This window comes from Lactuca sativa, chromosome 8 (genome assembly GCF_002870075.4).
Source record: "Lactuca sativa cultivar Salinas chromosome 8, Lsat_Salinas_v11, whole genome shotgun sequence".
Taxonomy (NCBI): Eukaryota; Viridiplantae; Streptophyta; class Magnoliopsida; order Asterales; family Asteraceae; genus Lactuca; species Lactuca sativa.
Genome location: NC_056630.2, coordinates 131,508,571 through 131,580,659, shown reverse-complemented (window position 1 = coordinate 131,580,659; position 72,089 = coordinate 131,508,571). Strand labels below are relative to the sequence as shown.

Genomic DNA, 72,089 nt, shown 5'->3' with positions numbered 1-72,089 from the left:
CACTTTCACTATTTTCTTCTTGCATAGAATTTCAGTATCATTGGCGCTAAGCCAATCCATTCCCAACACGATGTCGAAACCGTTAAGTTCGATAGGTAATAATTCCTCGTGGAACTTATTCCCATTCAAGTCAATTAAAATGTTTTTCATACGATGGCTAATAGGTACAAACTTGCCACTAGCAACTTCGACTAATAAAGCATTATCTAGTCTATCAACAGGCAAAGCTAGTTTTCTACCAAATTCATGCGATATAAAGGAGTAGTTGGCTCCAGAATCAAATAAAATTTGGGCAGGCAATTTGTTAACGAGAAAGGTACCTGAAGCGACATCAGCTTCATCTTTAGCAGCTTCCAGTGTCATCTGGAATGCTCTCGCCTTTGGCTTTGGCGGAATGTTGGGTCTTGCTGCTTCCTTCTTTTTCGGACAATCCCTTGAGATGTGCCCCTCCTCACCACAACCATAGCAAACATTCTTGGTGAAGGTGCAGTCGTTGGCATAATGCCCTGGCTTTCCACATTTGAAGCATGTAGTTTCCCCGCCACACTTCCCATGATGCTTCGTCTTGCACTTGTCGCACCATTTCGCCTCTACCTTTCCTCCACTTCCTCTCGAACTAGACTTCAAGAATTTACTTTTCTTGCTGGACCCTGAAAATCCATCGATTTTCCTTTTCTCACCAACCTCTGACCTTTCCAGACCTTTTTCCCTGATCTGGGTCTCAACATTTCTAGCAGCCCAGATGGCGGCTTTCAATGTGGTTGCTTGCTTAACCATTGGACCATAGTCCGCTGGTAGTCCAAGGGCAAACTTGTTGACCTTATAGAGTTCTGTAGGCACCAAATATGGGATAAACTTCATCTTTTCCGTGAAACTTGCAGCGTATTCAGTAACGCTCAATTTCCCTTTCTTCAAATTCTGAAACTCATTACTGATTTCCAGAAGGTCCTGCTCGGAGCAGTATTGCAGTTTTAGTTGTTCCACAAAGTCTTCCCAAGACATTTTGCTTGCTTCTCCCTTGGGCATAGAGTCAGCTAATAGCTTCCACCAACTCAACACGCCAGATTTATAGCAGAGGGATCGCAAGAGCGGTCTTCTGCCTGTTGCTGCCTTCACAACTTTCAAACATAGTCTCCATTTCGGAGACCCAGTCCATAACTTGTACCGGCGTCGGGCTTCTGGATAGACATGGTGGTTTGGATGCCATGAAATCCTTATACTTGCACCCACGACCATCATTTCCTCCATACTAGTTATTGCGTCTAACCACTGGTTGTTCGTCTTGACCAATGATCCCACTAAAGTTTTGTCCTTCAGACTGCCCTCCATTCTCCTCGGGTCTTCCGCTTGAATCGACGGTTCTTCACGATTCTGCCTAAGCAGGCGTCTTGTTTCTTCCATCTGACGATCCAACATCATTTGAATCATCATTTGTACACCAGCCATTGTTATCGGCTCAGGTGCATCAGCTACAACAGGTACTTGTTGATTTACAGGCGGTTGATTCCTGTTTTCATCAGCATTTCCAACTCCGCTTCTTGTTCTCACCATTTTTGATCTACACACCGAATAATTTCACCTTATTACTCCAAACGATTACATGCTAGTTCTAATATCGTACACATACGCTTAGAATCCTAAGCACATAAACCTTCAGATCCGGTTGGCAACAAACCGTAGATCCGAACAAATAATATCATATCTGGCAACATATAACATTTAGCACATAAAAGCATTTTAGGCAACTTTCCTAAAATAAACTAGTGCTCGTGTCTAAAATTTATCAGACACACATCTCACAATCTCCACTTAGCATCCTATGTTTAAGTCTAGAAATCCTACAAATTCCTAGTTCGCTTAAACTAATGCTCTGATACCAACTGTGACATCCCCAAAATCTCGGCTAGAAAAGACCGATTTCATTTATGCTTTTTAAACATTTTCAGAGTAAATCCTTTTAGTTTTAAAAGAGATGCGGAATTTGTTCCCAAAAACAAAACATGATAAAATAGATATTTATCAAAACATTTCATAAAGAAATATGATTTCATTTCATAATCAAAAGTTGGGATGTCATGTTCCGATACAGATCATAAAACATAAACGATAACATTACAAGTCATTCAACAAATATATACATATACAGACTTGTAAACAAAACAACTTGATGATTCGCCCATCTTAAGCTATTACGCCACTTCCTGTAATGCAAATAAACTGAGTAGGTCAGGCTTGGGAGCCTGGTGAGCATATAGGGTTTTCAACCCACAATAATTATATTTAATTTCAACAATCCACAATAAACCCGATTACCCATTCCCGTTATCCTCACTTTACGTCCTTAAAATAACTTCTATTATAAGGAACCTAATTCAGGATTTTCATCGGGACGGACGTTACTGCAGAGGGGCTTCCTCAACAATAAGTATCCTAAAGGCAACCATGTGGGGGATAGAGTACACCGGTGAACACGTCGTTCACAACACCTACAGGTAATGAGCCTGCTAGTGTTCCACATGACAGTCTAGAATAGTCTATGGTCGTCATCCATACTCTGTTGAATGACTAGAATAACACCAATAACACCGAGGCCTCTCATCTGTTTATTTCACACCAATTATCTACCCATGTTCTACCCAACATATTAGTAGATAAAAATATACATTTTTATACACTGTTTAAAAACCTGTATAGCATGCTTTAATCAATACATATTCCACATAACAGATGAGGCATATACACATAACACGTATTTCATAGAGAATATAGCAGATCTATGAGATAGAAGAGAGTGAATATACATTCACATATATAACCACAAAATATATACACATAGCACGTACTTTATATTAAATACTTCATAATATTGCGTTTGAATGAAAATAACTACACACTCACTTGATCAGAAGATGATCAGGCAGCACTACGGCTTGCATAAGTAGTGTCTCTCCGTAGATCTGGAAGATCTTCACAAAAACCGGGCTCCTCGCGGGCAGGGCTTCGGCTTGGGAATAATGCTCTTCGAGATCCTCGGGGCTTCGGATCTTGCTTCGGGGCTCGGAAATATTACCGGGGCTTCGGGATACAAACGACACACAAAACGAGGCAAAAGACTAGAGAGAAGGATGGAATTTGCAAAAGAAACTCGGCTGCCTTCGGATCCCCTTTTATAGGAGTTGGACCCTCGCAGATACGTGGGGCGTACGCCTCGGATCGTAAGCACTTGCGTCATCGGAGGTACTCGAGTGCTGGTTTCGTCATCCTTCGCTGTACGCTGGGCGTACAGCAGTACGCGGGGCGTACTTCAGATAGGTCGGCTGACTCTCCTTCGGATAATATCGGAGGTTTTAATTAAAAATAAATATTTAATATTTAATAAACTTCAAAAATTCATATCTCCTTCATACGAACTCCGTTTTCGACGTTCTTTATATCCACGCGAAGGTGAGACTACGCTCTACAACTTTCCTTTAGACTCCGTCGGCTAATTTTGACTTTTATTTTTATTAATTATTTTTAGGAGGTCGGGACAGAAAATTTCGTTATAAATTCATAACTTCTTCGTCTGACGTCCGTTCTCGCCTAACTTTTCATCGTTTCGCTACTAACAACGAGATCTTCGATTCTCGTTTAGATTGTTTCGGCTAAAAACCGCTCGATCTCAAATCGAGTATTCGGGCTGCATACTGCCCAGTCGAAACGTCAGAAAATCATAACTTCCTCATACGAAGTCAGATTTTGGCGTTCTATATATATTCGGAAACCTCGTTTCAATTACTACAACATTATCCAAAGATATCGAGTTCATTTTACACTTAAATTTTGACGCTCATTTTATTCTAAATTCATTAAATTATAATAATTAAGAAAATACACACATAAATCACATAATTCAAATAATTCACAAATAATACATTTTATTATTTCAAATTGGGGTTACAAAGGTTAACCTAGATTATTACATTGCTAAAAATGGCAAGCCCAGAAACACGGGCGTTACATGCTGCTATATACTCTGATTCGCAGGTTGAATCAGTCATTGTCTCTTGCTTGGAACTCTTCCAAGAAATTGCTGCTCCGTTTAAGGTAAAGACCTAGCCAGAATGAGAGCGGAAATTATCCCTATCAGTCTGAAAGCTAGCATCACTATACCCTACAACTCTCAAGTCATCACTCCCACCGAAGGTAAGGACCCAATCCTTAGTCCTCAACAGGTACTTGAGGATATTCTTTACCACAGTCGAGTGTGCCTTGCCAGGGTTCCCCTGATACCTGCTAACCATGCTTAAAGCAAAGGCTACATCAGGTCGAGTACACGTCATAGCATACATGATCGATCCTACAGCTGAAGCATAAGGTGCTATCTCAGCCTCAATACTCAGGCTTTGTGTCTTACTCAATCTGGCGTTACTCTGGATGGTTAACACTCCTTTTTGGAGTCCTGCATGTTGAACCTCTTCAACACCTTATCCAAGTAGGTACTCTGACTAAGTCCAATTGGTCTTTTACTCCGGTCTCTCAAGATCCTTGTCCCTAGAATATAGGCAGCTTCTCCTAGGTCCTTCATAGAGAAACACTTCCCAAGCCAAGACTGAACTTCCTGCAGAGTTGGGATGTCATTTCCTATGAGTAGTATGTCATCCACATACAATACCAAAAAGCTAACTATACTCCCACTAGCCTTAACATATACACAAGATTCATCTTAACTCCTAGAAAAGCGAAACTCTTTGACTTTCTCATCAAAGCAAAGATTCCATCTGCGAGGTGTTTGCTTTAATCCATAAATGGATTTCTCAAGCTTACACACTCTATTTCGGTACTCTGTATTGACAAAACCCTATGGCTGATTCATGTAAACATCCTCAGCCAACTTTCCATTAAGGAAAGCGGTTTTGACATCCATTTTCCATATTTCATAGTCATGAAATGCAGCTATGGCTAACATAACCCTAATAGACTTAATCTTGGCTACTGGGGAAAAGGTCTCATCATAATCAACTCCCGGAGTTTGAGAGAAGCCCTTTGCAACCAGTCGTGCCTTATAAGTGTGTACATTACCGTCCATGTTGGTCTTCTTCTTGAAGATCCACTTGCACCCGACTGTCTTACAACCTGGTACATTCTCAACCAAGTTCCAAACTTGATTGTCATACATGGACTGTATCTCGCTGTCCATTGCCTCTTTCCATTTGGCAGACTTAGGGCCTGGCATAGCTTCCGCGTAACTGTTAGGTTCATCCAGGCTTACCAATGTCCCATCATTGATAAGTGTCTCACCTTCCACAACAATATGGAAACCATAGTAATGCTTAGGTGCATTCCTAACCCTTGTGGAACGCCTCAGAGGTACAGACTTGTCAATTGGCTCAACAGGAGTTTCCTCCTCAAGTTGAGTGCTAGGGTTTGAAGTTCCTTCACCACTTGACTCTTGAATTTCTTCAAGGTCAACTTTCCTCCCACTATTTCCTTGGCTTATGAACTCTCTCTCTCTCTCTCTCTCTCTCTCTCTCTCTCTCGAAAGACAGCCCTCCTAGCTACAAAGACCACATTTTCACTAGGTTTGTAGAAGAGGTAACGAAAGGATTTCTGTGGGTAGCCAATGAAAATACACCTCTCACTTCGAGGTTCGAGCTTATCATGAGTCTCGCGTCTCACTAAAGCCTTGCAACCTCAAATCTTGATGTGCTCTAGTTTGGGTACTTTACCAGTTTACATCTCATGAGGAGTTTCGGTAACTTTCTTTGTAGGGACTAGATTAAGGATATATGCGACAGTCTCTAAGGCATACCCCCAAAATGAGATTGGTAGCGAAGCTCGACTCATCATGGACCGAACCATATCCAACAAGGTTCGATTACGCCTCTCAGCCACACCATTCCACTGCGGTGTCCTGGGAGGTGTCAATTGTGAGACAATCCCACATTCCCTAAGATAGTCGAGGAACTCTGAACTAAGATACTCACCACCTCGATCGGATCGAAGCATCTTAATGTTCCTGCCCAATTGATTCTCGACTTCCTGTTTAAATTCTTTAAACCTTTCAAAAGTCTTTGACTTATGCTTGATTAAGTAGACATATCCATATCTACTGTAATCATCAGTGAAAGTCAAGTAATAACGATTAGCATCCCTTGTGGCATGTTTGAAGGGTCCACACACATCCGTGTGTACAAGATCCAACAAACCTTCACCCCTCTCACAAGAACCAGTGAAGGGAGACTTTGTCATTTTTCCAAGTAAGCATGATTCGCAACTAACATCTGACTTTAGGTCAAATGACTCCAAGACTCCATCCTTTTGGAGTTGCCCTATGCGTTTCTTGCTTATATGTCCAAAACGACAATGCCATAATGATGCTTTATCCAAGTTATTATCATTAACAGAATCAATACACAATACATTATTTCCTAAGTTATCAACCACAAATACAGTTCCATACACACCATCACAAGGTAATGCTTTAAAATAAAGAACATTCTTAAAGAAAGCATTAATCGAACCAACTTCATTATCAAATGAAAAGGTAAAACCTTGTTTATACAATGCATGAAAGGAAATAATATTTCTTGCCATTTCTGGCGCGTAACAACATTTATTCAAATCTAAACTAAACCCACTACTTAGCGATAAAGTATAAACGCCAATCTTGGTGATAGGTAAAGCTTTCCTATTCCCCATGATTAAGTTTATTCTTCCATGCTCCACATTCTCACTTCTTCTTAGTCCCTGCAAATCAGAACATATATGAATACCGCAACCAGTATCAAGGACCCAAGAGTTAGAATAGGGTGAGTTATTAGATAAGATAGTGTAAATACCTGCATGCTTGGGTTTAACTTTCCCATCCTTCACATCTTTCTGGTACTTTGGGCAGTTCTGCTTCCAGTGCGACTTTTCATGGAAATAGAAGCATTCAGCCTCTTTTGGGTAAGAAGAAGGAGCGATGAAACCTTTCTTGGTTCCACTTGAAGAAGAGCCATCAAGGGTCCTAGCCCTAGTACCCTCCGAAGAGCTCTTCCTCTTCATCCCTCTACCTTTCCTGATTGCCAAGATAGGGGCGGAGTTTGGAGTAGGAGTAGGAGTGTTAACAATTGACTTACCTTTAAGACTTGTTTCTGCGGTCTTGAGGAGTCCTTGAAGTTTGCTGAGTGTGACCTCTTCCTTATTCATGTGATATGTGATGCGGAATTGATCATAGCATGAGGGTAAAGAGTGCAAAATGATATCTATTGCAAGATCCTCAGGGAAGTTCACATTAAGCTTCAGCAAACGATCCACATACCTTTGCACTTTCTGCATGTGGCTCGTGACAGAGTCTCCGTCCTTCATCCTGGTTGTTATCATGGAGTAGATTATTTCATACCTCTCTTTTCATGCACTTTGATGGTATCTTTCCATCAAATCTTGGTGCATTTCAAAAGGGTAGAAGTCCTTATAGGACTTTTGGAGTTCTGCTGTCATGGTGGCCAACATGATGCATGCCACTTTGGTAGCCTCCCTTCATGTTCCCGGAAATCAGAGATCTCCTGGGGAGTTACAGTGGTCTCATCAATCTCCTTAAGCTCCTTATCGAGGACATATTCTTTGTCCTCGTAGCGGGTAATCATCTTGATGTTTCTGATCCATTCATTAAAGTTGGATCCATCAAAAGTGACTTTCCGACACAAGTTCATAAGGGTAAAGGAGCCATTAGGATTAGAGCTAGAAGCGGCATTGTTTGACGACATATGAAAGAAGAAAACAAGATTAGTTTAGATATTAAGAGAGTCCTTAATAAGACACCCAAATGTAATATTAAGGCTACGATCCAATCACAATATATTATCACTTAGAAGAGGTATGCCGTAATCTAAGTTGTAACATATTTGAAAGGTAGGTGAATGGCGATTCACCAATTTCCACCATGAAAAACGAAATATAAATATTAGGTTTTTAATTGGTTCTTAGTAATTCCTAGATTCTTTTGAGATTAAATGAACTTTTCAAAGGCATGTTTCAATCTTGAGTGTACCCTCCAAGTTTTGTGACTGGGATACTGAGGATCACAAAACGAGGTGTGAAGTAACCATGCAAATCACTTGGTACCCTTAAAGTTCATCACTCAATTGATGTGTCAGCTAACCACACACGCTCCACTGATACTATGATAAACCTTAATTCACCCTTTACCTACCTTGTTATGTCCAAGTTAGTGTGCCGGTTAACCACACACGCTCCACCAACGACTTAAACAATGTGTAAAGTGTAATTTCATGGATTAGCACCTTATTCACATTTTCCTAAAGTAACAAAGATTGGGAATTTAATAAAACATTTAGTTACTTTATAATATTCATTATACTTTTAATGAGAATTATAAGTCCCTGTCCTACCCGTTCGGCTAACGACCCTCCACCGATCAAGGAAGCGGTGGGTGAGAGTGGAAACCCATTAAGTTGCCGTTTTATAGGCAACAACCATATACCCCCCTTATAGACCGGCTTCGTGAATGAGGCGTACTAGCGGTAAGACGACTTGATCTTATACATATATATATATATATATATATATATATATATATATATATATATATATATATATATATATTAACTTATAATATTATAAAGTATAAGGGTTGACTTTTAACTTTTAAAAATCTAAGGATTGGAACTAAAGTTTTAATCATGACTTTACTTGTTCCAAAACTTGAGGGCAAGTTTTGTAACTTTACAAAACCTTGCACATTCATAACTTATGAGTTATTAAAATGAAGACTCTTCATTTTATAACTTATGTGTTCTTTTAATGGTTTTTAACACAAAGAGACTTTTGGTTATCCATAACTTGAGGACAAGTTATGGACTCCATTAAAACACATAAAGATCATGAATTAAAGATTTAAACAAGTAATTCCTATGATCTATCAAAAAATCATAAGAACATGAATATTCATATCAAAGTTTCAAGAACATATGAACACATATAATCATGAAAAATTGATATTAGCCATTGTAAATGGATTAGAACAATCATTACACCAACTAAAAAAAGTTTTACAACACCAAAACAGTTTAGGGTAATGTTTCTAGTCCATTTACAACACCCAAGCTCCAAAAACTGCTCACTGGATGAAAAACTCGTCGAGTTCATCAGGGAACTCGTCGAGTTCATGCTATAACACACAAACTTGGCGAGTTTTTGGCCAGAACTCGTCGAGTTTTCTTGTCTGGACAGTTTTTGGCTTTTCAAAAACATGTTTGCATCAAGTATTTAACAAACAAGCCTAGGCTCTGATACCACTAATGAGGTTTTAATGATTCTAACACTTCCTAAGTGTATATGCAACCCTAATAAACCTTGGATCTATGTTTGTCTAAAAATACATGCAAAATATGGTCTCCAAGGTTCATAATCCTATCTAGCATACATGGGAACTTTTATCCTAAAAGAATGGCTAGAATTACATACCTTGTAGTTGATTTTGATCCCTTGAAACCTTGTGAGCCTAGCACCCCAAGTATGATGCCTCAAATGCTTCACATAACACCAAATTCCTTTGGAATGACTTTTGAGAGAATGCACACACTTGTAAATTTGTCTAGCCCTCTTACGTTCTTGTGTGTAGCCGATTTTGGTAGATAGCATGTTCCTTATATAGTGTGACACATCTAGGGTTACACCATGTAAACCCTAATGTGTCATGACTCTTAATTTCCATGACCCATGGGTTTGCAACTCCCATGGAGCATCCATGGAGCATCTTATGGGTTTAACCCAACTTGATAATCCATGGAGCCTTTTAGCATACTATACAAGTTATGGATGATTTACATAATCAACCCATATATTTAATTAGTTATCTTTTGATCACTTAATTAATTCCAAATTAATTCTTGATCAATACTAATTACATAATACTATTAATATATTATAACTTATAATATATTAATAAACCACAAGTGTTATTTTTCTCGTTTAGTCTATCCAAATGCATGATGCCATGCAACCCAAATGGACCATGCCGGGTCGGGTCAAGTACATACCCGAAATAGTTACGGACTTAGACACCTTATCCAACAAAAAGGATTTAAGGTCCTTTAAATAGGGTGAAAACCCTAAAAATTAGGGTTTTCATGCACAACCTCTACTCGTCGAGTTGGGGTCCTCCAACTCGTCGAGTAGATGCCATAAACCATGCAGGCTGACTAGGTTCGACACGATGAGTTGGGGCCTCAAACTCGTCAAATTCCCATAATAAAATGAATACAAGACTTTTAAAATTTATACCTGAGAGTCGGGATGTTTGACTATCATAAACAACTAATAAGAATTTATTTAAGTAGTGATAGTACTCTCAAACTCGAGGAAGTGAGTTTAAGTCAACCAAATTTCAACTACCTTAGCCTCCTATTAGGATCCTACCTATGGAAGTAGTGATAGTACTCACAAACTCAAGGAAGTGAGTTTAGGTCAAACTAAAAACTAAAACTAACATAAAACTATGTGTAGTGATAGTTCACACCAACTCGAGGAAACGAGTTCGAACATAACACCCAATATTATTGAGGAACTTCTTGAGAAGTAATGCCTACAACACAACAAAAGAAATATTAGGAGAACATTATCCAATACTAACCTTGAGATCAGGTAACAAGTAAAATATACAACTTCTATCCAAATTAGAATTCAGATTTAGTCATCAAATTATCTGGATCCTACTACCAGAACGATAGAAGATATGCTAACATGCTAACCTAGGTCGAGGTTACAATGGGTGCTAACATAAGAACATCAACAAAGTATTTTCCACACTTACCAAACCTGTAAACTCACCAACATTATGTTGACCCTCTCAATATCACATGTATTCCTAGGTCAACGTATAGAGATGAAAGACTAAACAACATAGTATAGACAACTATCAGACTATCAAAAATGAACTCGAGTATGAAGACCTCTTCCAAAAGCCAAAAACTCTGAAAGTCGTGTTGCTCAGTGTTTCTGCCACCATGCAGAGGGTGTGACAGACTAGTATCGGAACATAGGTTTATAGAAAATTAGTAATTCTTTAGGAAATACAGATAAAACCTAGGGACATATACTTTATAAAGATCTATCCTCAGATCTACAACTAAAAGTATTATTAAAATATACTATCGATAGACTACTTATAGGAGAGGTGTCTTGTTGGAACTATCGCCTGGGTTTCTGGATTTCAGAACAACTATATGCTAAAATGATATTTCCCATTGGTACTTCTCATCTGGTTGATCTTTATTTGATTGTCTTGAAATGCAAAACAAAATTTTAATACATGAGAATTCAAGATTTTAGGTTAAGTGACCTTGATAAGTTTAATAGTACATTAGCCAAGCCAATACTAGACATAGAACTGATAAGCTATGTTTTATTTTGGATGGGTCTAATGTACTGCCAAACCTAAATATGGTAATTAGCAATGTAAAAGCTTGAGAAATCCAAAAGAGAACAAAGGTAAATAAAACAATGAACTGACAACGATATAAAACGTGAAATACACATACAATATTTAAAAGGCTACATAGATACATTGTGGAATTGTTTACCAAAAATGGAGCATATACACTCATACATCATCACTAAAGACAAACAAAAAGAAATCAACAACAAATAAACGTAACTAGCTAATATACTCCTCATTATCATCACCACCATCGTAGTCATTGTCATTATCACCGTCATCATCATCGTCATGAAGCGTCCTAGATGTACCCACCCTATCGCTCGGTCATTGATAAGGGGATATATAAATCCTTGAAAAGCAAACCAATCACTCATGGCTCCCACCATCCACTGCTGATAGTGGCAGACATCATGAACCTCCCTAGTCAGGTTGCCCATACTCCTACAGAGATGGGCTATATCTATCTCAAGCTGCGGGCCCTACTAAGCACCAGGGGAGTGAGATGAACACGTTGCTGATGATAACCTTGTTGAAACTCTATCTCTTTCTTCTCCGTGCTTCGTATCCACCTGACAAATGGGCACAACAAAATCGTCAAGGGGATTCCTTAAAATCCTGTCTGGACCACAAATAACCGCTCGTAGCTGCGTCAGAGTCGCCTCTTCCAACTCTCGCATGGGATAATGAGTCATACCATAGGTATCGAACCCATAGGATTGAGCCAAGCAACATATAAAATGATCACCACGGATCTTGCTCCGTGGCTGAGCACCCAGAGATAGACTAGAGGAAAGGAAGGAAGCAATAATGTAAGGGATGTGGAGCTGAAAAGTCTGTATGAATGAGGCACCACCTTGAGAAAAGATCAATTGAAGGGACCTTATTGTGCTCCTCACGATGAAGGATAGTGGAAGCGATAAGGCGGTGCATGCACCGGTGCAAAGGAGATCTGAAGCTGCTCTCCTTCTGCGACCTCGAAACTTACTCCCCAACGGTAAGGGACTAGATGCTCAGATAGTTTCCCTCGGTGGCGAGGGGATACAACTATATAAGTAGGCCTCAAACAAAGGATGATCGATGTCCTCGGTAGGATATATCCCAATCGCTGTCCCAACTCTAACAAACTGCAAAATCGGATAACCCCACCCAGCAAGAGAGACAAGGCTGAGTCTTTCAACCAAAAACATCCCAGTTGAATCAGAATGTAGAAAGAAACTCTAGAACGAGCTCCCTAAAGATAAATCCCAAAAAGCCAGAATGTGGTGCCAGACGTGATTGATGAAGGTCACGAGACCTGACTTATCATGAAGAGATCTTATGAGAAACGGCTCCAGTAACATTGTCAAACCCAACTCATCCGCAACATGACAGTTGAGAGACTGTGGAATGTTGATCTGTTTATTCCGTAGCTCCGAACCCCTCATGTTCATCGTGAAACTTGAGAAAAATTTACTAGGAATGTTAGGTAATAAAAATAAGAACTTAAAAATGAAATTTAAAGTGCCCCTCACGCACATTTCCTCACGCATGATGTGCATATGAAGATGTGCCTCGGGCATCTTAATGTGCGCCGCGCGCCTCAAGAACACGACGAAGAACATATTCGATTTCAGTCCAATTTCATCCAAGTTTCAACCTAGAAAGCATAGGGTTTGATAATAGATACCCCTACAGGCCTATTACAACATCAATTTGACTTAAAACACAATAAACATTCATATTCAACTCAAACCCTAAGTTTTTCCCCAAAAACTCGAAAATTCTTCAAAATAAGCATTATAACGAGTTTTAACGATAATCGACTATGTAGATACTAAAATCATTCGATATGTTATCTATCTAACTCATCAATTTCACAATATCACACCAAAATTCGAGAAACCCCAAAAATCACAAGAAAATTAAAGCGGGAAATTAGAATCTGTTATAAATGAAAATATGTTAGGAATTAGGACTAGTGTACTTGGAAGAAAAGGGAATCAGATGTGAGCAGAAAAACCCAAAAAATCACAGCATGCAAAACTCGTGTGGAGCCCAAAAATCGCGAAAAGTGGAAATCCACGTCGACAAGAGGGGGGACCAGCGTGAACATTTCTACCTGCCTCCTTTGCACATGACGCACCCGCATACCCGACGGGCAAATCAAGAAACTCAAAATATATTTTTTTTAATTATTTAGAGGTACTTTAGTCCAACCCTTTCCGAAAACCCTAGAAATTTACTAAAGATACTCATCCCTCAAATTTAAAACGAGGTCTAGATGCACCAAAAGGGGCATAAACCATACAACCAAAAAACTGAACAATTCTACATAGGATGTGATAAGCAGACAGGTTGCTAAAAATTTAAATACAAAGACAAAAATTTATACCCGACATCAGAATATTAGGAAATATCCTTAACAAAGTAGCAACCAAGAAATATCTACCATAAATTTATTAGCATCCAGTTACAATCCATCCAGAAGGACAAAGCAACAACTAGCTTAGACCCTTAGGTAAAGGAAATAGAAGCCATTTAACAAACCCAAAAGGCAAAATAATGTTAACAACGAGTTAGGTTCAGATTATCACCTATAGTGTATCACACAATTGGTAGAATACTAAGATTTGAATCTTAGGGATAAATATTGCTCCCTTCAGCAAAGTAAGCGTGACAGGATAAGAGTAGGATTCTACCTACAGGAATAACCTACAAGTAGAAACACATGTTGAGCCTAGTATAAGTATAAATGATATTCACTTGACTATAATAGTTAGTTAAGAAGCAAGAAGACACACAAAAAGTAGAACCCCAAATGGCTTAAACACCTATTACGATGAAGAAGGATCACCAAATTTAGCATGAAACAATATAGAGAGGAAATCACAACTCAAGGTAGAAACATATACACCTGTAAAAAGGAAACGGCTAGATCACAAAATGAAAAAGTAGAGGTACAAGGAAACCTTAGCATAGTTGATCAATAGAAACTTTAGGTTTCCTCTTAGTGTAAAACAAAGTAGGAATAGATTTCCTCTTATTGTAAAAATAAAGTAGGAATGGATTTCCTCTTGATGTAAAACAAAATAAGAAGTAGGAATACACTTCCAACTACATCATAACCCCTCATTAACCAATACCTAACAGACCTCAAAACGGATCCCAACCTCATTACAAAACAAAGCTAAAAGAAGAGAATACCTCTGTAAAGCTACACTCTAGGAATAAAATTCAGAAGCTAAAATGACGATGTAGTTTTGTGGACACTAGATTTAAAACACTCGTAAAAACACAAAATCGATAAAATCTAAGAAACATATGTTATTAATTACTAGGAGGATGCATAGATTACATGATTATAGAATTAGATGGTTTTGAAAATGTGATCTAGCTCCATTACGCAACTCTCGTTTGAGTCTAACCGTAGTAGAGAGAAATCACATTGTCGAAAAACCGTTTAATTTTAGCAGCAGATAACAATACTCCCTAGAGTAATAGATAACATCAAGCAGAACTCACTGTAACACTATGGATCCCTCGAAAATTCTAGAATAAGTTGCTTCAAAAACCCTTCGAAATATCATAAAGGTTCAATATCTTTTGAGTCTATGTTCTTGTAAGTACTTGACTGATGTCACTACCACTCTATGCTCCAGTAAGTACATGACTGATGTCACTACCACTCTATGTTCCAGTAAGTATTTAACTGATGTGACTACCTCTTTATATTCTAGAAAGTACTTGTTTGAGGGCGACATCACTGCCACTATGTATCAGAAAGTACTTGGCTAATGACATTCTCTCTATCCCTCACATCAAAAATCAAATCGGTCCTAAAACTTCCCTTTGGAGGTGAACCCGAGGGAGTCGATTACTTTGTATAAAACTAAAGCATAAGTACTTAGTTACTACTCTGAAATAAAAACTTTGTTATATATATATATATATATATATATATATATATATATATATATATAGTGCATCCGTGCCAAATACTACAAATTAAATTTCGGGTACAAAATTTCCTTCACCAGGGAGAGGATGTGACAACCTAGGAAATATGCCCTCAACCGCCGTCGATAACCAATGTCAAAATACAATAGATAAAAGCATAATTGTAAGAAATGAAATTTGTGCATTGAATTTTGAGGACTGTATTTATAAAAGTTATGTTCCGATGTAAAAAAAACACGAATGAAAAAAACATGTACATAAAATAAACATGAAAACATAAAAAAATTTATTTCGAAATGTAGACAAACTCGAATCTATACCGATACGTAAAAACAATGTAAAAAATACGTCGAAATGTAGACAAACTCAAATATAATAGATTTTCTTAAGTTATCGAAAAAAATTATTATATGTGACTCGATATACACGTAACGAACGTACATAAAATTAAGCAAGAAATGTAAAAATAAATACGTTGAAACATACACAAACTCGAATATAATATATTTTTTTAATTAACGAGGGAAAGTTATTTTATCTGATATGACTCATACGTAGGAAACATACATAAAATTAAGCTCGAAAACGTAAAAAAAAAACTACACTAAAACATAAGAAAACTCGAATTTATCGACACGTGTATAAAAAAACAAGTCATTGTTTTAAAAACAATAATTAACGAAATAGAGTTTTAACTTCACATAGAAATATTGACCACCTTAAAGTTATACTGACATATATATATAAATAAACATGTAAAAAATTAGTTTTTTTATATTAACGACCGGAAATTATTAAGGAAAATCATATTAAATATAATATGGTGGATAAATAAAATTTTTTAGAAAAGTAGAGAGGATGAAAGTCATATTTTTAAAGTTTAAAATAAAAAGTTAAAATGATATTTGAAAAGTAAAATGGTGAAAAATAACAAACTCATAAACATAAAATTACATAAATGATCTTTATGGTTTATCCATAGTCACAAACTCAATCTTTGCTACTTGAAAAGACCAAAACATCATCACACTAACAGATGAACAGTAACGACATCAGCAAAAATGGTCATTCACATAAGTTTTGGAAACCAAATGGACCATGTTTGTTAATTTTTTTTTAAAATGACTGATTTTGTAACCTTTAGTAAACCATAAGGACCACATATTTATTTAAATCAATGATTATAATTTTATATAACTAAAAAAAATCTCTTAATTAATAATTTCTTTAAAATAATTGATTAATAACTTTAAGTTTTTACTATAAAAATCTAATTAATTTTGCAACCGTAGTTTACACGGATTATATACTAGTAAATAATTTAGGGGTGAACAAAAACCGCACCGCAACTAAAATTAACCGCAAAAACTACATAAATCGCAACCGATAAACTGCAACCGCAATAAAAACCGATAGTGAGGTTTTCTGTTGTTCAAAAACCGCAAATTTGCGGTGAGGTGCGCTTATTAGTTTTCAAAAACCGCAAAAAACCGTACCGCACCGCATATATTATATACAATTTTTTTAATTATTTATTAATATATTAAATATTAAAAATAAGACAAGTTTCATGGATGAAAAAATCTATAAAATACTAAAAGACAAAAATATTGGTTTTTTATGTTTAACTTTGGAAAATGGTGAAATTAGACAATTTAAAATATTTCTTTTTAATTACTATTGATTTGACGTTTTTAAGATATCAGTTGTGTGTGATTTAAGTTAATTGTCTTATATTTTATATTTTATGTTTTTTTATTATTATTACAGTTAATATGTTTGAACTTTTAAAACCGTTTGATCTCTAAATGTGGTTAAAATCAACACAAAATAACTGCACCAAATCCATGCGGTTAATAACCGTAACACAGAAAAAACAAAACCACACCGCAAAAATAACCGCCTAACCGCACCGCAAAAATAACCGCACCAAGCGGTTTTAAAAATGAATTAACCGCATTTGCAGTTAGTGGTAAGATTTTGACTAATAGCCACGCTCACCCTACTAGTAATATATATTTTATGGAAGTTCGTCGATCTACCCAACCTTTGTAAATCGTAACCTTAACTTTTTTTTTACTATATATAACGTTATTTTCGCTCTTTGCTTTCAGTTCACGTCACCTAAATACGGATTCCATATTTATTTTGTTTGGTGAAGTCACGTTGCCTTCGTGCAGGAACCCCTTAGCCGTATCTATGTAAACAGATAATGGAAGACCCATCTATTCATACTTAATTTATGTACGTATGCCATATTTGTAATCAATTTCACAATCTGCTTGTTAAATTAGGTGAAATAAGTTTGGTAGCTATCATCGATCGATCTTTGAGTTTTATTTACGTACGTACAGTACTTGCTGTATACACAATACCAGACGCTATTCATTCATTCGTAAATTAACATGGCGGTTTCTGCTTCTGCTTCTGCGTATGTTTCCAAGCACAACTACCAACACCCTGCATCCCTTTTCTCAACAAGATCGCGACTCAGTTGCAAACCCTTTAGTGCAAGTACTAATATGAACTCGTTTTCTATATCTCCATCCACCTCCAATGGCTTTTCTCTTTCTTCTTCTTGCTTTCTCCATGCGCATGCTACTGCTTGTTCTTTCCGGTTCACGAGAGTTTCCGTCCACCGTTGCAGGCGTCGCTGTCTTTGTTCCCATTCACACAGATCTGGTAATATTAATTTTCAAACATGTGCATAATTAATTCCACTAGTTAGGACACGTGTAATTAGGTTTTGACATAATTAAAAAACTAGAAAGGGCCTACCGTAATTATGTTTGGACATAATTATGTCAAGAAACAGTTGTAGTCAAGTACGCCATGAAAGCGGAAACTCCAAGTGACCGAAGAAGAGTTGTTGTGACCGGGATGGGTGTAGAGACCCCCATTGGCCAGAATCCAGATGAATTTTACAATAACCTGCTTGAAGGAGTCAGTGGCATTACTGAAATAGAGGCATTTGATTGTTCAAACTATCCTACTGTACGTATATATGTCATTATTAGTTCTAGCTTGATCTCTCATAATTAATTACGTTGTTGATTAACATAGACATAACTCATTAGTTCGAACTACAGCGAATAGCTGGAGAGATCAAAAGTTTTTCGGCTGATGAGTGGGTCGCTCCGAAGCTCTCCAAAAGGCTGGATAAGTTTATGCTTTACATGCTAACAGCCGGCAAGAAAGCATTGGTAGATGGTGGGTTGACAGAAGGTCAAATGGAGGAGATAGATAAAAGTAGATGTGGGGTTTTGATCGGATCGGGTATAGGTGGTATGAAGGTATATTATATATTAATTAGTAATTGTTTCAATCATGTACGAAATTGGAACCGAAAGGGTTGTCGACAAGTTCTTTTAGTTAGTTTAATTATGGTTGTATAGAAAATCGCATATTTTCGTTATTGTTTGTTTCCATTTATTTAGGTTGTAAGCGACTCTATAGAAGCACTGAGGGTCTCACCTAGGAAGATGAATCCTTTCTGCGTACCCTTTGCAAGTACTAACATTGGATCATCATTGCTAGCCATTGACCTGGTGAGCTCAAATCTGTCGTCTTCTTTGAATTTACAACACTTGAAAGCAATCAACATGATCTTTGTAACTGATTATTTTCCTGCTAAACATTAGGGTTGGATGGGTCCTACATACTCTATATCTACAGCTTGTGCCACTAGCAATTTCTGCATATTAAATGCAGCAAATCATATCATCGACGGGGATGCTGTGAGTACTTCTTTTTATGCGTGCTTGTTCACTTTTTGTCATACCCTATCTTGCATCTCCTGCTTGATCTGCTCCAGTTCTGGACTTGTTCTGGACTTCAAACATGTGTTCAAGATGTGAACAAATCAAAGTCACAAATGATTTGCTAATTAACCAAAATATACATATATAAACTACTCTTAAATTGTAGTATCAAACATTATGTGAGGAAAGTCCGACGGTGAAGAAAATATAAGGGTAAATTACATAGATGGTCCCTATAATTTAGGATAATATGTCTGATTGGTTCCTAATAATTTTTTTTTTTTTAATTCGGACAATCCCTATATTATATTTTTGTTGCACGATTAGTCTTTATCCAAGATTAAAAAAAAAAAAAAAGACTATATTGCTCTTAATAAATATTTTCTAATATTCTATTATTATTTTCATATTATTATAATATTAAAAATAAAAACTATTCAAGAAAGCCCTAAAACCTAAGCACGACGTCAACTCTTCCCCCTTCTTCTCCACTTCGTCTCTTCTTCCACCCACATCACCTCCAAACTACCAAAATCACCTCCATAGCCACCATCGACTATCGACTGTTAATTTTACTCCACAGTCCCCTTATCCTTCCCATTCTTGCTATATACCACCAATATCAAAGAACAACTTGTAACCCTCCTTTCCTGCCTTTTACCCATCATTGGTCTCGTACACAGCCACCACCATCCACCCTTCACCCCTCTCCTTTTTCACGGTTGTCTGCATCTCCCCCTTGGTCGATTACAACCTAATTTTTGTTTTTAGTGAGCCTCGATTACAAGTCAAGAAAAAAAAATACAATTCATACACACCTTGTTTGATTGTGACCCACAAAAACAATCATTAGAGATTTTTGAAATCGATGTTATCAAGAAATTGATTGTCGTTTTAGAAACCCCAAATGATTTTTGGTTTTTGTTTCATAGATCGATGGTCGGTTCATTAGGATTGATTTTGATTTGATTTTGAAATCAGGATTTCAAAATTGTTTTTAAACCCATATCATAGAAATCAGTTGTTGTCCACCCTCGTTACGAAAAAACTCACCAACGTCTCTCCACTTTTCTCATCGTTACTTTAGTTGCAGCCTCCTGACCCTGTTATTAGATGTCAATTGTTAATATGGTTTGGTTTTGCGCTTTGATTTCATGTTTTATTCTACGTTGGTTTTGAGCTCTGCTTTCACGTTTATTTTGATTTCAAGTTTGATTTTCAGCTTTGTCTTTGATTTTATTTTGATTTGGTGCATGTGGACGTTGTTGGTGATGTTTGTGGCGGATTCCGGTGGTGTATATGATCATGTGCTATGATGTGGGTGGTAGTGATTGTGATTCTTGTTGAATCTTTAAACATGAATGGTAGATGGTCATGTTAGGTGTCACAGGAGAGAAAGGAAAAAGGAAAATGGATATGCAGCTCGTCGGTGAAGATAGAGGACTGAGGTAGTCAATGGTGAGTGCTAATTATGGAGATGATGCAAGTTAGATCATTAGAAGGTGCAAGAGAGGGGAGTAAAAGGAGTGATTTTTGGTGGTGGGACCCATATGAACTTTTTTAATAAATATCTTTTCTGAATAAATAAAAACTATAATAAATATGAAAATAAAATTATAAGGGTAAAATTGTCTTTGTATGTCTAATAGGGACCAGAGATGCAACAAAAACTTGTAGTATGGACGGTCTAAATTAAAAAAAAAATTGTTAAAGACTAAACATACATATTACCCTATACAATAGGAACAATCTATGTAATTTACCCAAAATATAACAATTTCTAGGAAAACTTTATTTCATAAACAATCAATTTTAATGGAGACATTTCTATGCATGTCAAACTAAGATATATTGATACAATAACATAAGTCCCACAAGGAAAAACTAAAAGGAATGAGGTTTGGAAATTTTATGTAAATCTTTTTCATTAATAAAACTTAATCAAGCACTATTTTCTATCTCAATAAGAGTCCACTATCCAAAACACTTTTTTGAAAGAAATTTGGGTAATTTTTTCGAAGACACTTAATCAAGCACTATTTTCTATCTCAATAAGGGCCTTTTTTGGTTTTCGTCCCGGGCACAAAATATGTTAGGACCGGCCTTGGCGAGCGAGAAGACAAACGGACAAGTTGTGACGTTAAGCATTTTTGTATGGAAAAACCAATTCTTTTGAAGACTACATTTATAGATCTAGAGATATAACATTGATATACATGATCCATTGTATTATATTAAGAAACTTCATCACATTTGTCGCGAGGAAACCAAACGTATCAATGCAAATGGTATAAATAAGTGTTGATTTTTCATGCACGATTTCTCATGTTTTTTTACCTTGCATGTAGCAGCTTTTAAAGCAGAATGTCTTGGCTTGAAACCCCTATCCCTCAATCCCACGAGAGGGGATACCCTTGTAAGGTCCATTCAAACATGTTTCCCTCCAGTCCATCCAAATATCAAAAATTTAGCTGTTTTGAGGGTTGACATTCATTTTGCCAGGTCAGTCAAGAAAATCGTAGGTGCCTCTTTTTTGACAGAAAGACCGGCACACTTAAAACAACACATCTTTAACCATATCGTGCATGTAATTGAACCCTTGGAGTTCTTTACAATGAAATGTATACTCTTCAAGAGAGTTTAAACATGCATTGCGACATACCAGACATATCTTGTCATCTAGAAATATTAGGATCATGAGTCGATAATTAAGGATAGTATGATACTCCACAGGAGACATATGTTGGCCAAGACCAAAACTATCCAATGAGGCATATTTGTTGTAAACCCAGCTACATTCGAATTGTTTTGTAAGAAATAGAAACATTGAATATACTTAGAGCCATAAAAAACTAACCATTTAGTATAAATGTAAAATCTTTCTAGATGTTAAGGTTACAACTCTCACAGATTTATTGGTCACAACCTTCATCAGTGCTTTCTCATTTACAAAATAATTTTAGAATCATCCATTATACCAACCTCAACTATGTTCCAGAGATCAGTTTTCAATTCGAAAAAAAAAATCAATATTAGATAAATGAGAATGTACAAATGTGTATATAGAAAATGGGTCTGATTACGAAACTCCACATAGATCTACCCTTCATGGACGGATGCTACTGACTTGGATTAAATGGTGAATTGAGTATGGTTCCTGTAACATTCCAAAAATACGGACCAAAAATTTAATTTTAAATTAAACAAATATAAAACCATTTGTCTGAAAATCATATAGTAATAATACATATGTCAAACCATTGTATCCACAATCAAAACATGTCATAACAAAATCATATCAGAGTATAAATCTCATAGATCTTTGGTGCGTAAAATCGTGTATGTGATACGTTGCTACCATATCGGCTCCTTTCCCTTCAAGGAAGAAGTACCTGAAACCAAAAATGAAAACCGTAAGCATAAAGCTTAGTGAGTTCCCCCATTATACCACACACCATATAATCACATAATGCCTAGCATATCTAGGTGTTGGCCTCCCCTTCGGTATCTTTCAACTGGTAACTGCCAAGCATATTTGGGTGTTGGCCTCCCTTTCAATCTCTTTCAACTGGTAACCGTCTAGCATATCTGGGTGTTGGCCTCCCCTTCGGTCTCTTTCAACCAGTAACCGGGGACTAAGTGACCCCTTACCACTACCACATGATACCCTAGTATAAACATATAAATCATATACAGCCTAGCATATCTAGGTGTTGGCTTCCCATTCAGTCTCTTTCAACCGATAATCAAGGACAATTTCACCCCTACCACTACCATATAACAACATAGCATACTAGCACATAAAGCATAGCAGATAGTGGCATACCAGACAATTATCACAAAGACAATCAGTTCAGTTATAATCATCTACTAGTGGGTCGACATTGGTGCCTCAACCCACTCCTACGGGAAGGTAACTCACCTCAATGTCACAAAGTAGCCGAACTGTCCTCGTTGTTGGGATCAACTCCTCTCAAACTCCTACACATAATGATCTCCTTTAATTATCCTTCCATACTCAAATCCCCTTTAAGGGTCAACTCAGGTCAAAGTCAAATTCAAGGTCAACACCCTGGTCAAGGTCAACTTTTGGTCAAAGTCAACATCTGGTTGACTCAACTCGCCGAGTTCCATAATCCATAAAACCCTGAAGTCCCGATCCTACTCGACGAGTTCTTTCATGAACTCGTCGAGTTCTTCCTTATAACATAGTCGGAACCTTTTACTCACAACTCGCCGAGTTCCTCCTTGGACTCGTCGAGTTCTCCTTCATATAGAGTCAGGACATTTTGCTCATAACTCACCGAGTTCCTCCTTGAACTCGTCGAGTTCTCCTTCAATCATCAAGCCCAAACATGTATAACTCGTTGAGTCATCTCCTAGACTCAAAGAGTTTGTTCAGTAACAGAAAAGGTTGGGGGACCACGACGAAACTCGCTGAGTCGTATGAACAACACGTCGAGTCCCTCATAGTCTAAAACCATACAGCCGTTTTTAGTCGGCCTTAATACATCCAAAACATAGATCTGGTTCCCTAGGGTCGATATATTACATAAAGTTTCTAACTTCACGTGCATGCATGGATTATTTAGCTCAAAATCCCTAAAAACTTGTTCATATGATGCATGGGACTAATGGGTTTTGAGCATTCTAGCACAACTATGGTGTACATGCAATGATCTATGTTTTCTCTAATATTCATGCAAATAAGAATTTTATAAGGTTCTCATACTAACTAGCATGGCATGGGGTACTTGTAACACAAAACTAGTATAATGACATACCTTTCTTGTAGCTTGAATTCCTTAAGACCTCGTGAGCCTAGCACCCGAAATGTGATGCCTCAAATGTTTCACACAACACCACAACTCTTGGAATAACTTGAGAAGAGAGCACTTTTACTCAAAAATCGGCTAACCCTCTATGTCTTGTCTTAGTGGTCGATTTTGCTAGCTATGGGGCTCTTTATATAGTGTGTCACATGTAGGGTTACACCATGTAAACCCTGATGTGCATGGATTTTCATTTCCCCCATGATCCATGGGTTATAACCTTCATGGAGCACCTAATGGGTCCTAGCCCAATCTAGTGAATCATGAACCATAAGCCCACTATACAAGAATGAATGATTTACAAATCAATCCCCATATATTTAATTAGTCTCCTTTTGATCACAAAATTAATTCCAAATTAATTCTTGATCAATACTAATTAAATAATATTATCAATATATTAGAACTTATAATATATTAACAAACCAAAAAGTGTCCTTTCCTCATTTTGTCTATCCAATTGTTGTAATGGGATGCAACCCAAATGGACCATGCCAAATCGGGTCAAGTACATACTAAATATAGTCATGGACCTAGTCACCTTATCCAACAGTCTCCCACTTGGATAAGTCTAATAACTATAGTTACAGGTATGACTTCAGGAACCGACCAACAATCGTATCTCTTTCCAAGTCTCGCGGAACTAAGATGATGATGCGCCATTTAAGATAACTGATCATATAATCCTCGGTTCTAGATATCAGCCAGACAAATACATGGAACAATGTCGTACTTATTGTCCATCAGTTTGTTTCCCGATTTCCGATTTGTTTGACATAGAACTAACCTGAACACATCAATTTGGTTCTGACTGGGCCCGGTACATAGGTCAAAACAAAATCATCGAGGGGCCCAGATATCTCTTTTAATCCTCCAAGGATTAAAAGGAGCAGATGAAATTCGACTCATATGCTTGTATGAACTACTTGTTGAATCATACACAAAAGCACGTTTTATAACATCGAGTTACCGATGCGTTTTCGTACAATCAATGCACAACCAACTCATAATCAACAACTCATATCTCTAGGTTTGAAGACTTATATAATATTACCGTCTCACGATCACTCGAGATAAACTCCATGAAGTGATACAAGTGAGCGTGGGTTGAATCCAATAGTCAGAACTTATGAGCACTCATGAATGTTGTAGAAACTTTTGCTATGTCTAACATCTTAGACATCTACAAGCCCAATTCATGATAGTCTTGATTCGTACCTACTTCCAACATATGACTGACTGTGGAGAGTTTGAATAAAGAAATTATTCTGGAAGTCAAAACATGCAAAATTGAAACAATAGTAAACAATTGACATAAGATAGCAACACTTTACTTATAAATAAACAACAATTTTTATTTAATCATTAAATGTCAATTGCATTTTACAAGTTTCATAAATAGCTATCTAATCTATAAAACTAATATCATCCTTCAGCCCGATGCGCCTCAGATGTTGTAAATGCTTAACCCTATATAATCCCTTCGTGAGGGGATCTGCTGGGTTCTCATCCGATGATACACTCTTTACCACGATGAGCCCTTCTATCCGATGTTTAATGAAGTGGTATTTTCTGTCGATATGTTTGGATCTGTCGTGATCCCTTCGTTCCTTAGCTAAGGCAACTGCACCCTCATTATCACAAAAAATCTCCATAGGCTCCTTAATAGCTGGTACAACTCCAAGGTCTCCAATGAAGTTCTTTAGCCATATAGCCTCCTTTGTCGCCTCGCTTGATGCTATGTACTCTGATTCGCAAGTTGAATCAGCCACTGTTTCCTGCTTAGAACTCTTCCAAGTAATTGCTTCTCCATTTAGGGTAAAGACCCAGCCCGACTGAGAGAGGAAATTATCCCTATCAGTTTGGAAGCCAACATCACTATACCCCACAACTCTCAAGTCATCACTCCCACCAAGGGTAAGGATCCAGTCCCAAGTCCTCCGTAGGTACTTGAGAATATTCTTCACCGCAGTCCAGTGAGCCTTGCATGGATTCCCTTAATATCTACTGACCATGATCAAAGCAAAGGCCACATCAGGGCGAGTACAAGTCATAGCATACATGATTGAGCCTACAACGGAAGCATACGGTACTCGACTCATCTCAGCCATCTCAGCCTCTATACTCGGGCTCTGAGTCTTACTCGGTTTGGCGTTACTCTTGATTGGTAAGTCACCTTTCTTGGAATCCTGCATGCTAAACCTTTTCAATACCTTATCCAAGTAGGTACTTTGACTAAGTCCAATTAGTCTCTTACTCCTATCTCTCAATATCCTTATCCCTAGGATATAGGCAGCTTCTCCAAGGTCCTTCATAGTGACACACTTCCCAATCTAGGATTTAACCTCCTGCAAGGTTGGGATGTCATTTCCTATGAGTAGTATGTCATCCACATACAATACCAAAAAGCTAACTATACTCCCATTAGCCTTAACATATACACAGGACTCATCTTCACTCCTCGAAAAACCAAACTCTTTGACTTTCTCATCGAAACAAATATTCCATCTACGAGATGCTTGTTTCAATCCAAAGATGGATTTCTCAAGCTTACACACTCTATTACGGTGCTTTGCATCAAAAAAAACCTCTGACTAACTCATGTAAACATCCTCAGCCAAATTTCCATTAAGGAAAGCGGTTTTGACATCCATTTTGCCATATTTCATAATTATGAAATGCAGTTATGGCTAGCCAAACCCTCATAGACTTAATCTTTGCTACTGGTGTGAAGGTCTCATCATATTCAACTCCCGGAGTTTGAGTAATGCCCTTTGCAACCAGTCGCGCTTTGTAAGTGTGTACATTCCCATCCACGTCTGTTTTCTTCTTGAAGATCCATTTGCACCTGACCGTCTTATGACCCGGTACATTATCAACCAAGTTCCAAACTTGATTGTCATACATGGACTGAATCTCGCTGTCCATGGCCTCTTTCCATTTGGCAGACTCAGGGCCTGCCATGGCTTCCTTAAAGTTGTTAGGCTCATCCAGATTTACCAGTGTACTATCACTGATAAATGAATCACCTTCCGCAGTAATATAAAAACCATAGTAATGCTGAGGTGGATTCCTAACTCTTGTGGAACGCCTTAGAGGTATGGACTCATCAACAGGAGTTTCATCCTCAGGTTGATTGCTAGGGTTTGGGGTTCCTTCACCACTTGAATGTTGAAGTTCTTCAAGGTCAATTTGCCTCCTACTGTTTCCTTGGCTTATAAACTCTCTCTCTCTCTCTCTCTCTCTCTCTCTCTCTTGAAAGACCCATCTCCTTGCCACAAAGACCACATTCTCATTGGGTCTGTAGAAGAGGTAACCAAAGGATTTCTGTGGGTAGCTGATGAAAATACACCGCTCACTTCGAGGTTCAAGCTTGTCCTGAGTCTCTCGTCTCATGAAAGCCTCGCAACCCCAAATCTTGATGTGGTCTAAATTGAGAACTTTCCCGGTCCATATCTCGTGAGGTGTTTTGGCAACCTTCTTGGTAGGGACTAGATTAAGGATATGGGCGGCAGTCTCTAAGGCATACCCCTAGAATGAGATTGGTAACGAAGTTCGGCTCATCATGGAACGAACCATGTCTAACAAGGTTCGATTGCGCCTGTCAGCCACACCATTAAGCTGTGGTGTTCTGGGAGGTGTCAATTGTGAAACAATTCCACATTCCTTAAGATAGTAAAGGAACTCTATACTAAGATACTCTCCTCCTCGATCGGATCGGAGCATCTTAATGTTCTTGCCCAGCTGATTCTCCACTTCATGTTTAAACTCTTTGAACTTTTCAAAGGTTTCTGACTTATGCTTGATTAAGTAGACATAACCATATCTACTGTAATCATCAGTAAAAGTCACATAAAAGCGGTTAGCATCCCTTGTGGCGGTTCTAAGGGGTCCACACACATCTGTGTGTATGAGGTCCAACAAACCTTCACCCCTAGCACAAGTACCAGTGCAGGGTGACTTTGTCATTTTTCCAAGCAAACAAGACTCACAACTATCATCTGACCTTAAGTCAAACGACTCCAAGACTCCAGCCTTCTGGATTTGGCCTATACGCTTCTTGTTAACATTTCCAAGACGATAATGCCACAAGGATGCTTTATCCAAACTAGTGGAAGAATCGATATGCAATACATTATTTCCTAAGTTATCTACAACTGACACAGTTTCATATACACCATTACAAGGTAATGCTTTAATATAAAGAACATTATTATAAAAAGCATTAATACCACCACATTCATTATCAAATGAAAAAGTAAATCCTTGTTTGTACAAACCGTGAAAAGAAATAATATTTCTCGCCATTTCAGACGAGTAGCAACACTTATTCAAATCTAACACTAACCCACTACTTAGCAACAAAGAATAAACTCCAATCTTGGTGACATGTGAAGCTTTCTTATTCCCCATGATCAAGTTTATCTTTCCGTGCTCCACATCTTCACTTCTTCTTAGGCTCTACAAATCTGAACATATATGAATATCGCAACCTATATCAAGAACCCAAGAAGTAGTATGTGGTGAGTTATTAGACAATATAGTGTAAATACCTGCATGGGTAGGTTTGACCTTCCCATCCTTAACATCTTGCACGTACTTGGGGCAGTTTTCGTTTCCAGTGCCCCTTTTCCTAACAATAGAACCATTAAGCATCCTTTGGGTTGGAAGAAAAAGTGACAGAACCTCCTTTGGTTCCACTTGAAGAGGAGCCATCAAGAGACATTCCCTTGGTACCCTTCGAAGGGGTCTTCCTTTTTTCCCTCTACTTTGCCCGATTGCCAGAACAGGGGCGGTGTTAGGAGTAGGAGTAGTAACAACCGATTTACCTTTGAGACCACTTTCGGTTGTCTTCAAAAGTCCTTGAAGCTCGTTGAGTGTGACCTCCTCCTTGTTCATATGATAGGTCATTCGGAACTGATCATAACAAGTAGGTAAGGAGTGCAGTATGATGTCAATAGCCAAATCCTCGGGGAAGTTCACATTCAACTTCAACAAACGGTCCACAAATCTTTGCATTTTCTGCATGTGGCCCGTGATGGATTCACCATCCTTCATTCGGGTTGTTATCATGGAAGAGATGATTTCATACCTCTCTTGACGAGCACTCTGATGGTAGCGGTCCATCAGGTCCATGTGCATCTCAAAAGGGTAAAAGTCCTCATAGGACTTGTGGAGTTCAGGTGTCATCATGGCCTACATGATACATGCCAATTTTGTATCATCTCTCTCATGTGCCCTAAAGTCAGCGATCTCCTCTGGAGTAGTAGTAGACTCATCAATTTCTTTCAACTCCTTGTCGAGGACATAATCCTTCTCCTCGTACCGTGTGACCATCCTAATGTTCCTAATCCAATCATTAAAGTTTGAACCATCAAATATGACTCTCCTACAAAGGTTCATGAGAGAGAAGGAGCCAGTAGGGTTTGAGCCAGAAACAACATTGTTGGAAGACATCTGAAAAGAAGAAAGACAAGTTTAGATTAGATATAGAATCCTTAATAAGACACCCAAATTTAATATTAAGGCTAGGATCCAACACAATACTTTATAACTTGGAAGAGGGATGTTGTAATCTAAGCTATAAAATATTTGAAGGTAGGCGAATGACGATTTACCAATTTCCACCATGAAAAGCGAAATAAATTATTAGGTTTTAATTGGATTGAAACTCCTGGATCTTTTGAGATTCATTGAACTTTTCAATGACATGTTTACATCTCGATTGTGCCCTCTCAAGTTTGTGACTGGGATGCCGAGGATCACAAACAAGGTGTTAATAACCATGCAAATTAACTTGGTACCCTTAATCTTTATCACCTAGTCGATGTGCCGGTTACCCACACGTGCTCCACCGATCTATGATAAACATTAAGTTATCCTTTGCCACTCTTACTAGTCCATGTTAGTGTGTCGGTTACCCACACACGCTCCACCAACGACTTGGTAAGGTACAACGTGTAATTTCATGGGATAGCACCAATTTCACATTTTCCTAAAGTAACTAAGATTGGGAATTTATAAAAAGTTTAGTTACTTTATATTTTTATTAAACTTTTAATGAGAATTATAGTCCTTGTCCTGCCCGTTCGGTTAATGACCCTCCACCATTCAAGGAAGCAGTGGGTGAGAGTGGACACCCATTAAGCTGTCATTTTATAGGCAACAACCTTATACCCCCTTTATAGACCGGCTTCGTGAATGAGGCCTACTAATGGTAAAACTGACTTGCTCTTATACATATATATATATATATATATATATATATATATATATATATATATATATATATATATATATATATATATATATATATATTATTAACTTATAATATTATAAAGTATAAGGGTTGAATTTTAACTTTTTAAAACTCTAGGGTATGGAATTAAAGTTTTCTAAATTGACTTTACAAATTCCAAAACTTGAGGGCAAGTTTTGAAACTATTCAAAACCTTTCATATTCATAACATATGAGTTTAATGGTTTATTAAAATGAAGACTCTTCATTTTATGTAACCTATAGATCTTAAATGGATCTTTACAAGAAATGACTTTTGGTAATACATAACTTGAAGAAAAATTATGGACTCCATTAGAAACATTTAGATCAAGAATTAAACTAACAAACAATTTGCAAATAATTCCTATGATCTACTAAAACTCACAAGCATGAATATTCATATCAACAATTTCAAGAATCATATAAACATATATAAAACTTGAAATTTTAATAATAGCCATTGAAAATGGATTAGCATAACCATTACACCATCAAAAACAGGTTTTATAAGACGAAAACAATTTAGGGTAATGATTCTAATCCATTTCCAGCAGCAAAACTTGAAAATCTGCACACAGGAGCTTCTACTCGTTTAGTGCACGAACCTACTCGACGAGTAGGATGAAGATACACATGGACTCGGCGAGTCCACTGAATAGTGGGCAGAAAATTCGATTTTTTCAAGCATTTTGCATCAAATATCAAGAAAGCAATCCTAGGCTCTGATACCACTGATGGGTTTTGAGCATTCTTACACTCATATGGTATACATGAAACCCTAGAAACCTTGGATCTATGTTTTCTCTAATATTCAAGCAAATAAGAATTTTCCAAGGTTTTCATCCTAACTAGCATGGCATGGGGTACTTGTAATACAAAACTAGTATAATGACATACCTTTCTTGTAGCTTGAATTCCTTAAGACCTTGTGAGCCTAGCACCCCAAATGTGATGCCTCAAATGTCTCACACAACACCACGACTCTTGGAATAAATTGAGAAGAGAACACTTTCACTCAAAAAATCGGTTAGCCCTCTTTGTCTTGTCTTAGTGGTCAATTTTTGGTAGCTATGGGGCTCTTTATATAGTGTTTCACATGTAGGGTTACACCATGTAAACCTTAATGTGCATGGCTTTTAATTTTCTCCATGATCCATGGGTTATAACCTCCATGGAGCATCCATGGAGCACCCAATGGGTCCTAGCCTAATCTAGTGAATCATGAACCATAAGCCCAATATATAAGAATGAATGATTTACAAATCAATCTCCATATATTTAATTAGTTTCCTATTGATCACAAAATTAATTCCAGATTAATTCTTGATCAATACTAATTAAATAATATTATTAATATATTAGAACTTATAATATATTAACAAACCATAAGTTTCCTTTTCTCATTTTGTCTATCTAATTGTTGTAATGCCATGCAACCCAAATGGACCATGCCAAATTGGGACAAGTACATACTAAATATAGTTATGGACTTAGACACCTTATCCAACAGGACTCCTATGGCCATAAAGTTGGCACCTTTATGCCATGGAGTCCCTTAAAGGCTCTAAATCTGAAGTCTTGACCCGAAAACATGCTTGCATCCATGAATGGTTCCAAAATGGTAAAATACAACCCTAAATGGAGATCTAAGCCATAGAAAGCCAAGGTATCGACTTTATACCTCAAATGAGCCGAAAATGAAGTTCTACTTCTGGATCCAAAGCTTCTTCCTTCAACCAAGCACTTCTAGCTTCCACTAAAGAATCAATCCTATTTCACTCACACACACTCGCAAGGCTCAAGATCACGAATTATGGTTTGATGGACTGAGGGAGGCAATGAGGGAGGCTACAAGGATGTGTTAAGGTCCTTAAATAGGGTGCAAACCCTGAAAATTAGGGTTTCACTCTGGCAGTACTACTCGTCGGGTTGAGGCTTCTCAACTCGTTGAGCAGACTTCAAGTCTCGCGTCTAAAAGTCCCATTCCTACTTGACGAGTTTGGGGTCTCCAACTCGTCGAGTCCCTTTGTAAAAATGAATAATTCTTTATTAAAATACATACCAGGAACCGGGTGTTACAGTTCCATCTAATATAGGCATATTTTATGCCAACGCAACCACCCAAGAAGATTAATTGAAATGCATTTAAAGATGCAGTTGCAGTCGACATTGTAAGATGCGCCAATTTTACTTAATGGTTTTGTGGATATAATAGTAGCTAGCAGAAAAAACTTGGGCTTCGCCCCGGGCTGTTTTTGTGTTTTTTATGAAAAAATGTAAAAGTTTTGACTGTAAGGACCAAAAGTGTCAAAATGGTTAAATAGTTAAAGGGGTTGGAATTTGCAAGTTTTTAGAAAATGACCAAATTTGTCAATTCCTTAAAGTTTTGTGGCCAAACTTTGAATATTGAAATGTTCCAAAAAATGTAAATTTTTTTATTAGAATGACCAAAAGTGTCAAAAATGGCTAAAAATGAAAGACAAAGTTGACAAAAAACGTGTAGGTTTATTGTCCATAAGGGAACAAAGTTTTAATATATATAAATTGTCAATTTTGAATTCATTCCATATTTTTGTAGGAATGTATTTTCTCTCCTACGAAGGAATGTTTTCTCATTTTGGATTCCTTTTACTTCTTTAAAGTTGAACCAAACATAGGAATTCAAGGGAATTCCATTTTATTCCTCCCAACCAAATATCAGTTAGACATTAAACTCATGTAATACATGCGTTTGTTAAAAAAAGTTAAATACTAAAGTGTAAATATTAAATATTTTTAAAAATAAATTTAAAAATAAATACAAGCGAAATTACGAATAACTAAGTAATTTAATATATAATAATAAAAATAATAATAACATATTTTAAATAAATAGACTAAATCACAAATTTTCAAAAACTATTTTGAACACGACATTAGCTGTCTAATTGGTAAGTTTGTCGTTATTATCTAAAATTAATACGTTGAACTGATCTCTATTTTAGCACTGAAGAATGCAATATATAACTGTTCATTAGTGAACATTGGTTGTTTAAAAAAACAAACTCACTTTCGATAAATGTTGTCCGTGATTCTTTTTATTGTTATCGCAAAACATAAAAGTGTAAATTGTAATATACGCGTTTGTTAAAACAAAAGTTAAATACTAATGTGTAAATATTAAATATTTTTTAAAAATAAGGTTAAAAGTAAACCAAAGTTAGGAATAAGTAAGTAAAATATAATAATAATAATAATAATAATAATAATAATAATAATAATAATAATGACATGTTTTAAATAAATAAACTAAATCATAATTTTTCAAAGACTTTTTTGAACATGACATTAGATATCCTATTGGTAAGTTTTGTAAGAAAATAGATTATTTGATTGATAAATAGTGAGGTTAAACCTCATGTAAATAGGGATACATAAGAAACCTAATGTCAACCTTAAATGGCTTGGGCCTAAACCCTAATCACTAACATCCCCCTCAGTTTGATCGGGAGGGGACGATTAAACTAGAAAAACAAAAACATAAGACATAACATAAATAAAGACAACGACAACAGCAGTGACAGAGCTTTAATGATAATGGCTAACAAAAACTACTCGTTAGAGAATGAGAAAGAAGAAGCGGCGGTCATCGGCGGTTCCTTTGTATAAGAAGAGAGGAGCGGCGGCGGCGACGATCATTGAGTCGGCAACCGAGGAGTCCAGAGAAAGGAGCAAGAGAAAAAGAGGGCTCGAGCTACGGTGGACGGAGCCTATTCCGACTGACTCGGAAAATAGATATTAAGAAGGACAAGTTGACGAGAAGGCAGAAAGCTTAGAGGCATCAGCCATCCGACAAGGAGACATAAGAAAACGAGGCAGTAGAAGAAGTCGAGGTAACAACTCTGGTTTGGTGCCAACAACTCTTTTATTATTTAGGTGGAGAATAGAAGAAAAGGAAAATTAAGGAACATAATGAAGGCACTTCCGACGACTATTAGAGAAGGTCACCAGAGGTAGAGGGCGTCGGCTACGGTTGTGATCAGAAGTAAGGATTTAACCTAGAGCTCAGATACCATGTAAAATGATAGATTGTTTAATTGATAAATAGTGCTACTAAACATCATATAAATAGGGATACATAAAAGACCTAATCTAAACCCTAAAGGGCTTGGGCCTAAACCCTAATCACTAACAAGTTTATCGTAATTGTCTAAAATTAATATGTTTAACCGGTCTCTATTTTAACACTAGACAATGCAACTTATAATTGTCCATGAGTGAATATTGGTTGTTTAAAAAAAACTCAATTTCGATAACTATCGTGCTTGACTCATGTTTATTGGTATCGCAAAACATATAACCAATGAAAATGCAATACATGCGTTTGTTAAACCAAAAGTTAAATACTAAGGTGTAATATTAAATATTTTTAAAAATAAATTGATAAATAAATACAAACGAAATTACCAATAAGTAAGTAATTTAATATATAATAATAAATAAAATAATGGCAATTTTAAATAAATAGACTAAATCATAAATTTTCAAAGACTTTTTTGAACATGATATTAGATGTCCTATTGGTAAGTTTATCGTTATTGTCTAAAATTAATATTTTTAACCGATCTCTATTTTAATAGTGGACAATGCAACATAAAATTATCCATGAGTGAACATGGTTGTTTAAAAACAAACTCACTTTTGATAACAACTGTCATTAACTTTTGTTTATTGTTATCTCAAAATATACAACCATGGAAATTGTCTTCATTTAAATGTAAAACGAATCATTTTATCTAAAGGCATCAAAGACATTTTTGGAATAAACGTACGATTTCCTATACTACTCCTAAATATTATCTCTACTTCTATAACATGATTACTCGATGCTATAAGGCTAAACGGAGTGGGAGGTGCCAAAGCACTCGCTAGGCTCGTTAAGGGAAGGAAAACACCGCCCCCTAACGCTCGTTAGGGGGCTCGCTATGCTGCACTCGTTACCTCCTTGGCAAGATGAGAGATAAAGAGAAAGGAGAAACTGATTGGTGGTCAGGAGCGGATTGGTGATCCAACGATTTGTTATCTGTTCGTGGCCTCTACAACCCAAGTTGAACTTCGTTTGTAAACCATGAATACAGAAGGTTAGAACTGAGAAAACACAAATGCCTCCTTCGTTTGGTTCTTCAATGTCTGCTGCCTTCCATATATCCCAAAAGCAATCGGGATTTGGTATTCTTTAAAAGGCTTTATATGGGCTTTAAGGGGTTATTGGGCTTAATTTACTTAAGTCATTCATTGAGTTATTTAATCTAATTGCATATGTAAGTTTAAGAGTTAAAGTAACTTGTTAACAACAAAATAACTTGTATCAGTGTGCATAAAATTTGTTTAATATTTATGCATAAAAATGCTTTTATAATAAAATAAAGTAATTTAATTAAATTAAAAAAAATCAAAAAAAAAAAATAATAAAGTGTTAGGAGTGTTACTACTTCCTACGAAATGCTAAGATTGTCTGTTAAATGATGAAAAATAAGGTGACATTCCAAAATCTGACGTGGCAAAGTGTTAGGACAGTGAAATATAAAATTAAAAAAAAAAAAAGTTGAAAAACAACATAGCCAAACAAACTTTGACATCAAATTATTACAAAAAGAATATTGTTGTAAGAATTTATAAAAAAAAAAAAAAGCATGGAATTTTCTTGAAAACATATTCCCATAAAAAGTTAAAACCAACGAAGTGGTTGCACAAAATTATTTTTTAATAGAAACAAATCTACCTACGTATATAAAAAAGATACATTATACGAAAAATAGGATGACTATTTACTTTAAGAATTATAATTCTTAATGAAAGTTTTAAACTTTATTTCCTTATCATATTTTGCTTGATTCAACCAATCAACCCTTAGTTCATTATCCAATAAAGTTTACTAATTAGAAAAAAATGATGAGAATCGTAAAAAATGATTTTTAACTAATAATTAAAATAATGATGAAAATCGTAAAAATATTTTTAACTAATAAGTCTAACTAGTTTATAACCATCTATCTATTATATCATTCATGTGAAGGGTGATTTTTATGAGGGTATTTAGAAAAAATAAAATTGTATTTTATAGCATTATTTATGTCTATTATATAGTATATAAGTTATAAATTCTGATATATATATATATATATATATATATATATATATATATATATATATATATATATATATATATATATATATATATATATATATATATATATATATATATATATAAGGTTCTAAATAACGTAAGGCGTGACTTGGCGGCAATGTCAAGCCTCAAGCTTTTCCGAGCCTTGGCGAGTCACGACGTTTGTAAGGCGTGACTTAAGGCGGCAATTTTCTATATAATTAATATTTTTATATGTATTTTCAACTATTATTCATTTTTATACACATATATGAGTTAAGGCGGCGTTTTGGCTAAGCTTGGCGGCATGTGCAAGTGTTGGAGTCGTGGCGCGCCATGGCGGAGCCATGACGAGCTTTTTAGAACCTTATATATATATATATATATATATATATATATATATATATATATATATATATATATATTTCAAGAAACTAAGGGACTAAAAATCAACATAATTTACTAATGAAAATAGTACTAAAATATTAATATTTATTAATAGAACATATCTAATAATAATTTTTAGTGCAATAAATTGTGATCAAATAATGTTTGGCGTTTTTCGAAACCAGCAAACTTTTATTAAGAAAAGAAAGGAGATGAAAACTCAGCCTTACATCACAGGGCAAGGAGAAAGAAACAAAACATCACCACATAGATAAATTGAGCTCCCCTATGCTACTTTACATAAGTGAATTAATAAACCAATCATGCCAATTATATACTCCATATGCCAATTATATACTCCATATTGCTTCAAAGTTTGAACCACAAGAATACGAATGGTTGGACTGTTAGAAATATCCTCATGGCCGGCCTAGAGGGGCCAAGATGGGCAGCCGACTCGGACCCGACGATGGTTTTGGGACCCTAATATTTATGAATTTTTTATATTGACTTATAAAAGTTATATATAAAGTATGCACGAAATTTTCATAAACTTGCTATTGCCAAGATGGGAAGTTGCTTGTTTTCATTTTTGAAGGTCGCGAGTTCAAAACTTTACTCTATGACGTCTTGTTTTAAGCAATAATAATAATTATATATACAACTTAAGTAAGTGTAATAGTAGTGTATGTCTACTTCACTGAGTTTATTGGTATCTTAAATTTTGATGAACAAAAAGTCATTGGTATCTTAAATTTTGATGAACAAAAGGTCATGTAGTTAGATTCTTGTCAAGTAAAAATGTTTTTCTTAGCTTAATTACTATCAAGTTTTAAACAAATTAAATATAAAACTAAGTTTAGTCGGTTAATATTTGTTTGTTTTTAATTGCTTTGTATATCATTTCCACCAATTAAATTTGTGTATTTTAAATTTATTTGTTTATAATAATTTACTTTTAGTTAAAATACCTTGTTTCAAACTTTAACATTAAATTTATTTTAAAACTTAATTTAAAGGGATAAACATAAAAATGATCATATTATTATGGACAATATGTGTAAATGATCTAATTTTTACCGGTTTACCAAAATGACTATCAAATTCGAACTAAAAATTCAAGATTTTTTAATATATATATATATATATATATATATATATATATATATATATATATATATATATATATATATATATATATATATATATATATATATATATATATATATATATATATTATTTTTTTCTCATTTCCATCAAATATTTTAAAAAATTCTTTTAATCCATTAATTTGAAATGTTCATCAGAATTTGGACTTGTCGTGGGAATTTAAAAGTAGTTTTTCTCTTCGAAATGTTTTGTTCGATATCCAAAACATATTTTTGTTAGAAAAATTCATTTATGTAATATAAAGTTAGTCCGAAATGGACTCATTTTTGATGGTGGTTATTTCAGTAAATGGCTCAAAAATATCTATAAGGAGGTAAATTTATATTTATGATGGTCATTTTTGTGATTATCCTCAATTTATTTTTGTATAAAAGGGTCTTTTTTGGTTTTCGCCCCGGGCCTAAAATATGTTAGGACCGACCCTAAATATGCTTCTATTTATGTTGGTAATTTGGGAATCAATGCACTTGGAAATTTTGGGATCCTGATTGACACTTTCAAATGAAGTATTTGGGTGGTACTCCAAAATACATAATTGGATAATACTTAGAAGTTTGAGAACAAGAAAAAAGAATGAGAAGTATGTTTTTGTCTGTTTTGCTCTTCAACGTATTGTACCATCTCTTTTTAGAATGTTTGACCAAAATTTGCTTAAATATGTCACTTAGTTGAAAACCGTCACAAGACAGTTACAATGTTCAAAAAACTGACACAAACGGGCTTTTAAACATTGGATAATTAGTTTAACCGATGGATGTCCGCGAACAGTCAAACCTAACACAAAACTGTTGTTTTAACCATGGGATATAATACCAAAAAACACGTGTTCTGACGTATGCTTGTTGCGATTCGTCCTAATATGGGTTGTTCCGATGCAATCATATGTGGATGGTTCCGATGCGATCCAAAGTGAATAGTTCTAATGCAATCTGATGCGAAAGTTCTGATGCATAGCGTTCTAAAGAGTTGCGATCAATCGCAATTGAACAGTAACATGTTATCCAATGTGAAAGTTCTGGTGCATTGTGTTCCAATGATTTGTGATCAATCACAATTGAACAGTAACCACTTTTGTTACGAAAATGCATTCGCATCGTAATCAGTTCCAGTTACTAAATCGAATCCGCATCACAATCAGGTCCGAGATCAATTTTGTTCCAAAATAACTTTCAGTCCGAGACCAATTTCACTCTAAGATCAATTCAATTCCGAAGTCATTTTTATTCCGATGCCAATTACATTCCGAGATCAATTCCGGTTCCAATATCAGTTCCATTCTAAAATCATCTCGTTCCTATTTCAATTCAATTTCGAACTTAATTTTCCCTTAGTTTAAATCTTGTATAAATTTAAAGAAGTGTTTACTCCACACCTTCCTTACTTGTTTAATATTCATCAATATTGATTTGGTCAACAAGTTAATACATTACATTTAAATACACTCAGTGAAACAATTCACCAACAAACCTCCCCATTTTAAGTGTAATCTTGATTAACTTAAAACAAAACACAACAACAACAACAAATTGATGAATAAATGAAATGTCGTGCCGCTTGAATCTCACATTAGTATATTATTCATTCCAAATATTTGAATATTAGGGTGTCACTAAGGACTGAACCATTTCTATCCAAGTGAATAAATGAAGATAATATACACGATAGTTTATATTCTCATAATTTCTAACTTGAGACTATATTTTACTAGCTTGTGTCCCATCCTTCAATAAGCATATGAAAGTCAAGTCCCAACTTCTTGAATCAGCTAAACATCATGTTTATATAGGTAGTTCTTTTGTTCTTGCACCCGCAAATGTAATTTTCAAAGAACTATTACGAAATAAAATTTCAACCTGTTTAACTTGCAGTACTAAACACATACCTTGGGATGATAATAATGATGCTTCCACATTGAATTTAGAATCTACTATTACATTAGATAGGAAATGGGTATCTAAATATAAAATATTTTAAATGGACTTTAAAGCCATCCCTACAACTACCTTGTACACAAGATCTCATGCTAACCCTTTGGTTATATGATCACACTAGTCATGATGAGCTCATGAATCATGCTATTTCTAATACCTAAATGTCTAGACTTCCCATTATACACTTGACTATAAGCCTTAGCCAAGGTTGCAACACTATCACATTTGATAGAAATGGTAGATATCGATTTGGGCCATAATGAAATTTCGTAAATGAAAATCCTTATCCACTTAACTTCTTTACCATCGGCAGATAAAGCTACAAACTTAGATTCCATGGTTGAGATGATAATACATGTATGTTTCTTGGATGCCCAAGAAATGGCTACTCCTCGAAGAAGAAACACCCAACCACTTGTAGATGAGTGATCCATAAAGTTGTTAATCCAATTGTCATTAGAATAACCTTCCAAAACATATGGATATCCACTATAAGTAAAACCATAATTCATGGTCCCTTTCAAATACTTAAATACTCTACTAACAGCTTGCCAATGATGTAAACTAGGATTACTAGTATATCTAGTAAGCCTTTCCACAACATATGCTATATCAGGTCTAGTGCTAATCACGACATACAACAGACAACCAATAACCCTTGAGTATTCAAGTTGAGACACTAGAGATCCTTTATTTGGTAGAAGCTTAAGACTAGGATCTATAAGAGTGGTAACGGGAGAATAATTCTTCAAGTTGAATTTTTCAAAATCTTCTCAATGTAATGAGATTGAGAAATTGAAATCCGATTGTTTCCTTGTTTTATTCTTATACCAAGGATTACCTCTTCCTCCCCCAGATCTTTCACTTTAAAAATAGATGATAAGAATTTCTTGGTTTTGTTAGCTTCTTCCAAATTAGTACCATAAATAAATATATCATCCACATATAAAAAAATTATTAATCCTTTACTAGAAGTATCAAATTTGCTATACACACATTTGTCAGCTTGGTTTAATGAAAAACCATTAGACAAGACAACTTCATCAAACTTTTGATGTCATTGTTTTAGTGCTTGTTTCAAAGCATGTAATGATTTCTTTAACTTACACACTTTGTGTTCATTTCCAGGCATCACAAACCCTTCAGGTTGTTTCATATAAATTTCCTCATCCAAGTCAATATTCAAGAATGTAGTTTTCACATCTATTTGGTGAATCACAAGATTATGTATAGCTGCAAGAGCTAACATTAATCTGATAGTGGAAATTTTGGCAACATGAGCATAAGTATCAAAGAAATCAACGCCTTCCTTTTGCCTAAAGCCTTGGATAACCAATCTAGCTTTATTCTTATCAATTGAGCCATATACCTTCATCTTTATTTTTAGAATCCATTTACCCCCTAATGCATTACAACCAGGAGGTAAATTAGACAATTCCTAAGTATTGTTATGTATGATAGAATCAGTCTCATCATGTATTGCTTCTTTCCAGAAATAAACATCCCTAGAAGCTGTAACTTCACTAAAAGTCTTTAGATCCTATTCAATATTAAGACAATATTGATTTTGAGCCACAACCTAATCTCTTTTCATTCAACTAAATATAGTTGAAAATCAGATCCAAAAAATTTAGCTTTTCTAGCTCTAGTACTCCTAAGTTCTGGCATAGAACTTGTACCACTAGAAACATCTTTAGCTTGAGTTGTACTCTTGTTGAAAGATTTTTGAATCATTTCCCTTGGTCTCGGAATATATGTAAATCTTTCTTCATCAAAGATAGCATCTCTAGACTCTATAACGGTGTTCACAGACAGAGCCATTAGATTCTAAATCATAGAATCTATAAGCTTTGGAATGCTCAACATATCCAATGAAGATACAATCTATACCTCTTTCACTCAATGCTTTCTGTTTGGGTTCAGTGAGCCTTACAACTGCTATATAACCCCAAACTTTGAGGTAACTCAAATTTTGTACATTTTTACACCAAAGTTCATAAGGAGTATTCTTACTACTTTGTTTGGAGTTCTATTCAAAATTTAACATGTTGTCAACATAGCTTCACCCCAGAAACCTTCACTCAAACCTGAATAAGACAACATGGAGTTAACCATTTCTTTAAAGTCCTATTTTTCCTTTCAAAAACATCATTTTGGTGTGGTGTATAAGGAGTTGTGGTTTGATGTTTTATTCTAGTTGATTCTAAATAAATAGGAACATAATACTCACCACCTTTAGCAGTACGTAAAACTTTTATTAATTCATTTTTATGAAGTTCAGCGTCTTGTTTATAAATCTTAAATTTATTCAGAGCTTCATATTTTGAATTTATCAAATAGACATAACAATATCTAGATGCATCATCAATAAAAGTAACAACATATTTTTCGTTTCCAAGGGAAGGTGTTGCATTAAAATCACATAAATCACTATGTATAAGTTCCAACCCCTTGCTTTCCCTATAAACTTCCTTGAAAGGTTGTCTGGTGATTTTAGTTAACATGCATGTTTTACATTTTTCTTAATTTATACCAAAATCAAGAATTAAATTCATTTTTGACATGTCTTTTAATCTCTTGTAATGAATGTGTCATAATCTTGCATGCCATAAATCAGATTTATCAAAAGTATTGCTAAAACTAGAAGAAGACATGAAAATAGAATTATCATAAATAGGATAATTAATATTAAGCCTAATCATTCCATTACATATATATCCGAAACCCATAAAAGAACTATGTCTTGACAAGATATACCTGTCACTTTCTAATACTTGTTTGTAACCACAATTATTGAACACAATTTCAGATATGAGATTCTTTTGAATACCCAATACATATAAAACATTGTTCAGACACAAACCTTTTCCAAAAGTAAAATAAAGCAAATCCTAAACCCCGGATTGGTTCAGTAGCAACATTTCCCATATGCACCATAGATCCATCTTCTATTGGTTGACATTCCTTGAACCAATGAAGATCTTTATATATATGGCTTGTTGCTCCCGAATCAACCCACCATGCAACATCATCACCCAGAACATAAAATGCTTCAGAAATCACATAATATAATTATGAACATATTTAGAATTTTACATGAAAACAAAAAAATAACCTTTTTTCTTTTCTATATCCTTCGATCCACTTGTTCCAGCACCGTCCTTATTCACTTTAAAAAGACAACAAACTTTCTTGAAGTGACCCGGTTTGTTACAATTCTAACAAATCACTTTTGCTTTCTTGTTAGAAGACTTATCATTCTTTCCTTTAAACTTCCATTTTCCCTTAGACTTCTTGGAATTCTTTGAACTTTCTCCTTCAACCATGTTCACAGAAGAGGAGCAAACTGATGGGTTATGAGCACTACATCAATCCTATGGTGTACATACAAACCCTAAAGCTTTGGATCTAGTTTGTCTAATGAACATGCAATAATCATCCAAAGCTCATATACCCTACATCTAGCATACAATAATCTAATTAACATATGAATAAGGGTTTAAATCTTACCTTGATTGTTATATAGCAATAACAATCTCAATCCTTCTTGATCTTGACCTTTGAAAGCTTAGTGCCTCAAATGTTGCACCTCTAATGGAGTTAGAAACACCATGAGCAACAAAAACCATGAGCAACAAGATGAACTTAGAAGAAAGAAGAATAGACACAAAAACGTTCTAGGGTTCTCTCAAAGAGTTGGTCACATTTTTTAGGGCTTAGGGGTTCCTTATATAGGTAGGGTATTAGGGTTTTCAACCAGGAAACCCTAATTTGACTGCTTAGGCCCTAAGCAGCCCATGGACTCCCTCCTTAGATGCCTTGGACGAATTCATATGGGTTTCCCTATAGATTTCGTACACTCCAACTTCTATGGAGTCCATTAGCCCATTTATGCAACTATCTTAAAAATATACAATCAGTCCCTTTATTTAATTAATGTCTTTTAGCCACACAATTAATTCTTGACTAATATTAATTAAACAATACGATTTCTCCATTAATATATTATTCATATAATATATTAATAAATCATAATTAATTATTTTTCTCCTTAGTTCATCCTATCAGTTGCTATGGTGAAGGCAACCCATAAGGACCATGCTCACAATCGGGTCAAGTACATACCAAAATAGTTATGGGCTTAGACACCTAATGCCACAGTCTCCCACTTGGATAAGTCTAATAACTATATTGCGTATAACTCCGGAACCTGATCAACAACCATAGCTTTCAAAAGCCGCTGTTAAACTCTGATCATATCAGAAACATGTGAACTGAGACATGGATATCATAGGAGCTGAGACATGGATTTTAATCATACTCTCTGTTCATGTGTTGATTCCCGATTTCTGATTTATGACGACTAACAATAGACTACAATTAAACACATCAACTCAGTCCCGGCTTGGCCAAGCGCTTAAGGTGTCATCACTAAATCATCGAGGGGCCCACATATATCGCTTTTATCCCACTTTGGGTAAAAAGAACGGATAAATTTCGAATCAATGCTCGCTTGTACCTACTCATCAAATCAAACACACCAATATGTTTTATAAAACCAACTTACTGGTGCGTTTACATATTATCAATGTGCAACCAACTTGCAAAATACAACTCACACGTCTTGGTTTCAAGAATATAAGATATTATCGTCTCACCAATCACTCGTGATAAAATCCATTCAGCGATCCAAGTGAGCGTGGGTTTAATCCAATACTCTAATCTTGTAGGAGCACTCATGAACTATGCAACAAACTTTTGCTATGTCTAAATCACTTTAGACAATCTGCAATCAGATTTATGACAGTCTTCTTTCATACCTACTTCCAAAGTATGATCGACTGTGGAACGTTCGAATAATCTTGTTATTCAGGAAGTCAAAACATGCAAAGTGAAACACAAGAATAATACTAATACCATACGGCCCCAAACTTTTAGGTATAAATAAGACACCTTTATTTAATCACTATATTGATTACTCATTATTCATTGTTTCGGGTAATTAACTTAGTACTTGAATTTATAATAGCAGTTGTCCCATACACCAAGCAGGCACACTCTGTTTACCCGTGGTCCATACTTTGTGAAATAGATCAATTGAAAACATTTCCAATGATGCTCATTTCCCAATCCCTAATCCTTATCGTTAGTGTAAGAACACAAAATTCTCGCCACTACTAGAATATGTTAGATTCTAACATTTTATGCAATGATCCTTTTATAATCTTATTGAACAAAATTCACCAAGACTTTTTCAATGATATTACAAAGTGCTCTATTGGGATTATTACAAGACAATTCCATGGATGTGAAGTGTCTCATCCAAAGTACATTCCTTTAAATATACTTCATGCATAAAACCTCTTAATCTAGACATAAATTTTTAACGTCCAACTACCAGTATGGAAAATTTTCCATATTTGCCATATGACAACTCATTGTGAATCTTATCTATTCATAATAATGTCGATATGGTCCATTAATTACTATACTTCCAACTGCCCACAAGTGACTAATCCTTGGTGAACCTTAGATTGTACTTGACAGTTGTTTAATTATTTTAGTCAAATCTGGTTCTAGTCCCTTTTCCCTCTTAATGCCCTAGGCATTTGGAAAATTTTAGAACGGTCGAATATTACAGCATATGCAATCATCCTATACCTAAAGCGTATGAGACACGATTCATAATGAAAAACGTGATACTTTACCAGTTCCTTGCTATAATATTGCCACATATAGAATCCTTTTAAGTTGAATCTTTTCAACATAACATCCATATACATCCTTTGACTAAATTTGATTAAAATTTCTCGATCCAAACTTTTAGATTCGAAACGAAGTATAATATTCTCTCCCTTAATTATAGCAAAAACAACTATTCAACCTTTGCAACTTTGCGAATTGAAACTTTGTTTTCTATAATTAATATTGCTAACTTGCAACACTTAAAATAATAATCATGCTCCCACTAACATGATAATTATATCCATACCAGCATAACATTTATGCTCCTACTAGCTTTGACACGTATTCAGAAAACAGTTGGACTTCTAGAAATCAATACTTGTTGACTTCCAAAGTTCATATTTCTAATATGGTATGCTTCGATAAGCCTTTATCTAAGATTTTCAAACTCATACACCTTTCCTTAGAAAGCTTATATGTGTGTCTAAACAATTTTAGCACTTACAGCAATACGTCTTAAATGTTTAAATTAATTATCAAATCTCACAATTCGAACTATGAAGAGGGATGTCGTAATCATAATCGAATTTCAGAATGCAATATACACAACGACTAAGTCCTTAAAATCATCCTAGTGAAAGCATTTCCTCACAATCATTTTCATGAAAGAGAGAAACCTTATGACACTTAGATTTTTATGGTGTATGTGCTCTTATCCATTTAATTTTTTCATAACCATAATCATAAGATAATGTTTGTGACAAATCCAAACTCTTATGGACATAACTTGTTCATTCTTAATTTCTTGCCATCAAGGGTCCCACCATTGCTTCCAAGTTATTTAGCAGCTTACCTATACTAGTCAATGTACTTTCATTGAACAAGGTGCTTGCCCTTATGCAGTCAATTGAGAACTCGTAGAACTCACGTGCATAAGTAACTTTACTGGAATAGCACAGAAACAAGAATATGTCAACACGTTAGGTTACAAACCTCAAGTCGTGTGCTAGTTTTTAATAATAGGTTTACTCTTGATTAGTTCTTGAACCTTTTCAAGATCATTTAGACTCCCACTAACCTCTTGACATATAAAATTCTCTTATTAAGAAACATTTCTTAACAAACAAATATCCAGGAGTCAGTGCAGATTCTTATCAAGGCTACATACAATTGGTATTATTTGGTCTTTGTCTTATCCAAGACATCATAATTTACCAATTTCAAACGTGCAAGAGTAAGAAAAACAATTTTCTACTTCACATTTGATGAGTGTGTTAGAGCTTCTTAAGATGTGTCACTCAAGTCACAATCTTGGAGTACGACTCTAAGACTTGATTTTGGAAAGAAGTATGACTCATCCTTTTTTATTTAACCATTTCAATAATTTCTGATTCCTCTTCTTAGTCATACCAGTGCACTAAGGTTTACCTAGAGGATGAATTGTGATATGATTTCATAATCAATAAGACGATCATAAAACATGATACAAAAGTACTCTCCCTTCTTTCCAAATTGGATAAACTTTTATCTTTCTTCCTAATTGATTCTTCTTATTCGTTCTGATATTATTGAAACTTTTCAATAATTCAGAATTATACATAATCTCGTAAGCAAAACTGTATTTACTAGACTTTTAGTAAATCATGAGGAATAGTCTTATTGTTCTTTGTGGTAGACTTGACTAGTGTACAACATTATGTACCAGCTCTCCTAGTCCTTCACTTGACTCTTTGTCAAGGAATTAGTCTTAATTTTCCAAATATGAAGGCTCTCATTCATCATACAATACAAGTTGTATGATTCCAAGTTTCTATCCAATTGAAACTCGGGCGACAAGAATCTTTCCTTATTTGGTAAATTCTCGACATTACCACAAATAACATAACTAAGAATCACATCCATTTCAACATTACTAAAAATTGAAATACACAAACATCAATTTTCATACATGCCATTGCAAGGAAGTATAAATAAGACGAAAACTAAAATTTATTTTATTTATAAAAAAGTGGGAAAAAACTTGTCCTTACAATGCAAATTCAAATGAAAACTATGCTATTTCATATTCCTAAACAATATATCATAACTCTAAAAGTAGCAGATCCAAAAATCCGATCATTGAATCATGCGATCGAAATCCATTTCTTCGCGATCAGACTCAGCTCACTTCTTCCTTTAAGCTTCCTCTTTTTTCTTCGATCCTACAAAACACCAAATGTAATCTTATCACATCATGTATTTATAATATCCAAATAGGAACTTAATAGAGTTAGATAGTGGATTTTACCTTAAGAAAAGTCATACATCTTGACTCTCCCATCTCTTAGATCTCTCAGGCAGTCAGGGCAGTTTCGTAACCAATGCCCCTTTTCTTGGCAATAGAAACAAGTGGACCTCTTCGGAATAGCACACGGGACAATCTCAAACTCAACCTTTCTCTTGCGTAGATAATACTTTTCTAGAATTCCAATGTTGCCATTGCCCATAGAAGGTTGGGATATTGATTTACTAGACAAATTTGCTCGACTAGCTCGCCAAATCATTGCTTAATTCAGCAGCAATAAGCAAATAAGTCAAATCAATGAAGGTCACGTCGTGTTCCATCATATAGTACTCTCTGACGAACTTACCATATGAATTGGGAAGTAAGTGAAGAACCAATTCAACACCCAACTTCTCCGAGACATCGACGCCCAACATTCCCAATCTATCAATATGCAACTTCATATCCAAGACATGAGTGCATACCGACTTTCCATCTTCGTGTCTTTTTGCCAATAGGGCTTGAGTGACCTTGAACTTTTCAAGTCTTCGAACACATGGGATAGGGAGAAATATTGGAGGAGGTGGAGGAAGTGAAGAGTGATTTCCATTTCTACAATCTAATCGTGGAATACCATCTTCATGTGGAAAACTTTTTCCAACGGATTCAGGAAGACCATAGTTGTCAGACTTTGATATCTACAAAATGGGAGAAATTCAAGTTAGTTGATTTTAGTCCTTAATAAAACACCCAAATGAGATATTAAGGCTATGACCCATCACAATATTCTACAATTTGGAAGAGGGATGTCGTAATCCAAATTGCAGAACATTTGAAGGTAGGTAAATGACAATTTACCAATTTCCACCATGAAAAACGAAAATTGAAAATTAAGTTTTAAATGAATTGAAACTCCTAGATATTTTGAGATTCATTGAACTTTTCAGTGGCATGTTTAAATCTCGAGTGTGCCCTTCGTTTGTGACTGCGATGCATATGATCACAAAACAAGTTGTGGATAACCATGCAAATATACATGGTGCCCCCAATGTTACAGTCACCTAATCGACGTGCCGGTTAACCACACACACTCCATCGATCTATGACAAACATTGAGTCACCCTTTGCCACCTTTGCTTAGAGCCCAATTAGTGTGTCGGTTAACCACACACGCTCCACTAACGTCTTAGCAAGGGTACAAAGTGTAATTTCATGGAATAGCACCAACCCCACATTTTTTGCTAAAGTAACTAAGATTTGGGAATTTATAAAAGCGTTTAGTTACTTCGTATTCATTATACTTATAGTGTAAGGTTGTGTCCTATCCTACCCGTTCGGCTAACGACCCTCCACTAGTCAAGAGTGCGGTGGGTAAGAGTGGATACCCAATGGCGGTCATTTTACAGGCCACTTCCTTAAACACCCCTTATAGACCAACTTCGTGAATGAGACATACTAACGGTAAAACTGACATTTACATATACATATATAATATTAGACTTTTAATTTTATATATAGTATAAGGGTGTATTTTACACTTTTAAAATACTATGTGGTCTAATTTAATAAATTATACCTTTTAATTTAATTAAATACAAACCATGTCATTATGAATTTATTAATTCTCTTTTAATTATACAGTTAATTAACATAATAAAACCATAAGGGTGTAATTTGAACTTTTCAAAAAAAAAACTAGGGTTTTAGAATTTAACATTTAAAACCATAAGGGTGTGATTTGGGATTCTATGCACTTGGAAATTCTAAGATCATGATTGAAACTTTCAACTAGAAATATTTGGGCGGTACTCCCAAATCCTCGAGTGAATAATACTTCGAAGTTTGAGAACAAGAAAAGAGAATGAGAAGTATGTTTTTGTCAATTGTGTTGTTTAATGTATTGTACTATCTCTTCTTAAAAAGTTTGAATAAAATTTGCTTAAATATGTTACTTGGTTGAAAGCATCACAAGACAGTTACGACGTTCAAAAAATTGACACAAAACATGCTTTTAACCATTGGATAATTAGTTTAACCAACAAATGTCCACCACCAGTCAAACCTGACACAAAACTATCGCTTTAACCATTGGATATAACACCGAACAACACGTGTTTCAACGCATACTTGTTGGGATTTATTTTGATATGGGTCGTTCCTCAATGCAATCCTATATAGATTGTTCTGATACGATCCAAAGTGAACAGTTTTAATATCATTTCTATTTCGAAATCATCTTGTTTCGATTTCAATTCAATTTCGAACACAATTTTCCCTTACTTAAATATTGTAAAAATTTAAACAAGTGTGTACTTCATACCATCCTTACTTGTTTAATGATAATCAATAGTTATTTGGTCAACAAGTTAATCCATTACACGTAAATACACTTAGTTAAACAATTCACCACGGTCAACTGGGTATTAAAATACTAAAAAAATTATTTGTGTATCGATATAGTAATCTATTAGACGAGCCTTAAATATTTTAAATTCTACTATATATTATTTCAATTTCAAGAATAAGGGCCTAAACATCTGAAACAACGTAAATTTTCAAAACAGTTTTTCATTTTTAAATCATATTTTCAATCATCAAAAACAATATCAAACGACTGTATCCAAACTCATCATAACAAACAAATCCCAGAATCTCAAAAGATCTCAAATACATAAATCCTCTCAGTGTGTACGGATTATGCTGGCGCCTTCCCACGGTCCTCGCTAGTACCTGAAACACACAACACAACAACTATAAACATAAAATCTTAGTGAGTTCTCCAAAATACCACATACAACACATACGCCTTTTCAAGCCATAACTCTGTGGGACCCTCAGGTCCAAGTGTCTCAGGGGACTTCCGTCCCGAATCCTGGTAGACCTTCTGGTCCTACCCGTATCGACCTTATGGTCCGTAACCTCCTGACCTTCCGGTCCATGTCCTCTTGACCTTCCAGTCCATATCATCTTGACCTTCCGGTCCTCATCATACATAGCATACCTAACACATACATATCACATATCAGCATATAGCACATACATCTCATAGCATATAAGACCTTCCGGTCACACATAGGTACCCTTCCAGGTACAGTATAGTGAGAAGACTCACCTCGGGTATCTCGGATAATATCTCACACGAGAACATTTATCTAGCCCCCGCCTAATCACATAAACAATACTAATAAATAATGGCTGTCAAAGGCTAGATTAAATCCATTCTATAATCCCACGGAAGGGTAAATGACCTTTTTACCCCTCCCTGACCTAAAAGTCCAAATGTTGACCAAAACCCTAAAAGTCAATGAAAGTCAATCCTCCGGGTTATGCTGCACATACCAAATCTGTACGCTGGGCGTACCCGGCGACTTCACAGAATCAAGGAAGGCGACCCCTTACGCAACACATACCGAGGTTACGCCCCGCATAACTCCCAGTTTCATTTTGCGTCTTAAACGGTTAAGACACACGTCCAACTTTCAAACCTGACTGATCCTAAGCCTCTTAACCCATAAAGTCGGTGACTTTAAGCCTTTGCATGGCTGTAAAAGTCACCAACACCTATATCATTCCATTTCCAACCCTTAGAAAACATGGCTCCATAATAATGACCAAGTTCGGATTTTTATGGATCTACAACACATATATCACTGAAATGGGACAGATCTAGGTCCATGGAGCCCCTTATGCTCATAAAGTCTCCACCTTTGGGACTTTAACCCTAGAAATGGACCATGTAACACCAAACCAAAATGAAGAGGAAAGTTCTGAGTTTTTTACCTCTAAATGAAGCTCCTCCCTCTGAAGAACTCAGATCCAAACTTGAACTTCAAACCCTAGCCTCCACAAACTCCCCTCCTTCTTCTTCACTAACACACAAAGGCACTTTTAGCTCAAAACACTCTCACACCAGCTTTAGGACGAAGGAAATGCTCTTTTAGGGTTTCACTCTCTGAAATGGTGGCTGAGGATAAGGCCTTAGGATTCCTTTTATAGTGCACAAGCCATAATTTAGGGTTTGCATCTGGTCCCGCTACGCCCAGTGTAACCCTGGGTACGCCCAGCGTACCTAGGCAAGTCCGCGTCCAACTTAAGTGCATGAGTACGCGCAGCGTACTCATTTGCAACACTTTCCACTCAAGGGCTAATCTTGACAACTTGGCAAAAGAGAAGAGTTAAATAATTGTACCTGAATTTCGGGATGTTATAATTCTCCCCCACTAGAACCAGACTTCGCCCTCGAAGTCTCATGCTGAAAACAATTATGGATGCTGCTCCCGCATCTCCGACTACAGCTCCCAAGTCAGCTCGGACCCCCTCCGATGCTGCCACTGGACGTGAACCAGGGGTACCTCCTTGTTCCTTAGAACCTTGATCTTCCGATCCGAGATTGCGATCGGTCTCTCAACGTAATTCAGGCCTGCATACACCTGAATATCCTCCAGCGGCACCATCGTCGACTCATCGACTATACACTTCCTCAGCTGAGACACGTGGAAGGTATCATGTATCTGACTCAATTCCGTGGGTAGCTCCAACCGATATGCTACCCTGCCCACCCTCGCGGTCACCCAGAACGACCCAATATACCGGGGCCCCAGCTTGCCCCTCTTCATGAATCGAATCACTCCTTTCCAAGGAGACACTTTCAGGAGTACGAAGTCTCTAACCTGAAACTCGAGCTCGGATCGTCACCTATCCGCGTAACTCTTCTGGCGACTCTGAGCTGTTAACAAACTCAGTCTGACTTGCTATATCTGCTTTGTCGTCTGAAGCACTATCTCAGTGCTGCCCATCACTCGCTGCCCTACCTCTCCCCAACAGATGGGAGTCTGACACCTCCTCCCATACAAAAACTCGAAGGGAGGCATACCAATGCTCGAACGGTGACTGTTGTTATAGGAAAACTCAGCCAACGGAAAATACGTATCCCAACTCCCTCCAAAGTCCAACACACATGCCCGAAGCATGTCCTCGAGCATCTGAATCGTCCGTTCACTCTGTCCGTCCGTCTGCGGGTGGTAAGCGGTACTGAAATGCAGCCTTGTGCCCAACTCCTTGTGGAACTTATTCCAGAACCTGGAAGTGAAACGTACATCCCGATCTGACATAATTGAGATCGACACTCCATGTTGCAATACCACCTCCCTCACATACAACTCTGCCAGCCTCTCTGCAGAAGAGCTCTCACTAATAGCAAGTAAGTGAGCGCTCTTCATCAGCCGGTCGACGATCACCCAAATTACATCGACACCCCTTGCGGTCCTCGGTAATTTGGTGATGAAATCCATAGAAATCTGTTCCCATTTCCATTGGGGAACCTCAAGTGGCTGCAACTTGCCATGCGGACGCTGGTGCTCGGCCTTAACCCTACAACAGGTCAAGCACCTCTCAACGAACCACGCCACATCCCTCTTCATATAGGGCCACCAGTACTCTCTCTTCAGGTCCAAATACATCTTAGTGGCCTCGTGATGGATCAAGAATCTCGATCTATGCGCCTCCTCCATCAAAGTGGTGTGCGCCCCGCCTGCATACGACACCCAAATCCGACCCTGAAAGGTCATAAGCCCGCGGCTATTGGTAACGAACTCAGGTACCTACCCAATCACCCACTCTCTTTTACAGTTCTCCGGTCTCACGGCCTCTGCATGGGCCTCTCGAATGGTGTCCAACACCGGAGTCATCACAGTCAGTCGCATACAAATGTCTCGAATTGGGGAACTCTCCGCCCTACGACTCAGGGCATCAGCTACAACATTAGCTTTACCCGGGTGGTACAGGATCTCACAATCGTAATCCTTTACCACGTCCAACCATCTCCTCTGGCGCATATTCAGATTGGGCTGATCCATCAAATACTTCAAGCTCTTGTGGTCCGTGTATATGGTACATCGAACCCCATACAAATAGTGACGCCAGATCTTGAGGGCGAACACCACTGCCCCCAACTCCAGATCGTGGGTAGGATACCTCGTCTCATGAGGCTTCAGCTGCCTCGACGCATACGCTATCACATTCCCCCTCTGCATGAGTACTGCACCCAACCCCGATATCGACGCGTCACAATACACCACAAAATCCTCCATCCCTTCAGGGAGGGTTAACACTGGCGCTTCGCATAATCTTTGGCGAAGTGTCTCAAACGAGGTCTGCTGCTCTGAACCCCATGAAAAATCAACACCCTTCCGGGTCAACCTGGTGAGAGGCACGACAATCTTGGAGAAATCCTTGATAAATCTCCGATAATAGCCGACCAATCCTAGAAAACTCCTGATCTCGGTGGGTGATCTCGGCACCTCCCATCTCATAACCGCCTCAATCTTGGCCAGATCTACCAATATCCCATCCAGGTTACACAAGGTGTCCCAAGAACTGGACCTCTCGTAACCAAAAATCACATTTGGAGAATTTGGCAAAAAGACTCTCCGACCTCAACACCCCGAGAATCTCTCTCAGATGCTCCTCGTGTTGCTCTCTAGATCTCGAATACACCAAAATATCATCAATGAACATGATCACCGACCGATCCAGCATCGGCCTGCACACCCTGTTCATGAGATCCATGAATGCTACCTGTGCATTGGTGAGCCCAAAAGGCATCACAAAGAGCTCGTAATGCCCATAACGAGTTCTGAACGCTGTCTTCTGGATATCTTCATCCCGCACTCTCATCTGATGATATCCTGACCTCAAGTCTATCTTGGAGAACCAAGACGCTCCTTACAACTGATCGAACAGATCGTCGATCCTCGGTAAAGGATAACGGTTCTTGACCGTCAACTTGTTCAACTCCCAGTAATCAATGCACATCCGGTGTGAACCATCCTTTTTCTTGACAAAAAGGATCGGTGCTCCCCATGGTGAGCTACTCAGTCTAATCAACCCCTTCCCCAGCAGCTCCTGAAGCTGCGGAGATAACTTCTGCATCTCTGGCGGCGCAAGGCGATAAGGCGCTGCCCCCGAAACCAAATCGATATAGAACTCTACCTGTCTCTCGGGAGGCACACCCGGAAACTCCTCAGGAAAAACATCTGGGAAATCGCGCACTACCGAAACCTCATCAATCGAACTTGGCCTCCCAGTGGCCACTCGTGTGTCCATCACATTGGCTACAAACCCACTGCTGCCCTGCTGTAAACTCTGTCTCGCTCTGGCAGCCGAACAAAACGCTGACCCACATCGGGTACCCTCACCGTACACCGTAAGTACTCCCCCACTAGGATCTCGTATCATCACCAACTGACGCTCGCAATCTATAACAGCCCCAAATCGGCTCAACCAATCCATGCCCACTATAACACACACGTCCCCCATTGCAATCGGGACCAGATCTATCGGGAACTCCACACTGAAGATCTCGAGTACACATCCTTTAATCACATCCGTAGCATACACCGCTCGTTCTTCAGCTAAAGAAACTCGCAGAGGTTGACTCAACGCCTCTCGTCGGATACTGATGTGCTGACTAAACGCTAAGGAAAAAAATGACCGACTAGCACCTGAGTCAAATAACACCAAAGCATGTACATAATTCACAAGAAAAGTACCCACGCATATCATAATATAAGCACAATACCTCAAACTCAACATAAATAAATGAAAGAACACATACCAGGCACGACATCGGGCGCTGCACGGACCTCCTCCACTGTCAACTGGAAGGCTCTCTCGTGAGCCTTCGGTGCCTCGGCCTTCACCAGCCGAACCTCAGTAGCTTGCACGGCGTCAGGGGCAGATCCCTACTGTGCTCCCTGTGCTGTCCCCCGTAACTGTGGACACTCGGCCTTCCGATGGCCTGTATGGTTGCAATGAAAGCAAACCATGAATCCCTTGGGGCAATCCCCTTCCTTGCGACATTTGTAGCAAGCACCCGATCGACAAACCCCGTCATGTCCCTTGCCGCACTTTCTGCAAGTGCAGCCCTTCTGGACTCCAGATCTCGAATCGGCGGGCTTTGCCCGATTGGTTGCAGGCTGAGACTGTGCCGGCCGCCAATCCATCCCCTGAGACTCGACCTCCTCCCTGGCCTGAGTCTCCAACTCAATCTCCCTCTTCCGGGCATTTTCCTGGAGCTCAACAAATTTCCGGTAAGTCGAGTTTGATATGAACTCCCGAATATCCCTCCTCAGAATGCTCCAATACCAGCTCATGCGTTCCTGCTCGGTAGACACCTGCTCAGGGCAGAACATCTCCCTCTCATGAAACTTCCTGGTAACCACAGTAACCGAATCAGTACCCTGCTTGAGGGTCAAGAACTCCTGAGCCAACCGCTCCCTCTCTAGTGGGGGAACATACTCGTCTCTGAACATGGTGGTGAACCTCTCCCAGGTCACCACAGAAATCTCTACAAGAGTGAAGCTCTCTGTCACGAACTTCCACCAGTCCTTCGCTCCCAAGCGAAGCTGGTTCAGCGCAAACCGTACCCTCAGATGATCCGGACATGAACATGTGTAGAAGCATCCCTCGATATCTGAAATCCATCTCATCGTAGCAATCAGATCCTGCGTCCCATCGAACTCTGGTGGCTTCGTGTTGCTAAACTCCTGAAACAACAATGAGTCACCTCCCTGAGGCATGGCAACAGCCACAACTACAGTAGCTACAACAGCCGCAGCCTCAGTCACCGTTGCGTACTGCTCATCGAAAGTCTCAATCAGTGTGGTCTTGATAGACCCAAACATCTCCGGAATCTCGGCTTAGATGGCAGCAGCTACCTCCTCATGAATCAACCTAAGGATCTCCTCCTCACTAACACCGCTCGGCTCAGGTGTGTGGCGTGTCCCAACCATGATGTCTCTTTGAAATACAACATAAAATATCAGAGACCTGCTCGAGCATACTCGCACTTGATAATACAAACCTACTTGTTCCCTAGTACCCTAAGGATTCTTACTTGGACTGCGCACTAATACGGTGTCTTCGGTAGTACGGGCCCTTATACTACCATCCATACCGCATCAGTATTCACCCCAAGTCCTCCTCCTTGGATCCCAGATCACAAGTACTCTACATCTTGCTAGCATAGGCTACCCTTCGGTAGACCTCTCGTAAGCTCCTCACTGCTACCTACTCACTCTCAAGCCTCTAATAGTAGCAAAAATCTTCCTAGGCTAAGGCATCACAAATCAGGCCACTCTGGTCCTAATATGAATACCTAGCCTACTGTATCATGCATATCATATCATAACATATCTCATAACACATAATGTAAGGGTATTTTGGGAAATCACCGTTCGGGCGTTGGCTTATCGTATACACTGCTCCATTCTGCCTTTCTCAAAATCTTTTACTCTCTTAGAAAAATTGTTTATTTATGAAAAACTTTCTCAATCCTCAGTTTGAGTTTAGATACATCCGAAGTTGCACCCGAATCCCTCAAACCAAGGCTCTTATACCAAATTGTAACCACGTAAATTTTCAAAACAATTTTTCATTTTTAAATCATATTTTCAATCATCAAAAAATATATCAAACAACTGTATCCAAAGTCATCATAACAAACAAATCCCAGAATCTCAAGATATCTCAAATACATAAATCCTCTCAGTGTGTACGGATCATGTCAGTGCCTTCCCACGGTCCTCGCTAGTACCTGAAACACACAACACAACAACTATAAGCACAAATTCTTAGTAAGTTCCCCAAAATACCACATACAACACATACGCCTTTCTAGGCCATAACTCAAACATAGCTCCATAATAACGACCAAGTTGGAATTTTTATGGATCTACAAAACATATATCACTGAAATGGGACATATCTAGGTCCATGGAGCCCCTTATGCTCATAAAGTCTCCACCTTTGGGACTTTAACCCTAGAAATGGACCATGCAACACCAAACCAAAATAAAGAGGAAAGTTCTGAGCTTTTTACCTCTAAATGAAGCTCCTCCCTCTGAAGAACTCAGATCCAAACTTGAACTTCAAACCCTAGCCTCCACAATCTCCTCTCCTTCTTCTTTACTAATACACAAAGGCACTTTTAGCTCAAAACACTCACACACCAGCTTTAGGACAAAGGAAATGCTCTCTTAGGGTTTCACTCTTTGAAATGGTGGCTGAGGATAAGGCCTTAGCATTCCTTTTATAGTGCACAAGCCATAATTTAGGGTTTGCATCTGGGCCCGCTACGCCCAGCGTAACCTTGGGTACGCCCAACGTACCTAGGCAAGTCCGCATCCAACTTAAGCGCATGAGTGTACGCAGTGTACTCTCCAGTACGCCCAGTGTATTCATTTGCAACACTTTCCACTCAAGGGTTAATATTGACAACTTGACAAAAGAGAAGGGTTAAATAGTTGTACCTGAATTTTGGGATGTTACAAAATCAACATAACTTAATAATAAAAATAACACTAAAAAAATAATATTTATTAATAGACCATATCTAATAATAAATTTTGGTGAAATAAATTGTGACCAAATAATGTTTGGAGTTTTCGGAACCAACAAACGTTTATTAAGAAAATAAGGGAGATGAAAACCCAACCTACCATTACAAGGCAGGGAAAAAGAAACAAGACCTCACCACAACATAGATAAATTGAGATCCCCTATACTACTTTACATAAGTGGATTAATACACCAATCTGACCAATTATATACTTCCTTATTGCTTCTATGCTTGAACCACAAGAATACGGATGACTAGACAATGTCTACAATCTTTGTTGATGTAAGCCTTGATTGATTAAAGGTTCTATCATTTATTATTTTCCACATACATCAAATCATTCCATAGCCGATACTCACCAAGCCCTTTTTATTTTTTTTGTTGAATCCCACCATGTAATCACAAAATCTAGAGCCTCAGTCGTGTTATCAAACAAGGACATCAAAATATCACACCATCTAAAGATCCATTTGTATGCATTTTTGGCAAAGGGGCACATGCGCAATATATGGTTAGATGAATCCTCTACTAAATTACACCCACCATACCTAAAAGTTGCAATATTAATTCCTTGATTCTTGAGTTCCACTATAAAGGGAATACGGTTTTGAACTGCCCACCAAAAAAACAAGAAACTTTTATAGGAACTTCTTTAAGCCGCATAAAGGAGTTGCCATCCGATCCACTGTCAAATTTTATCAGCTTCCTTTTACATGCTGCAACTGAGAATTGCCCATTTTAATCTAGTTCACATGACCATGAATCACTGTTTGAGTTTAGATGAGTTGTTCCAAGGATTTGCATCAGTTGGTTCACATGTCGTGGATCAGGTTGACTAGACCAAGAGCACGGAAATTCACCATCATATATTCGATCTGAGATCTTGCATTTCTTATGCAACTCCAAACAATATAGATCAGGAAAGATAAGTTGCAGTGGTATGTTGCCAATCCAATCATCTTTCCAAAATAACGTGTCATCTCCAGAATTAACCGTTCTTTTGATAATAGTACTCATTGGAATGCCTTGCTTAGCCAACATGACCTTCATTCTGGATATATTGTTCCACACCCCTGTTGTAGATTTGTTAGATAGCTCAGATGTCGATCACATAATATGTAATTAAATCATTAAATGGCCTTTAATTATCCCAGAATACCTACTTAAAACATAAGTTTTTACTTTCCAGATTATCTTCGTATAAATCATCTTATTTTTAAAAAATTTAACTTAAAATTATATAAAATTACCCAATCATTTCGACAAATTAATCCCATGAACTAGGAATCAATTTTTTGAACTATTTAAGATTTCTTTATTAAAAGCCTTAAATTCTTATTAGTATAACTTAAATATCTTTTTTCTATAAATCAAAATATTTGAGAAAACACATCTTGACAAGTATGGTGTGTAATTATTCTAGCCATATGTATCAAATTCAATAAAATATGACATTTGTCAAAAATAATTTTAGTTTATTAGGGTAGATTTTTATTAACATGGCATCATAAATATTACACATATTATATATATATATATATATATATATATATATATATATATATATATATATATATATATATATATATATATATATATATATATATATATATATATATATATATACCCACACACTTATTTATATACAATTCGATCATCACAACCTAGTATCCATCCTAACCATTGTACGTACAACCCTTCAAGATGGCAAATTGGCAATTACTTTCTAGATTGACAAATCTTAACTGCCTTATAACCAATTTATAAGCTAACACAAACATATTAATTAATTACCATCCAACAATAATTAAGTAACAATTGTCCTAAATCCAGCTTTATAATTCAACATTATGTCTATTTTTTTTAGTATGTTGAGAATCTTGTAGGATATGATGCTTTGTGGTGGCTCTGAAGCTCCAATTATACCTATTGGTATGGTCTTATTTCTCTTATAGGTCTAATCGAACATTGAAATCAAAATAGATACAATAAATCCACAACCATTCATGCAGGAGTTGGGGGTTTTGTGGCATGCAAAGCTCTAAGTGAGAGGAATAGTGATCCTACCAAAGCTTCACGTCCATGGGATTCGGTTCATATATATTTTATTTTTTGTCTTTAATTTTTTTGTTACCTAGCCAGATTCTTTGAAAGTACCTTTACATAATGATCAGGGTCGTGATGGATTTGTTATGGGAGAAGGAGCTGGAGTTCTCTTGGTTGAAGAACTTCAACACGCTAAAGTATGTTGATGATAGTTACTATACCAAGAACCGAAAACTTGTTCATATGCTAATTAATGGCGATTAGTTTTCCTATTTGATCATATACATATATCTTAACAGAAAAGAGGTGCTAATATATACGCAGAAATTTTGGGTGGAAGCTTTAGTTCTGATGCTTATCATATGACAAACCCTCACCCTAAAGGTATAATCTAATTCATGACATGTTGGCGGATACACCTCCTGTTTGATCCTATATCATAGTTAACAACTATTATATATGGTGGATTTTACGTCACAATATTAGGTGCTGGTGTTATATTATGCATGGAAAAGGCTTTATCTCAATCAGGGGTATCCAGGGAAGATGTTAACTACATAAACGCACATGCTACATCGACACCAGCTGGAGACATCAAGGAATATCTTGCTATAACTCATTGTTTTGGCCAAAACCAAGAGGTGAATTAAAGGATACATTAATTACTATCTTATCCTTAATTACCAAAGCCAATTGCATGCATTAATTGAATATTTCATGAAATTTAATTCTACAGTTAAGGGTAAACTCGACAAAATCCATGATAGGTCACCTTCTAGGAGCAGCAGGTGCCGTGGAAGCCATTGCAACGATACAAGTAATGCAAGGAAGAAATTTTTGGTTTCATTTTCTTGAATCGTACTCTTTTTTATATTCATTTTTGGATTGTGGATATATGTAGGCCATACGAACAGGTTGGGTGCATCCAAATGTTAACCTTGACGATCCAGATAAAGATGTGGTATATATAATATATAAGCTCCTATATATTTTTTCTATTATTATTATGCGCACCATTACATGAGTGGTCTTAAATAATATCATATATGAATTATCAGGACATAAATCTGTTAGTTGGGAAAAAGAAAGAAAGATTGGACATCAAGGTGGCGATGTCGAGCTCATTCGGATTCGGGGGTCATAACTCTTCAATATTATTTGCGCCTTTCTCATAAAGGGTACATGCAAGTGTAAGCATCAAAACATAATAGACGTATTCAACTATGCCCATAATTCATCAATAGTAGTTGATGTAGAGATCAAAATTATTCAACTGCAGTAAGTTGTATGTTTTCTTACTAAGGAGCTGTTTCAAATTCATTTGCAAAAGTAGAGTTGTGGCCCACTTAAACTATACGTATGATATTTTTAATTACATAAATGGTCCTTGTACATTATTAGAATTTTCAGTTTTATATTATAAAACTTTTCAATTACACATTTAGCTTTTATACTTTATTTTTATTTTTTTTACCTTTACCAACTGCATACATAACATTTCTTTTATAACAGATATATTATTAATGTAATAGTTTTTCATTATAAACATATTATTAAATTTTATACATAAACCTTACTAATTTATACAACTAAAAATATATCATTTACACCTTCAAATCAATACCAATATTAAATATTACTAAAATTATATATAATAAATAAAATAGATATTTCACATCATATTTATAACATTACAAAATCACAAGACCAATTCAACATTAAATTACAAAATCAAATGAACATAAAACTATAAGATCACTAAACTTGAAATTACTAGATCAATAAAATACATTGCTTACATACCATTAAACCTTGGTTAAGAATTTGGACAACTTTTTTTATTATGACCTACTTGGTGGCATATGCCACATCTATGAGGTTCGCCGGGATGATGCGTGTCCATCTCATTACGTATTCAGTTTGTACGCCTCCTACCTCGAGCAACATAAAGTTTTGAGTAATCTACTTCAATCACCCAATTTGAATCCAACTAGGTGCAAAACCAACATTATATTGTAGTTTATGAGTAGCGCTAGTGTACACATCTATGACTTTTCTCCTACCATGTCATGTCTTATCATAAGAAACATCAACATGCAAAATAGTTTTAATATCTACTTGTATATGTTTCACTAGATAAGCAAAAATGAATTTAATAGAATTTAACTGCAAATCATAGGACAAATGACACAAATTAGTATCTTAAATTTAATGTTGACATCATTTATATATGCAATATATATATATATATATATATATATATATATATATATATATATATATATATATATATATATATATATATATATATATATATATATACCTTATGTTTGAGATAGAAAAAGATCTAATGATACAAAGATGAGAGGAGTATGGAAACTGAGGATGAAAATATAAGGAACGAAGAGGTTGTAGGACAGATGAGAAAATTCAATTCGGTGATTGGAATTAATAGCATCAAAAAGTAAAATGTACTCGATTATAAATAAATATATATCTTATGTTTGAGATAGAAAAAGAACTAATGACACAAAGATGAGAAAAGTATAGAAACTGATGATGCAAATGTAACATCCCAAAATTTGAGGCTAAAAATTTTGTTTTTAATTAAGTGATTTATAAATTAGTTTATCAAAACATTGCCAAGATCATGTCAATACATAAAACCATAATATCATGTCTCAAAACCAAATCATCTTAAAGTAACAAAATATCATAGTACAATCCTAAAAAACTCTAAGCGGAAATCATGTGTGTGTGATGCGCTGCTACACCGCCGACTCCTTCCCCTTATACGAAGAGGTACCTGAAACCAAAAACTAAAACGGTAAGCACGAAGCTTAGTGAGTTCCCCCATCATACCACATACTATACAATCATATAGCATACATACTGCCGGGCAATTCTAGGGCGCCCATCCTACCCATGTCGAGCAATTCTGGGGTGCTGACCTACCATGTTAAGCCATTCTGGGGTGCTGACCTACCCATGTCAAGCCATTATGGGGTTCTGACCTACCCATGTCATGCCATTGGTGCTGACCTACCCATGTCAAGCCATTTTGGGGTGTCGAACTACCCTCCGGTCTATCTCAACCGAACACGGGGACTATTTCACCCCTTACTACCAACACATAATATTATATCAATGTCATGTTGTCAGACATATCTGGGGTGTCTGACCTACCCATTGGTCCTAGCGATCGAATCGGGGACTAGTCCCCCTTCTACTGATACTATCTCACATAACATAGCAACTAGCAAACTAGTATACTCACATATCTAGCAATCTAGCATACTCACATATCCAACAATAACAGGCCAGAAAATTATCACAAAGATAATCATCCCAACTAATCTTTACTAGTGGGTCGGCCTTGGTGCCTTAGACTCACTTTTACTGGAAGGCAACTCACCTCGATGTCGTGTAGTGTCTGAATTGTCCTCGGCATAAAGGTCGGCTCTCCTTGACTCCTCAATTCCTACACGACAACCCTCAAGTCATCAAACAGAACATACAACCCTAACCCGGGTCAATACCAAAACCAGGCAAAGTCAACATTAGTCAAAGTCAACACCCAGTTGACCTGACTTGCCTAGTTGGTCTACCAACTCGTCGAGTCCATACTCCATTAACCCGATCCAACCCCGACCCCACTCATCAAGTCTAGCAAGAACTCGATGGGTCCTCCTTCATTCAAACCATCGAGACCATCTTCATCTGACTCGTCGTGTTCTTCCTTGAACTCGGTGAGTTCATCTCCCTCATAGAATGTGTTCGGTCTACGACTCGCCGAGTTGTTTGAACAACTCGTTGAGTCCATCTTCAAAGATTGGGAGATTGCCTTGGACTCGCCAAGTCCATGATTCCCAGGTCACTTTTCGCGTCTAAACATCTACGAGACTTTCCTCCCTAACAACTAGTCCATCCACAGATAGGATTTGGTGGTCCTTACACCAAGACTCGCCGAGTCCCAAGAACAATTCTTCGAGTCCATCCTTGACCAACACTATATATTCGATTTAAATGGATCTTAACACACCAAAACCATAGATCTGGCCTCCTAATGTCCATTTTACATGTAAAGTTCCAAACTTGGTACACATGCAAGGGGTCTTTGGCCCAAAAAGCCATAAAAGATGGCCTCCAAGGTGTATGGAGTGTTCATGGCAACAAAATGGGCACCTTTGTGCCATAAAACCCCCCAATAGACCTGGATCTAAAGAATACACTGACTTCCAACACTAAATCCCGAATACAACCTCTCTAGGGCTTGGAAAGATGAAGGAAAATGCCCAAAATCAAGATCTATAGACAAAGGTGATGGGTTTTACACAAATAAACATCCTATATGCTCATGCAAACCCTAATGCTTGGACCTAGGCTTCTCTATTGTACATGCAATGAATCCAAGACTTTCAAACCCTAGATCTAGTAGTACGAATTCAAAATTAACATAACAAATCAGATCTAGATGATTACCTCTTGTTGATTGCTTGATTCCTTCTTGATTCTTCTAGTCTTGGAGCTTAGAGTCACAACTGTAACTCCTCTAATGGCTTACAAACACCACACAAGCAAGAAGGAAATTATGAGAGAGAGGAGGCAATGCTAAAATCGACCCTAGGGTTTCTCTTGGGATCAAGTGGCCGAAAATTGCAAGTGGATCTCTCTATTTATACTATAGGCTGCTAGGGTTTTTGCCAAAACCATAATTGACAACTTAATCACCAAGTAGCACATGGAACCCTCTGGAATGGGGCCTTGGACGAAAATACGATGATCCTTCATCATAATTTCGTTCCCTCTTAGTCCATTAGGTTTCCCAGCCCAAAACTCAACTATCACACATTTGACAGTTTAAGCCCCTTTACTTAATTAATCTCTTTTAGTCACCAAGTTAATTCCTAATTAATTTATGATTAATATTAATCAAATAATATGATTTCTCCTTTAATATATTATTCTTATAATATATTAATAAACCATAATATATTTTCTCTCTCCATAAATTATCTTGTCAAGTTGCTTTGGTGAAGGCAACCCAAAAGGACCATGCACAACCGAGTCAAATACTTACCAAATATAGTTACGAGCTTAGACACTAATCTAACAAAAGGTTCAGCTTCATACCTCCAATAAGCTGAAAATGAGTTCCAAACTCTGGATCTTCTTGTTTCCCTTTGGTCTCACAAGCTCTTTTCCTCTTCTCAAGCTTCACAACCCACCAAAAAGCACCAAAATGGCCTTAGATGTCACACCCCCGAACCAGACGGCGGAAACGTCCGGGGGCTGTCGTGACTCAATTGAATACCATAACATTGAATATATATGAAACATAACAACATTCGTCACCATTCATCAACATAGTACAACCAGTAGTGTTTACATATCATACATTGTTTAAACATTACATTCCCCAAAAATTAATTTGTTCAATTCATACAAAAATAAACTGCAACCGTCACTGAATATGATTTCCCTTGATTCACTGGTTCCCTGAGAATACAAGTATTTTGAAAAACGTCAACATATGAAATGTTGGTGAGTTCATAAGTAGTGTTTGAAATCGAATGTTTGTATTGTTTGAAAAACCACCAGAAAATCCGATATTTTCTGAAAAGAAAAGCTTTTGAAAACATTTGTGAAGATCCATAGGTATGCTTGTTTGTTTCTATACTTGTAAAAAAAAATGTTCATTGAAAATGTATGCATTTCAAATCTGTACGTATTGAAAACCCTAGGAAAACCCGATGTTCTCCTAGTTCCTTGAATTACGTGATGTTACATTGAAACCATTGCATAGCGTATAGTGTCAGTCCCAGGCGACGTTGGAAGGTTCTCGAGCAGGATTATTTACTACAAACCCGCGTTACACAAACGCCCAGTTTATAGTTATACTAACGACTCCGAAGGCGTCGTCAGTACTAATCGCGTTATCCAATCGCCCTGACTAGGTGTAGTCCCACATCCGAAGAGAAAGAGGTCACGAAGACCCCAGTAACTCCATTAGCCGGTTGGGGATAAAATGTACGAGGGGTCCCCGACCCGCCTCGCATGAAATGTAGACTTTACTAGCAATACCAAAGGACCCTTGGGGACCGATGGTATACAAGCCATTGAAAGTCTATTTACGTTGTGTCGGATCGGTAAAACCCAACACACCGTAAAAAAAAAATGTCTTCGGGCCTTAAGATCAGGTAATTGGGCTAGCTAGGCTCAACGAACAAGATTTTACACTTGTGGGGCCCAAAGATGGTGCGTATACGTCTGTGCACACTCACATGTATAATGTATTACCAAACATTACTTGTATGAATCGTAGTGTCGTAGTGTTAGTAGTTGTAGATTTCTATTGGCTCGAGACCGAGCCAATTCGTTTAACAACGACTTTTGGTATTGTAATGTATTGTATTTCGTCGATAGTCGCGGTGCCATTATTTGATCAAATTGTGTATATTGAACTAGCCTTGAAATATTCTTGTTTTCAGCCCCTCATTATTTGTAAAATTTACATTTTCAACCCTTTTTATTAAATACTTCCCGGTTTGGTCCTTAAACTATTTTTCTTGACATTTTAACACCAAAAATTATTGAAATTAATATTTTTCAGCATATTTTTCATAGAAAACAGTTTAAGTCCCTGAAAATGCAATTTTCTCGGTTTTAGCCCCTTCTTTTCGCAACTTTGACAATTTTGGCCCAAATTGTGAAACTTTTGCAACTTTGGTCCTTTTTAAATTTGGAAAGCATTTTAAACCTTTGAAAAGGATTTGGAACTCTTATAGTCCACTGTTTTACAGAAAGTTACAGTTTTGGCCCTCCAAAACAGAAAAATTCGCATAATGGGCCTTATTGGGCCGAAATTTTCATTTTTAGCCCATTAAGCTTGGAATTTATGTTTTTAATCCCCTAAATGAGTATATTTCCAGAAATTTATTTATGGAAACTGTTTTGGCACACTTCATCCATCAGAATCTGTGAAATGTCAATTTGGGCCCTTATTTTTGCATTTTTCACATTTTAGGCCCAAAATTTGTGTTTTTAACCCAAAGAAAATTATTACTAAACCACTTAGCCATTTTTCTTGAAACACTTTGTGTTTAGAAATATATTTGAAGCTAAAATCATTTAACACAAGATATATCTCGGTTTTGATGGGTTTTAAGGCTAGATCCAACATAAAAACACATAAAAGCATACATATAAGCATGGAAATCATACAAGGCATACAAAACACATATAGATCTACACTTTCACTTGTATTCCCCCCCCCCCCCACAAAACTCATAAAAACAGAAAATAGGGGGTATGAAGCTCACCTTGGGGTGTTGATTCGGTTTTGCAAGGAAAATGGAAGGAAAAATGAAGTGTTTTTGGCCTTAGCTCCCTTTGATGAAGATCTCGAGTTTTGAGATGGTTCTAGGGTGCAAGATCACGATTTTTGCATAGATTAGGAAAGGATTTTGATAGCAAAAGAATTTAAACCATAGATCCATGTATAATCTTACCTTAGATGAAGAATTTTGTGGAGATTTCCTCTTGAATGCTTCCTAGAACTCGAGATTTTTGAGTGGAGAGGGAGAGTTGTTCTTGAGTGATCTAGAGAGTGTTTGAGATATTTTTGGTGGGTGTATGTGTGTATGGCCGAGAGTGAGAGAGGAGAGAAGAAGTGAAGTGATCTTTGAAGTGAAGTGCATGGAGAAATGAGAATAATGCATGGATATCCTATGGGTAAAGATGAGGTGTCACTTGAAAGTCAACTCTTTCTTGTGTTTGGGCCTTGGGCCGAGATTTTAGAGAGGGAAAAGAAAAATTTGGGCTTTTTCCCTTAAGTCCAAAATTAGAGTTAGTTTTGGGTGCTTATTAGCCTTATAAAATAAAATTGTGATTTTTATGCTTTAATAAGCTAGGTTAGGTTAAATTATGGATCAAAGCTTGTGATTTATTTCATTCTAGGCCCAATATGACCCAAGATATTGAAATAAATAAGTGTGGGTCCAATTAGAGTCCAATTAGGGTTCTAAGCCCATGATAGTCTAATTGGAAACTTATTGGTCCATTGGGATCCAATAAGGAAGTTCTAGTCTAAAATAGACTTAACAAGAACTTCTAGGGTCTCCAATTGTTTGATGACTATTTGTGGTACTTGCATGATGTATTTGATTGAAGTTTTTGATTCACATTAACTTGAATATATAGATTACATGGCTCAAAATTTACAGTTGTGACATCATCCCCCCGTTAGAGGGAATTTCGTCCCGAAATTCTGTTTGAAAGCTAGATTTGAGAATGCTAGAATAGGTGAGGGTACTTTTGCTTCATTTGATCTTCGCGTTCCCACGTGAATTCTGGCCCACGCTTTGCGTTCCACCGTACCTTCACGATCGGGATGCGACTCTGCTTAGTACGCTTCACCTCCCTGTCCATAATTTCGATTGGTTCTTCGACGAACAGGAGATTCTCATTGATTTCGATTTCGTCAAGAGGAATGACAAGGGTTTCATCTGATAGGCACTTTTTCAGATTAGAAACATGAAACACGGGATGTACACCGTTTAGCTCTGCGGGTAGTTGTAGTCTGTATGCTACTGGACCTATTCGGGCGACGATTTCGAAAGGTCCAATGTATCACGGGTTCAGCTTTCCCCGTTTTCCGAAACGTATAACCCCTTTCCAGGGTGAGACCTTTAACAATACTCGATCACCGACCTGGAATTCCAAGGGCTTTCGCCGTTTATCAGCGTAGCTCTTTTGCCGGTCACGCGATGCCTGTAATCGAGCTTTGATCTGGACAATCTTTTCTGTGGTCTCGCGAATGATTTCCGGTCCCGTTAATGCCCTGTTTGATGTATGTGTTCTTGCTAGCTGGGTGTCACCTACTTCAGCCCAACATAACGGTGATCTACATTTACGCCCGTACAGTGCTTCGAAAGGGGCCACCTTAATGCTCGAATGATAACTATTGTTATATGAAAACTCGATCAACGGTAGGTGGGTATCCCAAGACTTTCCGAAGTCTATCACACATGCACGAAGCATGTCTTCAAGCGTCTGAATGGTTCGTTCGCTTTGACCGTCCGTTTGTGGGTGATACGCGGTGCTCATATCAAGATGAGTTCCCATGGCCTTGTGGAGCGACTGCCAAAAGCGTGACGTGAACCTACTGTCCCTATCCGAGATGATAGATTTTGGCACTCCATGAAGTCTTACAATCTCTCGTAGATACAAACGCGTCAGCCTCTCCATCTTGTAGGACTCTTTGATGGGCAGGAAATGGGCAGATTTCGTCAGTCGGTCGATTATTACCCATATGGTGTCCAATCCGTCCGACGTCTTGGGCAGCTTGGTCACGAAGTCCATAGAAATCCCCTCCCATTTCCACTCAGGGATTGCCGGTTGCTGTAACAATCCGGAAGGTTTCTGGTATTCCACTTTTACTTTGGCACACGTAAGGCACTTACTAACATAAGTTGCGATTTCCGCCTTCATGTTAGGCCACCAATAGTGCTGCTTAATGTCCAAATACATCTTGTCCGAACCAGGATGAATGGAGTATCGTGTCTTGTGGGCTTCCTTCATAACGATCTCCCTGAATCCTCCGATTTTTGGAACCCAAATACGGTTCATGAAGTAGTATACCCCATTCTCTTTGACTTCCAGGTTCTTCTCCATTCCGCGTAATGCCTCGCTAGTTCTATTTTCCGCTTTCATAGCCTCTGCCTGGACTGATGCAATCTGAGCGGTCAGATGAGACTGAATGGTTATCGAGTGCGTTTTCGTACGGCGATTTGTGTACTCCTTCCGACTTAATGCGTCAGCTACCACGTTGGCCTTGCCTGGATGGTACTTGATCTCGCATTCGTAGTCGTTTAACAACTCCACCCATCTTCGTTGTCTCATGTTCAGCTCCTTCTGATTCAAGATGTGCTGGAGGCTCTTGTGGTCTGTGAAGATGGTGCACTTTGTACCGTACAGGTAGTGCCTCCAAATTTTTAGGGCGAAGACCACGGCTCCCAGTTCTAGATCATGGGTTGTGTAATTTACTTCGTGCGTCTTTAGTTGACGGGACGCATATGCTATCACTCTTCCACGTTGCATGAGAACGCAACCTAAACCTTGATTTGACGCGTCACAGTAAACTACAAAATCTTCCGTTCCTTCGGGTAGAGATAGTACAGGAGCGCTACAAAGAGCTTGCTTCAAGGCTCGAAACGCAATCTCTTGTCGGTCTGTCCACTTGAATGGCACACTCTTTTGCGTAAGCAAGGTAAGTGGCTTGGCGATTTTAGAGAAGTTTTGGATGAATCTCCTATAGTAGCCTGCTAGGCCTAAGAACTGACGAATTTCTGTGGGCGTAGTCGGAGTTGCCCATCCTTCCACAGCTTTGACCTTAGAGGGATCCACATGAATTCCATCTTGGCTAACTACGTGACCTAGAAAATTCACGCTCCGTAGCCAAAACTCACACTTAGAGAGTTTGGCGTAAAGCCTTTCCGATCGCAGCGTTTCTAGGACTTGTCGGAGATGTTGGCCATGCTCCTCTTTGCTTCGAGAATAGACGAGGATGTCATCGATAAACACAATGACGAAGTTGTCCAAGAACGGTCGACAGATTCGGTTCATTAGGTCCATAAATGCGGCGGGTGCATTTGTTAGACCGAAGGGCATTACGACGAATTCATAATGTCCATAGCGGGTTCGGAAAGCGGTTTTAGGAATATCTTCTTCTCGGACCTTGAGTTGATGGTATCCGGACCGTAGATCTATTTTAGAAAAATAGCTAGCTCCTTGGAGCTGGTCGAATAGATCATCGATTCGTGGGAGTGGGTAGCGGTTTTTAACAGTGAGTTTATTCAACTCTCTGTAATCGATGCACATTCTGAAAGATCCGTCCTTCTTCTTGACAAAGAGCACCGGAGCTCCCCATGGCGAGTAGCTAGGTCGGATAAATCCCTTGTCCAGAAGCTCACTGAGTTGGCTGGACAATTCCTGCATTTCAGCAGGTGCCAATCGATATGGTGATTTAGCGAGAGGAGTTGCTCCTGGGACGAGGTCGATTCAGAACTCAACCTGTCTCTCTGGGGGTACTCCTGGAAGATCTTCAGGAAACACGTCCGGGAATTCACACGCTACCGGAATGTCTTGGATGTTAATTTCTTCTTTGGCCTTGTCCACTATGTGGGCCAAGAACGCTAAGTTGTTCTTTCGCAGATGTTTTTGTGCTTTGATGCACGAGATATGACGAAGATTCGTGCTAGGTTTGTCTCCGTAAATTACTAGGGTTTCGTGATTCGGGAGACGAAGGCGAACGGCCTTCTCGTGGCACATAATCTCAGCATGGTGGGGGCTTAACCAATCCATGCCGATAATCACATTGAAACTCCTAATTGACACTGGCATCAGATCTATTCGTAAGACGTGTTGGTTAAGGGTTAGGGTACATCCAGCGTAGATTTCCCTAGTGGATTCGGTCTTCCCATTGGCCATTTCCACCGTATAGGTTTCATTTAGCTTTTGGGGTTGTTGTTTTAATAAATGTTTAAACTTCTCGCTTACGAAACTTCGCTCCGCTCCGGTATCAAATAAGATGCATGCATAAGTGTGGTTTAGGAGGAACGTACCGGTCACAACTGCGGGGTCCTGAACTGCATCACTCTGACCCATAGTCAGCATTCTTCCTGCTCCTCTGTTTCCTGAGTTGTTGTTGTTGTTAGGGCAGTCTCGACGGAAATGTCCCGTCCTTCCACACCCGAAACAGGTGTGGCTAGGCCCTGCGTTGTTGCCGCCGGCATTGGTGTTGTTGGTATTGCGGTGGTTGTTGTTGTT

At 37.3% G+C, this 72,089-nt stretch overlaps 1 protein-coding gene across 1 annotated transcript; it reads left to right on the top strand.

Moving 5' to 3' along the window:
* Positions 1-17,619: 17,619 nt before the first annotated feature.
* On the top strand, positions 17,620-61,683 carry LOC111894226 (3-oxoacyl-[acyl-carrier-protein] synthase II, chloroplastic). Its single transcript, XM_023890299.3, has 13 exons — positions 17,620-18,043; positions 18,177-18,355; positions 18,451-18,654; positions 18,799-18,909; positions 19,003-19,098; positions 60,101-60,146; positions 60,227-60,306; positions 60,389-60,457; positions 60,560-60,644; positions 60,747-60,901; positions 60,997-61,077; positions 61,162-61,221; positions 61,319-61,683. Exons 1-13 carry the CDS (start codon positions 17,767-17,769, stop codon positions 61,433-61,435), a joined length of 1,560 nt encoding a protein of 519 aa, XP_023746067.1. The 5' UTR covers positions 17,620-17,766; the 3' UTR covers positions 61,436-61,683.
* The last annotated feature ends 10,406 nt before the right edge of the window (positions 61,684-72,089 follow it).

Excerpts from the sequence above, each read along its gene's own strand:
- LOC111894226 (XM_023890299.3), top strand. The coding sequence starts at position 17,767 with ATGGCGGTTTCTGCTTCTGCTTCTGCGTATGTTTCCAAGCACAACTAC. Across the intron at positions 18,655-18,798 it reads CGGGTATAGGTGGTATGAAG|GTTGTAAGCGACTCTATAGA; the intron begins GTATATTATATA and ends CCATTTATTTAG. Across the intron at positions 60,458-60,559 it reads AAGAACTTCAACACGCTAAA|AAAAGAGGTGCTAATATATA; the intron begins GTATGTTGATGA and ends ATATCTTAACAG.